The following is a 60,948-nucleotide window of genomic DNA, read 5'->3' as shown; positions in this document are numbered from 1 at the left end:
TCACAAATATAATTCTGTTTATAGTATAATATAAATTTGCTATATATTATTGTCTGGCAGAGTCACATTAAATAGACCATTTTGATTCACTAAAATTATGGTTAACAAAATGTTAACTCATTTAGTGGTCATCACTTATTTATTTATTTTTGCCCAAACCTACTTATTTGGGAAAATGCCTCCCATGTAATTCTAGAGGTCTGCCAATCTTGCAACCCCACTCTTTTGAACATAATAGTGGGCATGACCCACACTAGAACAGATAGACTCTATGTCCCAGGAATTTGAATCTTGAATTTTATTTTTTATTTTATTTATTTATTTTTTGAATCTTGAATTTTAGATTGACACTCTCTTAAAATAACTGTCCTTAATCCCAGCCACTAAAATCCTCAGATCTGCCTTGCTTCTTTCGATTGTATGTATTCAGTAATTTTCTTAGTGCGTGCCCTGGCATTGTAGTTAACATCTGTGCTTAAAATAATCTAATTTGGAGTAAGACCAACTTAATTTCAATAGCATACAAAGTTTTGCTCCAGTATAGCTCCATACCTACTTTTGTGATATTATTTTCACACAAGTATTTGTATCCTTTTTGTACTATAAGCTCATCAACACAGTTTTAAAATTAATTACTTTTTTCATGCAGTTTATTTAAAAATCAAATAGGAAAAGAGAGTTACAAACAAAAATATATTTATACCGTCTTTTGTATTTGTGTAGTATGTTTTCCAGTGCTCTTTATTTCTCCGTGTGGATTTGAGCTACTGTCTAGTGTCCTTTTATTATAGCTTGAAGGACTTCTTTTAGCATTTGTTGAGGTCAGGTCTGCTAACCACAAACTCTTTCAGTTTTTGTTTTCTTGGAATGATTGAATTTCTCCTTCACTTTTAAGGACAGTTTTGCTGGATATAGAATTTTTGGTTGACAGTTTTTTCCTTTTATTACTTTGAATATGTTATCCCACTTCCTTCTGGTCTACATAGTTTCTGATGAAAAGTCAGCTGTTAATTTTTATTGAGGATCCCTTGGATGTGAAGAGCCCTTTTTCTCTTTCTGCTTTAAAGATTCTATCTTTGGTTTTCTAAAGTTTGACTATGATGTGTCCAGGTATGGATCTTTGTGTTTATCCTACTTACAGTGTGTTGATCCTCTTGGATGTGTAGGTTAATTCTTTTCATCAAATTTGGGAAGTTTTAAGCCATCATTTCTTCAAATATTGTTCTTGCCCTTTTTCTCCCTCTCCTCTCCTTCTGGGACTCCCATTATGCTTATGTTGGTACGCTTGATGGTGTTGCACAAGTCTTTGAGGCTTTCTTCATTTTTCTCTTTTCTTCTTTCTGTTCTTCAGATTGCATTATCTCAAGTGACTTATCTTCAAGTGTGCTGACTCTTTCTTCTACCTATTAAATCTGCTGTTAAGCCCCTCTAATTTGTTATTTCATTTGTAATTTTCAACTTCAGAATTTCAACTTGGTTCTTTTATTTTAATAACTTCTGTCTCCTTATTGATATTCTAGGTTTTGTGAGACATCATCCTCATTCTTTTTTTTAAATCTTTATGTGTGATTTCTTTTCATTCTTTGAACATATTTATAATAGCTGACTTGAAAACTTTGTCTAGTAAATCCAAAATGGATTAAAGTTAGCACTGGAACTCTGACCAAGTTAAGCCCCTAAAGGTCGTTCATGCTAATCCTTCTTAAGAAAAAGATACCCTCCATACTTCACCCTCTAGGCTCCTCATCTTGACTCCCTTTTAATTTTGTTCCACAAGGAATTTAAAATAAGGTCCCAGAATTTTTACCTTGAAATTGGCTTGAAAGCCACCAGAATTTCCAGACTTCCCACACTTTAACCAACTAGTAGCATCAGGAATTAAGACTCAGAAAAAAAAAAAAAAAAGAATTAAGACTCAGCATCCAGCTCAGTTCCCTAAGATGCTCCCTGCCTGACCTCAAATTGACCTCCAAGGGTTGGCTCCAATTTGCTCTACCATGTAGAGGGCTGTGGCTGGTTTGTGAATGGTACATTCTAAAAATGGACTATTATCAGAATAGCATGCATACTTTTTTTTTTTTTTTTTGCGGTACACAGGCCTCTCTCTCTTGTGGCCTCTCCCGTTGCAGAGCACAGGCTCCGGACGTGCAGGCTCAGCGGCCATGGCTCATGGGCCCAGCCGCTCTGCGGCATGTGGGATCTTCCCGGACTGGGGCACGAACCCATGTCCTCTGCATCGGCAGACGGACTCTCAACCACTGCGCCACCAGGGAAGCCCCATGCATACTTTTGTTATTATTTTTTCAACAACTACCTATCAAGTGTAGGAGATAACAGCCTCTCCCTTTCCATAACTTCTTGCCTTGGTCCAAAACATAGTTCTGCTTTCTCAGAAGTGTTAAGGAGAAAGTGTCAATCCTTTGTTCTTTCACCTCCCACTTGTTTCTTACGGGAAATACAATGATTTGTGTGACTGTTATTTTAGAAAAAGGATCTTTGCATTTACATAGCCAAGTCCTTCTTTGACTTTCTGTGGAATGATCCTGCTCTCAGGAGGTATACGTTCTTCTTCATATGGTAGACTAACTAGAACAGACCCTGCTTCTTTAGATGGCCTGTGTTTGTACAAGTTCTGCCTGTGCTTGGGTGGTTCAGTTCAGTTTGGGAGGAAGGAGTGTGAAACACATTTTGATTTCTAATCCAGGCTTTGTTCTCCAATCTAACATTACCATAAAAAGCTGAAATTTGGGGAATTTCCTGGCGGTCCAGTGGTTAGGGCTCCACACGTTCACTGCTGAGGGCCTGGGTTCGATCTCTGGTTGGGAAACTAAGATCCCACAAGCTGCACAGCACAGCTAAAAAAAAAAAAAAAAAAAAAAAAAGCTGATATTTGAATTATAGTCTGGTTCCTGGATTTATATTTCTATTTTCTCAGAACTCAGAGGCAAAAGGGATATGATTCTCCTTCTAGCACTCCAATTATTGGTGTTCATTTTGTACAATATATTGCTAGGAGCTATGAGGAATTCAAAGGATTATGTACATGGTCCCTGCCCTTTAAGAAATTTGTAGTTTTGTAGTACTGTAGATCTAAGACACAAACAAATAATAACAATTCAAATGAGAATATCATCATAAAATATTTTGGAATCATTTTCTGGTTTAAGGTTTTGTGATAGGTACTAAGGATACAGATATGTTATGGTTTCTGCTTTCAAAGACCACACAGAGCAATCTTCACAGAGAAAAGGGAATTTGACCTCATTTAAGAAGGATAAGATTTCAAAGGGCAGAGATGGGAGAAGATATGCCAGGTAGAGGAAATAACATGAGCACGAACTCAGAGGCAGGAATCAAGGCAAGCAGTCCATTTTTGTTAAAACTGGAGGGATCTTTGAGCAAAGCAATGGAAGATAACTAGACAGGTAATTGGAACTAGATTGTGTGGTTTCTTGATTTCTGGCCTAATCAGAGGCATTAGAGCCTAACGGTTAAGTGTCAGTGCCTCCAGGTAGAAAGAAAGGCTCCCAATAGAGGCTCTAAATGTCTTAAGAGGAGGAAGATGTCCCCCAAATAAATACTTTCCTCTACAATTTACTTGGTGCACAGTTATAGAATATCAAAACTGGCAATGACTTTAGAAATATGCTAGTTCAACATTCTCATTTTTAAAACAAATAAAGAAGCTCAGAGAGATGAAGTAAATATTCATACCTAAAAACCTTAAAGATGATGCTAATGTCAGAAGTCTATCCCAAGAAATAAAAGCAGCAACAGCATCATTATTGAAAAAGAAGGGCAGATGCTCTCCAGAATTCCAATAACACAACAGGTAAGAACTGTTTCAGGAACACAACTTGAATAATTTCCTATAAAGCAAGTGGGAAGATTTCTGGTCCTTATATTTGTGGATACTGGTCTTGTGTGAACCAGAGGGACTGAGTCACAGTAATTAGTAGATTATTTTTAGTTTTTTTTTTTTTTCATGTTATAGTCATGCCCCTAAATGACTCTTAGGTTAACTTTTCAATCTCCAGTAAGCCTTTAAAAGGTAATAGACATCTTTTGTTGGTGCTTGCTGGGATGATGGGTGGCCACTGGAAAGGGTTGCCATTATGAGTCTTAGCAGGGAACCTGTCTCCTAGGCCTTACTTGTCAAACAGTCAGTTCTGTGGAACAGGCAGGAACAAGATACAGAGAGGAACACCTGTGGGAAACAGAAGTAAACACTATATTAAGAATAATTAAATTAATAAAATGGACACTCTGCAAACTACTTTTGTCCCCAAATGTTTAATGCACTGTGGCCCCACATAGCCAGAGGGAGAGTTTTAATGAGCATAAGACTCCTTGAAACTAGATGTCCAGAATCCAACACAGTTGACGCAAGCTGCCAGTCCTTTGAGGCTGAGAAGCTTTCTGGTTGTCCAGTACTTCTTGGGGATAGAAGTGGAGAAGGGCTCATCCTTAGTGCTCTTAGGCAAATGTCTTTTTTGCTTTTTTAAAAAACAAATTTATTAATTCACATAACATACAATTTACCCATTCAAACTTTACAGTTCAGTAGTTTTTAGTATATCCACAGATATGTACAACCATCATATCATCATAGTCAATTTTAGAATAATTTTATTACCTCAGAAAGAAACCCTAGATGATGAGAATGAAATGTAGAATTACTATATGATCCAGCAATTGCAATTCTGTGTATATGCCCAAATGAATTGAAAGCAGGAACTCAAACAGATATTTGTATATTCGTGTTCATAGTAGCATTATTCACATGAGGCAAAAGGTGGAAGCAACCTAAATGTCCATCAGCAAATGAATGGATAAACAAAATATTGTATACACATACAACAGCCTTATAAAAGAATAAAAGTCTGATACATGCTACAACATGGATGAAAATATTATGCTAAGGGAAATAAGCCAGTTACAAAATGACAAATATTGTGTGATTTTACTTATATGCAGGATCTAGCATAGTCAAGTTCATAGAGACAGAAGTAGAATGATGATAGGTGCTTGTGGTAAGGTTACTGAAACAGTATGGAAATATAAAATTTAGAATGTATTTCCTAATTCCTCATACAGATATATCTTCACTTAAGAATATATGATGACATTTTTCATGTTAGCTCACAAGAATTTATTTCATTGTTTTTAACAGTTGCTCAGTACTGTAGTCCATTATATGAATGTGCCATTATTTGTTTTAGCATTCTCCATTGATAAAATTTGTGTAGCTTCTACTTTTTCACTGAAATGACACAATCAAGATATTTACACTGTTTCTTTGCGCTAGTGTTTCCTGGAAGTGGGATTTCTGAGTCAAAGGTTATGGAAATACAGTGTTGTGTAACCTGCTTTTTTTAAAAAAACCTATTAATATATTATGATCCTCTTTTCAGGTCATTAAATATTTAATTTAGCTGCCTAATATATTTTATGAATGTATTAAATTTTATTTTTCCAATCTCCTAACATTAGAAATTGAGTTATTTCTAGATCTTCACTAGATTGTTTGATTATAAAAAACTTTGCTTTAGGGGCTTCCCTGGCGGCGCAGTGGTTGAGAGTCCGTCTGCCGATGCAGGGGACACGGGTTCGTGCCCCGGTCCGGGAAGATCCCACATGCCGCGGAGCGGCTGGTCCCGTGAGCCATGGCCGCTGAGCCTGCGCATCCGGAGCCTGTGCTCCGCAACGGGAGAGGCCACAACAGTGAGAGGCCCGCGTACCGCAAAAAAAAAAAGAACAAAAAACCAACTTTGCTTTAAACATTACTTTAGCTAAATCTTTGCACGCAGCTTAAAATTATACTCTTAAGATGAATTCTTAGGTATAGAATTGCTCATTCAAGGAGTATGTACATTACAGAAATAATACATGGTCATTCTAGATTAGAAAAATATTGATAGGCAAGAAAATCAAACATGAATAACCTCATCACCCAGAGGTAACCATTGGTAACGATGTGGAGGTAACCATTGGTAACTATTTTGTCTGCATACTTTTTCTTTACACAAATGCAAATAGAGAGTATATGCTGCTTTGAACTACCTATGATAAGCATGCTTTCATTTATCTCCATTATCACTTTTAACATCTGCACAGTGTTCTAGCTTATAAATGGGCCAAAATGTATTTGCACAGTCCTTATTGCTGGGCATTTAGGTTCTTAATGTACATATTTTGAAAACTTTTCAGGTGAATGCAGTACATACAGGGGCAATCATCTCACTGTCAAGAAGCCCTGAGCAAAAGGTTCCTGCCTTTTTGTGGATCTGTGAGCCAGGGGGAAGGAGAGAGAGAGAAGGGCTAGTAGTGCAAAGGTACTGACTCGAAGTAGAGAAAAGTGCTTCAGCCAAGGCCCCCAACAAGGAGGACTCTGAATGGAGACATCTGGGTTAGGAAGGTAGATATGTGTATGACCATGGCTGGTTGGATTAGGGAGAAGGCAGGCTGAGTCCTGGACCACAACCCCTCCAGAAAAGTTCAATGGATTGGCAGTGCATCAAGTCTGGTGTGGGAAGGGCAGCTTCGCCCCGTGAGGCCTGCCAGGCAAAGCCCTGTAATTTTCAATGATCAGTTCTAAACTATCACACATACGATTTTGGTCTGGAGCTGGACTCTTCAATAAATAATGACAAACTGCCGAAACTTGTCCAGTATCCCTTCCCACCAGAGTATGCGAGAGTGCCAGTAGAAATGGTAGTTTGTCAGGGACCCAGTAGAGAAGACTGAAATGATTTCTTTTGGGGTGTATAAACTGACATCTGAGGGCAGGACAAAGAGTTCCAGCACGACTGGGCAATGGAATGAGCTCAAGAATCCTAAGCAGGCTGAACCAGGATCTGATGTAATGGGTCCACTCCTTTTAGGAGATGAGACTGAGTCATCTCCATTGTCCACTCAGCCAAGGGCTCTACTTTTGGAGTGAATTCTAAGCACATGTTGTGTGAATGCTTGGCTCTGCTCCGTGACCTCAGAAAGTGATGATAAATTTCCTAAATTTTTATTTTTTCTTAAGAAGAACGTAGGGGCAGGACAGGAATAAAGACGCAGACGTAGAGAATGGACTTGAGGACATGGAGAGGGGGAAGGGTAAGCTGGGACGAAGTGAGAGAGTGGCATGGACATATATACACTACCAAATGTAAAATAGATAGCTAGTGGGAAGCATCCACATAGCACAGGGAGATCAGCTCGGTGCTTTGTGACCACCTAGAGGGGTGGGATAGGGAGGGTGGGAGGGAGATGCAAGAGGGAGGAGATATGGGGATATAGGTATATGTATAGCTGATTCACTTTGTTATAAAGCAGAAACTAACACACCATAGTAAAACAATTATACTCCAATAAAGATGTTTAAAAAAAATAAAATAAATAAAATAGATAATCAATAAGTATCTACTGTATAGCATAGGGAGGAACTCTATTCAGTATTCTGTAATAACCTACATGGGAAAAGAATCTGAAAAAGAATGGATATATGTATATGTATAACTGAATCACTTTGCTGTACACCTGAAACTAACACAGCATTGTAAATCAACTATACCCCAATATAAAATAAAAATTAAGTTAAAAAATAAGAAATAAAAGAAATAATCTATTTTGGTTTGTCCCTCTTAAGTTTCCTCTAAACCTTATAGATATTTTTAGCTTGCACTATTTCACTGAGTAATGGATTCTCTCATTCCATTTCCCACTGTGTATACTTCATGTTTTCAATTTTTCTGCTTCAAGCTTTAAATACTTTGAAATGTAATGGAGAGTAAGCATTGTCTGGTTATAATGGAGAGTAAGCATTGTCTGGTTATCTCATCCACACCCTTCACGATTTCATAAACATTTTATCACATCTCCTTTCAGTCTTCATTGTTTTGGCCTGGTCTATTCCTTTTTTTTTTTTAATTTATTTTTTATCTTTTGGCCAAGGTGTGTGGCATGTGGGATCTTAATTCCCCGACCAGGGATCGAACCCGTGCCACCTGCAGTGCAAGTGTGGAGTCTAGCCAGTGGACCACCAGAGAAGCCCCTGGTCTATTTCTTTTTAACCCATTAGATGGATGATTCTCAAGCCTTTTGGCTACCAGAGGTGGACCTTCCTGTTTCACTAAATTATTATTGTGATTATTACCAACACTATTATTATTTTAAGTATCTATCACAGGGAAGCACCATTGTAGGTTCTCAGAGAGGGACACATAGTTGAATAACTTATGATCTCTGATGAACCTACTATTCTCTTTGCTTGGCCTGTAGAAGTAGCCCCCTGGGCCAAGTGTTTAGAGCAGAGATCAAAGAAGACATTCTAGGTGGATAATCTCTTTGCTAGGCCACAGGGCTGTTTGACTCTTTAGTAATGAACATAAATAGAAATTAATTTTCTTAACTCTTTTTGTCATGGAAGTAGATTCTCTGCAAGGGTGAGGGTTATTAGACCTCACAGTTCTAGTTTTGTTGTTTTTTTTTTTACATCTTTATTGGAGTATAATTGCTTTACAATGGTGTGTTAGTTTCTGCTTTATAACAAAGTGAATCAGTTATACATAAACATATGTTCCCATATCTCTTCCCTCTTGCGTCTCAGTTCTAGTTTTGCCTAGAGATTCTCCCTCGGTGTAAGGAGTTCTGACACCAACTACCTAGAGTTAGTGCAAACTTCACAGGTTAAGGGTACAGTCCTCCATAAGACTGTCTTTACTACAAACACCAGCTGCAAATTGGTGTTCATTAGCATAAACTATCAGGTATGATCTGGGGAGCCAACCACAAATAACAAAGACACTTTTATGACTCTGAAAATTTCAAGGATTTGGAGGTGGATTCCCAGGACCTGGGGAAAAAGGCCAGTTAAATTTTTAAAAATACAACCCCCTTGGGGGTCTCTCCCTAGGCAACTAAACATTAGCCTCAAGGGGTGCTAGCTTCTCCTCTACCCTCCAGGCTCAGTATTCACAACAGATCCACTGCCTTCTGGTAGTACCTGTTCTCAGGGCTGACAGAGGCAAGACATTACTCTGTAGCTAATTATTAGAGGTCAAGTATATCCACATAAAATAGTCCAACATCTACACAGTAAATACTCATATGATAGCAGGGGAATTGGGGCTGTGTATTCCCACTCCGATTTCTTTTCCTTCCTGCTCCTGCAGAAGACAAAGTAAACTGAGAAGTTTGGTTCTACCAGGAGTTTTGGTCTTCAGAGATGTTGAAGGGAGTATTAGGGAGGGTTTGGTAAACAGGCATTCCCATTTGCTGTTGATGGTAGTGTAGATCAATATAACCTTTTTGGAGAGTAATTTGTAAGTAGCTAAATGCATGTAACAAGAAATTGAGAGGGACTTTTTCCCTTCCTAAATTGCATTTAAAACTGAAAGCTAAAAAAAAAACAAAACTGAAAGCTTACACTATTAGACACTAGGTAAGAAAAACTATATCTATCTATATATATATACATTTTTAAGACAGCCATCAACTGATCACCTTAAGATGGGGTCAACTACCTCCCTAGGGCTTCTGGAAGGAAGCAAAACTGGCAATACTATCATCAACACACCTCAACAACCATGCTGAGTCAAGTTAAGAAGACTGGAAAAGAGTGGGATGAATGATGAGTGGTGGTCTTGTGAGAAAAGACTACCATAATCACCATGAGAGTCTTTTCCCTTCTTTGTGAGAGGAATAGGAGGGATGTTTTCCCCTCCCTGAATCCAAATGAGTGTGGACCCCAAGGGTGGCAAGCGGACTTTATTGTTCTATGGATTGAGAGGAGAGGACCCTACACAAGGTTTCTGGGCTTGAAATATCTTTCCAGTACTGCATCCAAGAAGGTTACCCATTCAGGGAGCAACAGCTGTGAAGTGGACCCTAGTGGTCCAGTGGTGGGAGCTCAGGAAGAAGCTGAGCTAGAGCCATGTCGCCCACACTGGGGAATGTGCAACAGAGAAGGAGGCCTCACAAGACACAAGACACACAAAAATCTTGATGCCTGCCATACAAATAACATCAACTATCTGCCTGGTCAGCCAGAGAAACAGCACAGCCAACAAGATACAATTAAAGTCAAGAAGTGTTTGCTTTGTTCCCACCACCATTCCTCCTCTGCTTCTCTCATTGAAGGAGCCCTTCCAAGTATCTCAAGGGAAATGGAGAGCTTTGAATCAACTTTGAAGTTTTAAATGGACTGGAAAGTTATGGAATCTGCTCAAGATGCCTTAAAAGCCTGAAGGGTATTCAAAATAACACAGTTGAAGATGATGGTTTGAGAAACAAAACGATTTCACGTTTAGACTCTACAAAGAAGAGAGTCTTTTAAATAAACCAGTTACATGCATATGCTCTTTGATTCTGGAATTCCACAGTTAGGAATTGAGACTAAAGATATAGTAGCTAATGTATGACACATTATATATACAAGGATGGTTACTGCAGCATTATTTGTAATAGCAAAGAGAGCAGTAACAAAAAGAAAAAAAAACAATAGCAACAAAATCTAGAAACAATATGATGCTATCAATTGGATACTGGTGAGAGAAGACAATGTGAGGATGAAAGGAGAGGTCAGAGTGATGTGGCATCACAGGCAACCTCTAGAAGTGAGAAAAGGCAAGGAAATGGACTCTCTCCCGGAGATTCCAGCCCTGCCAGCCTGGTCTCGTGTTCTGACATCCAGACATTAAAATAATAAATTAGTGAAAAAAAATCCTACCAAGATTGGTTCAAGATAGTGGAGTAGAAGGATGTGCTCTCACCCCCTCTTGTGAGAACACCAGAATCACAACTAACTGCTGAACAATCATCGACAGGAAGACATCGGAACTCACCAAAAAAGATACCCCATATCCAAAGACAAAGGAGAAGCCACAATGAGATGGTAGGAGGGGCGCAATCACAATAAAATCAAATCCCATAACTGCTGCGTGGGTGACTCACAAACTGGAGAACATTTATACCACAGAAGTCCACCCACTGGAATGAAGGTTCTGAGCCACACGTCAGGCATCCCAATTTGGGGGTCCGGCAGTGGGAGTAGGAATTCCTAAAGAATCAGACTTTGAAGGCTAGCAGGACTTGACTGCAGGACTTCGACAGGACTGGGAGAAACAGAGACTCCATTCTTGGAGGGGACACACAAAGTAGTGTGCGCATCAGGACCCAGGGGAAGGAGCAGTGACCCCATAGGAGACTGAATCACACCTACCTGCTGGTGTTAGAGGGTCTCCTGTGGAGGCAGGGGGTGGCTGTCTCTCACTGTGGGGATGAGGACACTGGCAGCAGAGGTTCTGGGAGGTACTCCTTGGTGTGAGCCCTCAGAGAGTCCGCCATTAGCCCCACAAGGGAGCCCGGGTAGGCTCCAGTGTTGGGTCGCCTCAGGCCAAACAACCAACAGGGAGGGAACCCAGCCCCACCCATCAGCAGACAAGTGGATTAAAGTTTTACTGAGCACTGCCCACCAAAGCAACAGCCAGCTCTACCCACCAACAGTCCCTCCCATCAGGAAAATTGCATAAGCTTCTTAGATAGCTTTATCCACCAGAGGACAGACAGCAGAAGCAAGAAGAACTACAATCCTGCAGCCTGTGGAACAAAAACCACATTCACAGAAAGATAGACGAGATGAAAAGGCAGAGCGCTATGTACCAGTTGAAGGAACAAGATAAAACCCCAGAAAAACAACTAAATGAAGTGGAGATAGGCAACCTTCAGGAAAAAGAATTCAGAATAATGATAGTGAAGATGATCCAGGACCTTGGAAAAAGAATGGAGGCACAGGTCGAGAAGTTGCAAGCAATGTTTAACAAAGATCTAGAAGAATTCAAGAACAAACAAACAGAGATGAACAACACAATAACTGAAATGAAAAATAGACTAGAAGGAATCAATAGCAGAATAACTGAGGCAGAAGAATGGATAAGTGACCTGGAAGACAGAATGGTGGAATTCACTGCTGCAGAACGGAATAAAGAAAAAAGAATGAAAAGAAATGAAGACAGCCCAAGAGACCTCTGGGACAACATTAAATGCAACAACATTCACATTTAGGGGTCCCAGAAGGAGAAGAGAGAGAGAAAGGACCCGAGAAAATATTTGAAGAGATTATAGTCAAAATTTCCCTAACATGGGAAAGGAAATAGCCACCCAAGTCCAGGAAGTGCAGAGATTCCCATACAGGACAAACCCAAGGAGAAACACGCCAAGACACATAGTAATCAAATTGGCAAAAATTAAAGACAAAGATCAATTATTGAAAACAACAAGGGAAAAATGACAAATACATACAAGGGAACTCCCATAAGGTTAACAGCTGATTTCTCAGCAGAAACTCTACAAGCCAGAAGGGAGTGGCATGATATACTTAAAGTGATGAAAGGGAAGAACCTACAACCAAGATTACTCTACCCAGCAAGGATCTCATTCAGATACGATGGAGAAATCAAAAGCTTTACAGACAAGCAAAAGCTAAGAGAATTCAGCACCACCAAACCAACTCTACAACAAATGCTAAAGGAACTTCTCTAAGTGGGAAACACAAGAGAAGAAAAGGATCTACAAAAACAAACCCATAACAATTAAGAAAATGGGAATAGGAACATAACATATCGATAATTACCTTAAACATGAATGGATTAAATGCTCCAACCAAAAGACACAGCCTTGCTGAATGGATACAAAAACAAGACCCATATATATGCTGTCTACAAGAGACCCACTTCAGATCTAGGGACACATACAGACTGAAAGTGAGAGGATGGAAAAATATATTCCATGCAAATGGAAATCAAAAGAAAGCTGCAGTAGCAATACTCATATCAGATAAAATAGACTTTAAAGTAAAGAATATTACAAGAGACAAGGAATGACACTACATAATGATCAAGGGATCAATCCAAGAAGAAGATATAACAATTATAAATATATATGCATCCAACATAGGAGCACCTCAATACATAAGGCAACTGCTAGCAACTATAAAAGAGGAAATCAACAGTAACACAGTAATAGTGGGTGACTTTAACACCTCACTTACACCAATGGACATATCATCCAAACAGAAAATTAATAAGGAAACACAAGCTTTAAATGACACAATAGACCACACAGATTTAACTGATATTTATAGGACATTCCATCCAAAAACAGCAGATTACACTTTCTTCTCAAGTGCACATGGAACATTCTCCAGGATAGATCACATCTTGGGTCACACATCAAGCCTCAGTAAATTTAAGAAAATTGAAATCAGACCAAGCATCTTTTCTGACTACAACGCTATGAGATTAGAAATCAATTACAGGGAAAAAACTGTAAAAAACATAACCACATGAAGGCTAAACAATACGTTACTAAATAACCAAGAGATCACTGAAGAAATCAAAGAGGAAATCAAAAAATACCTGGAGACAAATGACAATGAAAACATGATGATCCAAAACCTATGGGATGAAGCAAAAGCAGTTCTAAGAGGGAAGTTTATAGATATACAAGCTTACCTCAAGAAACAAGAAAAATCTCAAATAAACAATCTAACCTTACCTAAAGGAACTAGAGAAAGAAGAAAAAATAAAACCCAAAGTTAGCAGAAGGAAAGAAATCATAAAGATCAGAGCACAAAAAAATGAAATAGAAACAAAGAAAAGAATAGCAAAGATCAATAAAACTAAAAGCTGGTTCTTTGAGAAGATAACAAAATTGATAAGCCATTAGTCAGACTGATCAAGAAAAGGAGAGGACTCAAATCAATAAAATTAGAAATGAAACAGGAGAAGTTACAACAGACACCACAGAAATACAAAGCATCCTAAGAGACTACTACAAACAACTCTATGCCAATAAAATGGACAAGTTGGAAGAAATGGAAAAATTCTTAGAAAAGTATTACCTTTCAAGACTGAACCAAGAAGAAATAGAAAATATGAACAGATCAATCAGAAGTAATGAAATTGAAACTTTGACTAAAAATCTCTCAACAAACAATAGTTCAGGACCAGATGACTTCACAGGTGAATTCTATCAAACATTTACAGAAGAGCTAACACCCATCTTTCTCAAACTCTTCCAAAAAAATTGCAAAGGAAGGAACACTCCCAAACTCATTCTACGAGGCCACCATCACCCTGATACCACAACCAGAAAAATATATCACAAGAAAAGAAAATTATAGACCAATATCACTGATGAATATAGATACAAAAATCCTCAACAAAATACTAGCAAACAGAATCCAACAACACATTAAAAGGATCATATACCATGATCAAGTGGGATTTATCCCAGGGATGCAAGGATTCTTCAAAATATGCAAATCAATCAATGTGATAAACCATTTTAACAAACTGAAGGAGAAAAACCATATGATCATTTCAATAGATGTAGAAAAAGCTTATGACAAAATTCAACACCCGTTTATGAAAAAAACTCTCCAGAAAGTGGGCATAGAGGGAACCTACCTCAACATAATAAAGGTCATATATGACAAACCCACAGCCAACATCATTCTCAATGGTGAAAAACTGAAAGCATTTCCTCTAAGATCAGAAACAAGACAAGGATATCCATTCTTACCACTATTATTCAACATAGTTTTGGAAATCCTAGCCATGGCAATCAGAGAAGAAAAAGAAATAAAAGGAATATAAATTGGAAAAGAAGAAGTAAGACTGTCACTGTTTGCAGATGACGTGATACTATACATAGAGAATCCTAAAGATGCCACCAGAAAACTACTAGAGCTAATCAATGAATTTGGTACAGCTGCAGAATACAAAATTGATGCACAGAAATCTCTTGCATTCCTATACACTAATGATGAAAAATCTGAAAGAGAAATTAAGGAAACACTCCTATTTACCATTGCAACAAAAAGAATAAAGTACCTAGGAATAAACCTACCTAGGGAGACAAAAGACCTATGCAGAAAACTATAAGACACTGTTGAAAGAAATTAAAGATGATACCAACAGATGGAGAGATATACCAAGTTCGTGGACTGGAAGAATCAATACTGTGGAAATGACTATAATACCCAAAGCAATCCACAGATTCAATGCAATCCCTATCAAATTTCCAATGGCATTTTTTACAGAACTAGAACAGAAAATCTTAAAATTTGTATGGAGACACAAAAGACCCCAATAGCCAAAGCAGTCTTGAGGGAAAAAAACAGAGCTGGAGGAATCAGGCTCCCTGACTTCAGACTATACTACAAAGCTACAGTAATCAAAACAATATGTTACTGGCACAGAAACAGAACTATAGATCAATGGAACAGGATAGAAAGCCCAGAGATAAACTCATGCACCTATGGTCAACTAATCTGTGACAAAGGAGGCAAGGATATACAATGGAGAAAAGACAGTCTCTTCAATAAGTGGTGCTGGGAAAACTGGACAGCTACATGTAAAAGAATGAAATTAGAACACTCCTTAACACCATACACAAAAATAAACTCAAAATGGATTAGAGACCTAAATGTAAGGCCAGACACTATAAAACTCTTAGAGGAAAACATAGGAAGAACACTCTTTGACATAAATCACAGCAAGATCTTTTCTGATCCACCTCCTAGAGTAATGGAAATAAAAACAAAAATAAACACATGGGATCTAATGAAACTTAAAAGCTTTTGCACAGCAAAGGAAACCATAAACAAGACGAAAAGACAACCCTCAGAATGGGAGAAACTATTTACAAATGAATCAATGGACAAAGGATTAATCTCCAAAATATATAAACAGCTCATGCAGCTCAATATTAAAAAACAAACAACCCAATCCAAAAATGGGCAGAATACCTAAATAGACATTTCTCCAAAGAAGAAATACAGATGGCCAAGAAGCACATGAAAAGCTGTTCAACATCACTAATTATTAGAGAAATGCAAATCAAAACTACCATGAGGTATCACCTCACACCGGTTAGAATGGGCATCATCAGAAAATCTACAAACCACAAATGTTGGAGATGGTGTGGAGAAAAGGGAACCCTCTTACACTGTTGGTGGGAATGTAAATTGATACAGCCACTATGGATAACAGTACGGTGGTTCCATAAAAAACTAAAAATAGAATTACCATATGACCCAGCAATCCCAATACTGGGCATATACCCAGAGAAAACCATAATTCAAAAAGACACATGCACCCCGATGTTCATTGCAGCACTATTTGCAATAGCCAGGTCATGGAAGCAACCTAAATGCCCATCGACAGCCGAATGGATAAAGAAGATGTGGTACGGGCTTCCCTGGTGAGGTTATCCAGGACTTCATCCTTGTTCTGCCAGAAGTAGGTCTGAAGGATGGTCATCTTCTCCTGGGTGTCCTTCTCCACTTCAGTGCTGCAACTGCCGTGGGATCCCAGAGCTGCAGCTTCCTTAGCCTTGAACTCCTTCTCCCTCTGCAGGCGGTACTGTTCAATTTCAGCCAGGGTTAAAAATGTAATTACAGTCATACCAAAGCTTGTCATAGGGATCTAGCAATCATCTGATTCGTTTTTATCCATTAGTCATTTACACACATCTTTCTTTTATGAGATGCTGCCCTCAGCAGAAATAAAAAACAGATAGTTTGTTTCAAAGCTGCCTATTGACTTATCCACTACAACGAACCCCTGGAAGTAATCTAAAGGGTAGAATTTTAATTGCAGATTCAGGGGCAAAGTTCTCATTATTCCACTAATACTGCCCCTGGCTGCTTGTGCACTGGTTTAGGAGGAAAGATTAAAAGATCCAAATAGAGGTGATTAAAAAGGGTGGGGTGAGTGAAGCCAAGAACTTATAAATATTTGAGAGCTACAAAAATGGAAAGGAGTTTTGAACACAGATAATTGTAGACTCAAAGTAAGGAAAAAACTCAGAGATCATTGTTGAGTTTACAAACAGGTTAAAATTACAAATAATGACAAAATTCTAAAATTGTAGAAGCTTTCTAGCTGTTACATAAGCTTAATTTCCAAGAAGTTAAACTTATTTCACAAACCTTTATTTAATTCAGCTTATAAAAACCCCAAAGCAACATTAAATCCTGTCTTTATTCATAGAAAGAAAATACCCATAGTAACATTTTAAGAATATTTTTTCTTTGAGTTGCCATGGCATCATGAGCAAGTTTACTTTTCCATTTAAGTCTTCCATATATTTACAGAGGTCTTAAGATTGCATTACTATTCAGATTTAAGCAATGAAATAATCATGTAATCTTATAGCTAGACCTAAAAGAAACTGGGGTAGAAATTATGCATAGTGCTTATAAAAATGTGTAGTTGAGCTTTTCTTACTGTTTCTTAGCAAGAGAATCTATGTTTATGGATGAACTATAGTGTTTTCTTCTAGGCAGATGTCTACATTTTCTTATCTTTCGTGGTAATGTCAACTTGTTCATCACCGCTGCTTAGGATGTTAGCCATTTGTTTACCTGTGGTCAAAAGAAGCAGTGTATAGTGACTTGATGAGGTTTTCCTCGCCCATGGAACGGCTGTCTCCTGCCTTGTGGCTTTATCCTGAAATATTTGACCAAGCCATCCTTTTACAAATGTTTCTAGTCACGTTGATCTGTTTTGCTTCTTTTGTGCTCCATGATTCGGCAGGTACTCCGATTTAGTTGAAGCTGGCTTCAATACAGCCAATTCAGTATTCCACTTGAATATACCATCTTATGTCCAGCAAACGTACATCCATCTTACATTTTGGTTCAAGAAAAGGTAACTGACGTGAGAAGCAAAGAACATTGGATTAGTAATCAGTGCCTGGTCTGAAGTAGGCATTTAATTAAAAAAAAATATTTTTTAAAAATAGATGAATGGATTCTAGCTCCAGCTCTGTCACGATTTACCTTAAGAGAACCTGGGCAAGTCACTTCATCACTTTGGGCCCATTTCTTCATCTGTCAAAATCCTACTTCACTGACCTCAAGTTATCATGAAGGGATTTTCACTAAAGAATCATCCTTGCTGGGTAACTGAGTCACAGAGAAGAGCTCAGTGGGCATCAATAATTATTGATGCCCAGACTCCACCTCTAGAGATCAGGTTTCAATTGGTCTGGGGATGGGCCCAACTTTTGTATATTTTGAAAGCTCCCATAGTGATTCTAAAGTGCAACCAGGGTTGAGAACAGCTGCCCAGAAGAAATCTTTTTAGATCTTTTTCTGCCCTGTGGGAGAAATACTAATTGGGCAGCACTACAAGGCTTAAGATTTGACTTGACCTCCTTTGGATCTGTGGTGTGTTAGGGTCAGTCTTGTGAAATGCTATCTGGGAGTCTGATTTTGGTTGGTAATACTCAATTTACATAGAAGTTCAATTTGGATTTGATAAAGCTGATATTTATATCCCTTTCTCAAATCTATGTCAATTTCTTAATTGATTTCAAACTCAGAGGAGGGGAAAGGGTGTGACAAAACCACACCAACAAATTTCACCAAGTCTAGTCCTACCTCACAGTGTCATGACGATTAAATAAGGTAGACTCTTGAGTATGCTTTGTAAACATAACGAGCTACCCAGATATTTACTCTTATCTAAGGTTTCCCACTAGATGTAAAGTTCTGAAGAGATGGTGCGGACAGCATCACTTTGATGCCCGTCGGCAAATTACCATGCGGTACCAATGCTGTTACTGATTTCCTGTCACACGACAGAATATTAAAGAAAGCAGCATACTGTAGTGGAGACAGCACTGACCTGGGAATCCAGAGGCTTGGATTCAAGATTCCACCATGTGAAGTCTTTTCTTTTTAACATCTTTATTGGAGTATAATTGCTTTACAATGGTGTGTTAGTTTCTGCTCTATGACAAAGTGAACCAGTTATACGTATACTTATATCCCCATATCTCCTCCCTCTTACGTCTTCCTCCCACCCTCCCAATCCCACCCCTCTAGTCCACCATGTGAAGTCTTCAACACATCTCTCTGGGCTTAAATTTTTTCATCTCTCAAACATGAGTTACCTTCAGACCTTTGAGGTTTCCTTAAGCTCTAACATTCTAGGGCGTGCTGATGGAACTGCTCATGAAGCTGGCAATGACTGATGTTATGAACGGGACACATCCAAGTTTTACATAGCCCCTGAAATGTTCTGGCGTCCCATGTAGTATTCTACAGAATTAGACAAGCCATTAAAGAAGAAGTTTCTTCCAACACTTGTTCTAAGGAGAACATCCACAACAGGGCAGGTTAGGGAGCAGTTTTATTCTCAGGAAAGATCAGTTACACCCAATGTTTCTTCTTTTGTGCCCTCAAATTTCTGAGCCCATCTTCACCAAGAGGACTTCCTATATACCAACCAGGGAAGTGCTGAGCTTTTTCCATTTCAGCAATTCTGAAACATCAGCTGTTTTGCAGAGTGTGTCTTTCCTACCCACTCTGTTTACCTCAACTCATAACCAACCATGATATTCTGCCAAATTCTGGAATCTAGAAATATGTCAAGTGTTCTAGGGTCACCAAAATAATGGCACTAAATAAGTACTGCAATATCAACGTGCCCAGTTAATACTATACTATTTTGCATCATGATTGTATGATTCTGGACTAAACGCAAGAAGTAACTGACCCTCAGTAGCAACGTGACCTCACCAATTTTTTTTTAGAGTATGTATCCGTAAGTCTGTTAAGACTGGAAGCAGAAGGAACTATGGTAGAAAGGATCTGGTCTAGTTCATCTTTCATCCTTTGCATCTAGCACAGAGAGTATAAATACTAATACACGCTTAATGTATTATTCATGTATTGAAAAAATTCAATGAATAGATGAGCAATGGTATAGCAAGTAATCAGGCAAAAACCAACAGTATAAGGATTTTAGATTTTTTAAGTAAATGCTTGTCAATTAAAACTAAAATACTTTTGCTTTTCCAGAATACAGAATTAGATTCCAACAAAACACTTTTAATAAAATAAGGCACAATGTTTGATAAGGCAAAATTCACACAGACGGTTAATATTAGATCACATTCTTTTGTGTGTCCTGGGGGAAAAAAAGGAGGTATAGAATTGAAGTAGCTTAAATACTCTTCTTAGAGCATTTACCATTACAAGGTAATACATAAATTTGATGCAATAAACTATATCTTGTCCCAAAAATAAATGTAATTGAGTCACACTGCTGAATTACATTTATTGTAACCATTGTTTTAAATATATATATATATATACCTACAGATATAGATATTCTTAAGTCACAAGAATGCAAATACAGAAAATTAAGAAATCAGGTAATAAAAAATAATTTGACTAAAGTAAAAGTACATATATTTTTGATATCCTTTGTTGATACTTTAAAGTCCCAAAATAAAAAGTTAAAATACTGGTTAAAATATTTCTCCCATTATATTTTTGTTTCTCATGAATACAAAGTGGGCTCAGAAATGCAACAGACACCAATTGCAGGCACACCATTTGCTCCATAATTGTAAAGTGATTGTTGAGGTTAATAATCCTTCTCAGTAACATATCATTGTCAAACATTTAAGTTAGTGAAAGGATTCTCTTAAAACACCAGTTGTAGACAGAATTAACCAATTTAGTAATGCTTTTGTAGTACCAGCAATAGTGATGTCAAGCTTATTCCCAGTTTCTTCCCATAACTGGAATTGAAAATAAAAGTTTTACCCAATTTATTCACAGCAAAAGGAAGAAAGTAACTTCTGTTGAATGCAGATAGTCTCTCCAACCATGGCTTTCTAGTATAATGGTATATAAATAATCTTCTTCATACTAACAAATTTTAATATTAACTAGATTGAATACTGTCCCTTACGATAAACTGAGACTGACCAGCAAGTGCTAGGTAAAAGTCTAGTAGCACCCAAATCAATATTACCCTGTGAATGTTCAATAATGTGTCATGTTTGTTGTTAGTGAACTGTTATTTTCTACATCAATTCTTAGCAAATATGAACCAAGTAGAGACATAAAAAGAATGGGGATATTTACATGCAAAAATATTAAACCATACCCCCTTTTTAACCTGGTATTACAAAGAAAGCACAAAACGTGCTAGGCTTCATGGCAATATCTTTATTTGATGCTATTAATATGAATTCGTTAGGAACTTGTCATCCCTTAGTGGTAGCAGATATATTTTCTTTATATGAAAGAGAATATACTTTTTCACTGATTTTATTTCAGGGACTCTAATCCTTCTATGACAGTATGTATGATTGGGATTCCTTCTCCAAAAGCCCTAGACTCAGAGACATTAGGTCTAGTTTTAGTGGAAGGAGTCCTTCAGGATCACAGTCATTCTCCTTCAACTCAAAGCAAAGCGTCATGAGGCTGTCACACACAACTTATTAAATGACATAGTTCCCCAAACTTTGGCTCCAGCGAGGAAGATTTAAGGCACATACTTTCAAAGCACAACTGAAGGCACTGCTACCTTTAAAAAGATCATGACTATAAAATACAAAATTGGATGCTATTAAATTCATCAGATTAATGTTATAGAGTATAGTGCTTAATACAGGAACAGTGAAGGTCAAATACTTCTTTTCTGTACAGCGGGGATCAGAACTATGAATTCCAGGTCACGTTGCCTAAAACCTATACAGCAGCCTTTACTGTTGTTAAATGCTCAACATAACTTCAAAACTGACTATTTTGGACTAAATGGGGAGTGATAGTTATACTGTCATAATAAAATCTCTACTTTGGATGAGAATAAAGGGAGTCATTTAGGTAAAAATTAGGTATTTCTAAATAAATGCAGCTTAACTAATTTTATACACTATATATACATATTATAACTGATAAAAGTTCTGCCCACAAAGGGTCTTATTCAGAATAACTTTTTTTATAAATAGCTACTGCTAAAATGTTTTTTAAGATCAAACTTAATTTGCAGTAATCATTTGCTTAGTATTTTTTCTCTTTTACATAGTGAAAAGGTAAACATTAACCAAAGGTGTACCACAAATTCCAGGTTAACGAGGTATTACTTTCTCCCTTTGGAAAGAGCAAGGCTGGGTGTAAGAAAATCCAATTATTTGCTAGCCCTTCATTATGGAGGGATGTGGACAATCTCCCACTAGCAGAAACTGAAGAAATTTAGTGATAAACAGGCTTTCAGATGGTAGTTAGTGGGCCACTTAATTTCAAAACAATTCAGTATTACTTTAAAAAACTTTCTTGGCTCAGGGATCTCCCTGGGTGTCTGGTGACTTCTCTTTCCCTGCCTTTTGTGGTTTTTAAAGATTTCTTTCATTTTACACTCCAGCCATCAGCCTTTCCCTTGTCTTCTTTTGTTTAAATTGGTATTTACAATGTTTGGTAGAACTGGTCTGCAGTATTACCCTGCACTAGTGTGGACTGCTTTTAACTTTACATTAGTAAAAAAATTTCTCAAGTTTGAGGTACAGTTTATAATACAAGTCTTTACTTTTACATTTGTTAACTTTAAGTTCCAAATATCAAGAATTTTAGAGTAAGAGACTCCCCCAGGAAGCATTTAGAAGTAAAATATGAACAGTAACCCTCAGATCTACCTCTACTACACAAATACAGAGAATGCTGAGAACCCTGACTAGCTTGTCCTCAGGTCAGCCAATCCCTGGCACCATGGAAGCAAAACGTTATAGTAGCTAATCTTCCTATTTCCTAAAATCCTAGGACCATTTCACCGACTCAGTTTGGTGACACTGAGAGAATTGGATTCTAGGAATAAAGATTACTAAGAATGTTCAATGTATCCATTTCAATTCCAAATATTAGCACTGAAGAATTCCATTCTAAACACATTTATGCTTTGGTTAAGTAGTTTTATCCACAGAAGTTTTGGTCACTAAAATTGTCCAAGTAGAGCAGTATCAAAAACTTACACACAAACAAGTGACTCAGCAACTAGAGAGACTTTCAATTTAAATACATAGTTAGCTATATGACTCTGGAACTGTAACTCACTTCTGGTTAATTTCTACAGTCACCAGTTATGAAAACAGGGAAGGTAGAGAAAAGAAATGGGAAAGCTTAGAAATTATTAGCAGCTCAGGAAAAGCTTAGAAATTATTAGCAGCTCTTATAAAAGGTTAGGTCAAAGATTAAAAAAAAGATAAAACTAACAGCTAAAATGTAGACTTCAGTAAAAGTCACCAAAGAGAGCTGCATACTGATCAGAGATTTTCAAATGTACATATAGAGAAGCATAACAAACATTTTGTTGAAAGACATTTTGCTGTATACAATGTATATATCTACATTACACAGCAAAGGCTAGAAACTGTTTCTCGTTGGATCTATTTACATGTGTAAAAGATCAATCAGTGTATCTTCTGGCAAGGTTAAGCATCTATTTACATATCTACCTGTTTATTTCACAAAGACTAACTCTTAGAAGATTACCCAAGCTGTTACTTAGATCAAACTGGTAATTAATTAGGAAGTAAACCGAGGAATTTAAGCCAGAAGAATTTGGTCCTATCAATTTATTTTACTATGAATACATTATTTTCTATGAAAATATTTTATGTATCTTACCTAAATCACTTACTTACAAAACACTTTGGGCTTGCCATTTAGGCACTGCCTAAATCATCTTTTATCTTTTATAATTTTGTAATACGCAGCCTGCTGTGGCTCAAATGGAGAAGTAAACAAAGACTTATTACTTCCATTTTATGATATAATCACCCATGTACTACTCTGCTAGGCAGTAGAAAGATACTACATTACTTTTACAGACATAGTCAGAAAATTTCTGGATCAAAAGGAAAAAAGAATCTTATTACAACAGAGTGAAGGGATTCACTCTATAGCAGCGTTTCACAACTGCAGTCATGAAACTCTCATGATGTTTCATGAATTAACATATAATAAACAAACAAACTATCCTACAGTATATTTTCTTCTAAAATAAAAAATATATGTGACAAAAACCTAACATATGTACATATCATTATTATACAACTTGCTTTTAGGAAATGGTGTGCCCCAGTCATGAATGCCAGAAGTCAGAAGGGAGATCATCTGATGTTCCAATGTGTTTCTGACCTTTGTATTACTCTACAGGTAGTATTTACCAACAAACCATTACGTTATTACAGATTAGTTAGCTAACGATTGCTAATGTGTGCTATGTATTTTATTTTACAATGTCAACTTACAGTTGTACTGTTACTCAATTTTTACTGCATACTAGTTAGTAAACATTTGTCATTTCTACTGGCAATTTGTGAAACCATTTTTCTGCTGTACTTTAAGGGTATATTTAATACATTTAAAATATTTTATCAATATATTATTTTCAAAAACTACTCCATGGTTAAACTTGTTTTGGAAACTGTTCTATTGTGTAAAAACACGACGACTGCTGTGCCCAATTTTATTTCACTTGTAATGTTTCTCTAGTTTTTCTTTAAAATTAGAGGAAGTTACAGTTCAGTACACACAGGCAAAGGAGTCATACTGGACTGTTAAAACCTTTAAAATCATTTTTCCCACTCCTTTAACGCAAGACATAAAGAAGTTTCCTATCTTACATCTCTTTTCTGTTAAAAGAAATCTGACAGATTTTTCCATTAAAAACTATTATTCTGGGCTTCCCTGGTGGCGCAGTGGTTGAGAGTCTGCATGCCGATGCAGGGGACACGGGTTCGTGCCCCAGTCTGGGAAGATCCCACACGCCGCGGAGCGGCTAGGCCCGTGAGCCATGGCCGCTGAGCCTGCGCGTCCGGAGCCTGTGCTCCGCAACGGGAGAGACCACAACAGTGAGAGGCCCGCGTACCACAAAAACAAAACTATTATTCTGTCTTATGATGAACAGACTGATCAAGATCGTGGCCTCCCATTAATTATAAAAGTTATTTGTTTAAACAAAAAATGAAGTTAAGGTGGCTATGAGCTCAGATGTCAGATATACAGCTGTTTACCTAGTCCCATTAAAGCATATTTTAAAGTGTTCTGCATAGTATGTCAGGTTATAGGCTGCTCTGGTATCATTTCTTGAATAAATTTCTAAATCCTTGTTATGATTAAGGCACTATTACAGTCATTGCTGGATTATACAAGGGTAACAACAATCATATAGAACAAAGGAGCAGAAGTGAAGAGTTTTAAAACCCCACATGAAAGTTATATTCCTTACTTTACCAGTCAGTAGCTGTGAAAGGTTTAGGTCCTATGTAACCATCTGTGAGCTTATCTGAATAACTCTGTAACCTAGACATATGGGCAATACAAGAATGTAGGGCTAATCCTGTTACGGTATAGTGTTCAACCTAAACTCAAGGACAACTCTGGTAAAAATGACATCTTTGATCATTTCTATCTTCATATCAACTATCACAAGTTAACACTCATGGTTTATTATAGCACTGCTCTTCAGGATGTTCCATTCTGCTGTGTGATTCATGCAAAACTTAAGTGAAAACTGCAAACAATCAGCTAAATCTGAAACTGCCATTCAGAGTGAATTTAAAAGAATCCAAACATGGAACTGGACTCATTCCTGCTGAATGGCTAGAAACACAAAATCTTTTACACCATCTCCAACTCCGTCATGGACATTTAAGATGAAGGTACGGTTTCTAGTGAATTTCCAAGTCTATTCTCTTTTCTAACCACCTCTGCTCAGTCTTTTAGTGTTTCACACCACCCTGCTTCCCTTTTCAACCAAGAAGAACTTTCTGCATTCTGTGTGCAGCCACACTGGCTTCATCTTCTGAGTCAGATTCGCTCTGGGATGTGGAGCTGTGAGAGGCAGAGCTGCAAGGGGAAGAGCATTCCGGTGAACACAGGTAGTGCATCAGGGGGAGACGGTATTTCCCACAGAAGTCCACAAATTTAATTTGTCTGACGCAGCAATCAAAGTAGACTCCTGGAGAGAAGGAATAAGGACAAAGTAATCATTACAAAGCAAAGACCCACATTTTCTTTTTCAACCCTATCTCCAGCATTCTGAAGAAATGTCTTATAGTCTTCTCTTTTGAGAATCTTAAGCAGAGGTAGTGGCTGCTCCCATAATTGTTTATAGAAATACTGGAAGGTCTTAGGGATGGACTACAAAGAGAAGGCTAGGAGATTTATCTTAAAGAGAGCTGGAGTTAAAAGGACACTATTGGGCTTCCCTGGTGGCGCAGTGGTTGAGAGTCCGCCTGCCGATGCAGAGGACACAGGTTCGTGCCCCGGTCCGGGAAGATCCCACATGCCGTGGAGTGGCTGGGCCCGTGAACCATGGCTGATGAGCCTGCGCGTCCAGAGCCTGTGCTCCGCAACGGGAGAGGCCACAACAGTGAGAGGCCCGCGTACCGCAAAAAACAAAAAACAAACAAACAAAAAGGACACTATTTACTTGGCTTGTTTTCTCTGGGAGACTTGGTGGACAGTGGTTGATGGAGATTACAGGATACCTAAAGTGCCCTTTCTCCATCCCCCAAGCCCCTCCTTGGTACTACCCTAGAGTCTTGATAATGATCTTAAAGAATTAGTGTTATACCCAAAATTTGCAGAAAGGAGACGACTTTTAGTACCCCTGTCTTTATGTATTGGGAAGGAAAAATTAAAAGTAACAAAATGCCATCCTATTTCCACAGGGTCTAAATCTACAGCTTCAAAGCTGTTTCACTACTGATCTCACTTGACTTTCATGCAATTATATATTGCTAAGTAAACTGAAAACTAGTATTCAGCTCTTTTGAGTCCTAATTTAGTGCTCCTGAACTGTGGCCCTTCAGCTAAGTAAAAATACAGCTAGAGATGACAGGAAAGCAGAGGTTGCTGTTTCGTGGGCTTCTAGCTGCTCCTCCTACTAGATATTGCACATCTCTAATCCATGAAGGCTGTCACAATGGTTGCAGTATAACCAGAATCCCTAGACCCCTGCGTCCCATCACCTCTCTGGAGAAGAATCTCAACCTTTATACTCTACCTAGGATTCCTCTGGCACCAACTACTCTGTATATCACATAAGGGAACAAAATAAAAAGATGTGGTCCAAGCAAAGGAGAAACAATTTTTCTCCTATTAATTTTTTTTCTGTTACTTCTCCATTAACTTTCTAATTCTTTGATCCTGTAGTAAGTATAATTCATAGTTTAAAAAGGGAAATTCATGGTATGTTACTTCGAACAATTCAGAAAAGTAGACAGATTCAGTAAACTGATCAATCATTAACAATAAATCCCCCCAAATGAGTTAGCTTTCTGAAACAAATGGAAGTAATAAAATAATTATAGTTACCAAGAGTTAAAATAGTATAATACTATCTTGTCATCTGTAAGATCTCAGACTATACAAAGGCAATATCTCACAAAATAGAAAATTACTTTTGTTTAACTTAGAGTTCAGTAACTAGGGAATCTGAGGGGGAATTCACTTCAGATATTAGAAAATTTTAAGCTAATAATTTAAAAAGTATTTTAGTTCCTAAGACAAATAACACAGCAGTATACTAAAGAACTCATTTAAGAAAGAAAGAAACCATTTAAGAGAGAAAACAGACTTCTTGTAGAGGTCTATTTCTAGAAAAGGATAGATTCCAAGAGATTAGATACAGACTATGAAGCCTGAAGGTCTGGTGAGAGTGTTGTCTCTTGCCACTGTTAAAGCCAACTTCAGAAGGAGAGTTCACAGAGAAAATCTAAGTACTTCTAACTTGGCACGGCAGTCTCTACTTCTAAAAGTAAGTGGCCAGAAATGGCTCAGAGTAGTGTCATTTTTCTTTTTTAAACTAGTAGTATCTTTTTTATCTTTTAATATTCTTTGAGAAACTTAAATCACCTTCTCTCTGTTTAACATTATAACAGTTTTCAAGGCCTGACGGGACATCTGGGGAAAACCTCAGCTGGCTCTGATCATATTTACGCAGCATTTCCCTGGCACCTACAATTATCCTACAATAATAAAAACCTTTCTGTACCCCCATTAAATTGGATTTTTAAAAAAGTAGTCTTTTATGAAAGAGCCAAGATAGAATGACCTGCTATCATTCACCAACTCCCCTCCACACACTGGCACTTCAGGCCCTTCAAAATCTGGCCTCAATGTATCTTTTACTCTGCTCTCATTACTCCCTTAACTGTACATTTGAACCAAATTATTACTCAACCAACATTCTGCCCCATATTGTTTTGTTTCCTATTTTACTCTCTCCATCTGAAAAGTCTTCTATCCTCAATCAAACCATATCAAAATTCAACTCATACTTCAAGAATTGTCTCATCTTTTCCAGATCTCTCCCTCCTTTGGTTTCCAACAGTATTTTGGATTCGTACTTTACACTGTCTTACATTATATTATTTGTTTAGTTCTCTCTAAATGCTCTAAACTCAAGAAATTTTGAAGCATGGACTTAAAAGAATGGAGAATTCCAGGGTACATTCTGAAACTGGCACACATTCAGCCTATTCTCGTACACCTTGAATTGTACTCTATAAAAGGTACCTGACACTCAGAATGGTGAGTCTAAGAAAATGTCCTTCAAATAAATAGGAAAGGTGGCCAAACATTTTAGAGACTCTTCTAAAGCAACTAGAACTGTTTATGCTTTCTTTCTGTTTCCTCTCATGTTACCAATTTACCTTATCCTATGACAGTTCCAAGAAAGACGAGACTTTCTGGGTATTTTCCCTGTGTATGAATCCTGAAGTACCATGAAAAGAAGAAGTAAGGAAAGAAAGAAGAAAAGGAGGGAGGGAAGGAAGGAGGGAGGGAGGGAGGGAGGGAGGGGAGGAAGGAAGGAAGGAAGGAAGGAAGGAAGGAAGGAAGGAAGGAAGGAAGGAAGGAAGGAAGGAAGGAAGGAAGGAAGGAATCCAGAGAGGGTGAAATGTCTTACTTTCTGGTAAAAGGGTGAAATAAGACAAACAAACAAACTGCCTTTCTCTGAAAGAAGACAGCTAATTAAAACAACATTTAGATCATTAATTTAAAAGTAACTAAATGAATGGGAAACAAGGACACTGAATTAACTTACCTCCACACTTTGGGTTTGGGCAATTGCTGGCTAAACTCAAGTATCTAAGAAGATTCCCAGGAAGATCATAGGGAGTATAGGAAATATTTCGTATTTTAATGGTCCGTGCAGCTAACTCCAGGAGAGTTGGAGGATCATACGTTAAATCTCTAACAAAACGAACAACCAATGGATTTCCTCGCAAACTCAATTCTTCCAAATGAATAAGGTTGAGGATCTCTCGAGGCAGGTATGTCAGCAAGTTATTGTGAAGACTGAGGGAACGAAGTGAATGCAACCTAGAATGAATGCAATACAAAAATCAACCACCATAAGCAAGAAAACTACTCAGAAAGTTAAGGGAAGGACTCAATTTCCCCGCAAGAATGAGCAATTAAGATTAAGGTCAATGGAAGTAAAATTAAAAGGTGCTGAAACTAAATTAGAGCCCATACTTGTATATGTCATGAAGGACTTTTGCCCATGGAATCTTAGAGAGCTTAAAATACTTAGAGAGTATTCTGATGTGTTAGCTGATTTAAATGCTAGATTTAAAGGGTTTTTTTTTTTGGCATGCTTTATCATTCAGATACCTAAAAAAGGAAAGATTTCAAATGCAACAGGAATAAAGATCCTTCACATTATCTCATTAGGATAGGAATGCTTCATATCAAATATAAATCAATAAAATCCCATAAAACCTTGGGGAATCTATGCCAAAGTAATACTCTATTTTTGATTACAGAAAAGAGGCTCAACAACTATGGAAAACAGTATGGAGGTTCCTCAAAAAACTAAAAATAGAGTTGCCATATGATCCAACAATCACACTCCTGAACATATATTCAGACAAAACTATAATTCAAAAAGATACATGCACCTCTATGTTCATAGTAGCACTATTTGCAATAGCCAAGACATGGAAACAACCTAAATGTCCATCGACAGATGACTGGATAAAGAAGATGTGGTATATATACACAATGGAATACTACTCAGCCCTATAAAAGAATGAAATAATGCCATTTGCAGCAACATGGATGGACCTGGACATTAGCATACTAAGTGAAGTAAGACAAACAGAAAGACAAACACCATATGATATCACTTATATGTGGAATCTAAAATACGACACAAATGAACCTATCTACAAAACAGAAACAGACTCACAGACAGAGAACAGACTTCTGGTTGCCAAGGGGAAGGAGGGGTGAGGGAGGGAAGGATTGGGAGTTTGGGATTAGCAGATGCAAACTATTATATATAGGATGGATAAACAACAAAGTCATACTGTATAGCACAGGGAGCTATATTCAATATTCTGTGATAAACCATAACAGAATAGAATATGAAAAAAAAATGTATGTATAACTGAATCACTTTACTGTACAGCAGAAATTAATACAACACTGTAAATCAACTATACGTCAATAAAATTTTAAAAAGATAATAAAAAAAAAGAAAAGAGGCTCAACGATTTTGAGGAATATATCAGAGCATTTAAAAGTAAAATTAAAAATAAGCCACCCAATTCATAACACACCTCAGAACTTTCATTCTCATGTATCATTTACTTTGAGAACACTTAATTCTTTTCCACATACAAATCATGTGGGTGAATGCAGGATGATAATTCCTAAGCATGTATCTCTGTGTGTACATAAACTGCCTGAAAATACTCACTGTGAAAGCTGAGGAGGCACACTTTGGATTTTGTTGTCACATAATACCAAGTAATTTAGAGAAGGCAAATTTCCTAATTCTGGCGGGATTTCTTTGATGAAGTTTCCTCCAAGATATAAACACTCTAAACTGCAAAAATAAATGAAAAAAACAAAAAAACCAGAATTTGAACAAGTACCCCATTATCTTTATTACAATGAACATATATCGTTTATTCATTCCGCAAATGTTTTACTCAGGCTTTCTATGTGCTATACAGTCTCTGGAGGAATAATGCAATCTTCAGGGAGCTTATATTATAGGTAAGCAGACAAGACACACCACATTTATAATTAAATGCAAAACAAGATCCCAAATAAGCATAACATGATTAAAATACCAAAATAAGCAGAACAATCCATAAATGATATAGGAGTTTAAAAAGTAGAGAAATTAAAAAAAAAGACATTAGTTCTGATTGGAAAGGCTCCCAAAAGTGTTGTGATTTCAGCTGGACTATGAATTTAGCCCATTTAGGGTAGGAGGAAAGAGGACCTTCAGGTCGGAAGAAGGGTTTTTATGGGATAATGAGTATACCTTTTAACACATAAGAAGAGAATTCATGTTGAGGAACCCAGAGATACAGCTGGATAAAGGCCAAACTACAGGAGCCCTGTATTCGCGCTGGTGGGTTTGGATTCAATGCATTACTAGGCAATGGGAAGGGGAAAACCACTAGCTTTTTTTTGAAGAGTGGAAAAACACAGCTGAAGTTTATGTTTCTTCTTTGCTCTTATTATGGCAAATGCAGTCTTCAGGAGGCTAACTAAATTATGTAAAACTGACCACTATTATGAAATTAAAGTTCTAGATAATTATCCTGTTTTCTAATAATAAGTTAACAACATTTTAGACATAGCATATATTGCACCAAAATGTACTGCTACTCCTTGTGGTGATGACTGTAGAAAGACTCTCTCCAAAAGATTTTTTCAGTTGATGGGGGGGTGGCAGAATCAGTTCTTATTATATAAATATCAATGAAATGTATACATATAGATCTTTCCCATAACTATGTTACTTTTGTCTTCCTGTTAAATCTGCTCAGTAGACATTATCATTCTTTTAAGACACCTTTAAATGTAGGGAAAAACAGCATACTAAACTGTTACCCAAACTTCCAGGATAAGAATTAACTGGGATACTTTTAAAGCTACAAAAGCTAGGCCATGCTCAGATCCAGTAAATCAGAGTTCCAGGGGAAGGGCCTGAGAAGTGGCAGATTTTAGGGTACAAGCTGTAATGTTAAAAGAAAAAGCCAAATTACCCTGCAGAGTTATAGCTAATTACAATCCACAATTAGCATTTAAGAGCACTCTTTACCCTACAGCCCTGCCAACACTTAATATCATCACCTGCTTTAACGTTTTTTTTCTACTCTTTACTATTTAGCTGGTGTGAAAAATGATACCATTCTGTACTAGTAATCTCTAATTATTAGTGACGTTTAGCATCTTTTTATGTTTTGACCATTCGTACATCTTTAGAGAATTGCGTTTCTATCCTTTACCCATTTTTCTCATGGATTATATGGCTTTCTCTTAGCTTGTTGAGAGCTTTGTTGTTGTTAAACATATGTTCTGCATAACCTTGTTCCTCTGTGGTCTAGAGCATGGTCTATTTTTGTTCACATTTTATATGTGTAAAAAGAATGTGCAGTTATTAGGATTGAGCTTGTTAGCTGTGCAATTCAAATTTTTTATAGTGTCTCATTATTTCACCTTCTTACTCTGGTGGTTAGTTTCCTACCTGAACCATGGTTTTCCCTTTATAGTTCTGTCAATTTTTGCTCTCTTTCTCCTCAAAATATGGAAGCTATATTGAAGATACATTCAGGTTCATGATGGTTAAAACTTGTTGCATCGTTCCTTAATTCAAATGAAGCATTTCTCATTCTTCCTTCTAATCCATTTTGCCATAAAATCTATCGCCTCTGATTATCAATACTGCCTACCTGTTTTTGTTAGTATTTATTTAATCCTAGCTCCACCATTTACCAGTACGAGAACTTGGGCCCATTACTAAATCTCATTATGCCCCAGTTTCCTCTTCTTTAAAATTGAATAACATTACTATATATCATATAGTCAATAAATATGAACTAGGCACCGACCATGTGCCAGGCACTATTCCAGGGAATATAATGTAAATACGACCAAGTTCTTGACCTTAAGAAGCCTACATTTTAGTGAGAGAGACAGTAAGTCAATGAATGTATATATATTATGCCAGATAGCTTTAAGTGCTACAAAGGAAAACAGGTAATCAGATGCTGATGGAAGTGATACTGTAGATAGGGTGGTCAGAAAAGGTTTCTCTTAGGAGATGACACTTTAACAGAGATCTGGATGGAATGACTGAGTGAGTACAAATCCCTGCAGTGGAAAAAAGCTTGGTGTGCTGTGAAAGAGCAACACAGCCAGTGTGGGTACATCAGGGTGACAGAGGTGGGGAGAGTGGTGGTCAGAGAAGTCAGAAAGGTAGCCTGGGAAAGCCAGATCACAGAGGGCCCTTCAGGCCTTAGCAAGGATTCTGAATTTATCCTAGGTAGAAGGGGTCTGAACAAAGGCCAGTTGTGTAACTTGACTTACACTTTAGAAGGATCACTTTGGTTACTGTTTGGAAAACAGCAGGAGAAGTGGCAGGGACAGGCGAGTGCAATGGGAGGAGTGGAAGCAGGAAGACCAGACTGGAGCCTAAGGCAGTTGAATCCAGGTATGAAATGATAGAGATTTGCTTCGTACATCTTTTTCTGCACCTTAACTTTAAACACATTGGGGTATTTCTATTTTAAGTGTAACTCTTGCAAACAGTGCACAACCTGATTGTTGATATATTTGCACTTGTGTTTTCTTTACCATGGTATATCTCAATATCTTTTTCTCTTCTGTCTGCCTTCTGTTGTGTTCATCAAGTTTCCTTTTGTCCCACTCCATTATTTTGAACTGCACATGCTACATGTATTTTGCTAGTAGTTGCCCCTTCAATTTCCTTTGCTCTCCCTCTCACTCCCAAATATACAACCATGCTCACTTCTCTGTCATCTTCATATCATCATCCAGGATTAGTTCTACCTTGATTTGAAAATAAATTGAAACTTATTTATTCCCAATCAATAATTACTCAGTCATCAATATGTTTTACCAATTTCTCTGCTCACCACTGTTCTGGGCACTTGCTATTTCTTTTAAAGTTCATTTTTCTTGGAGTACAGCCTGTAGAAGTTCTTTCAGTAAGGACTCACAGTTGTTAATGTTTGAGTCCTTTGTCTCTGATGTTCTTATTTTTTCCCTTCACACGGGAGTAATAGCTTGGCTGGGCATAAAATTCTAGGTTGACAGTTACTTTTCCTTACCAGGAGGAAGATACTGTTCTACTATCTTATTACAGCCCATATTCCTTTGTAGGTAATCTGTTTTTTTTCTTATTAGGAATTTTTAGGGTCTTTTTTCTTTATCCTTCTTGTTCTACAGTTTTATTATGATGTGTCAAGATACCAGTTCAGAGTGCTCTCTTTCTTTAATCGTGGGAAATTCTCAGCTACTATTACTTCTGGCATTGCCTTTCCTACATTCTCTCTATTCTCTTTCCGGAATTCCTAGCAAACAGCACTTTGAACTTCAGAGTCTATTTTCCATTTCTCTTAACATTTCTTTCATACGTTCCGTTTCTTTATTTTTTTGTGCTGCATTCCAGAATGCCTCAGTAAGATCTTTTAGCTTACTGATTCACTACGCATCAGCTGACTCCAGTCTACCATTCAGCCCATTGAGTTCCTAATTATATATTTTTATTTCTAGAAATTCCGATTGGGGTTTTCATAGTTGTCAGTTTTAAAACTTCTTATTCTTCTTTCACTGATGAAGTTCCCTCCTTTATCTCTCTGAAGTTAGGAAACAAACTTATTTTAAAGTCCTTTACAGATGGCCTTTATACATAGTTTCTCAGATACAATTTCTTCCATTTGTTGACCTTCTTATCTGTATTTCATAATCTCAGCCTTCCTTGATGTGTGGTGATTCAAAAAGCCAATTTGAATCTGAAGTTTTGTCATTCTAAAAATATATTAATAAAAAAAATTAAAAAATAAAAATATATTAATGCTACTCTCTATTTCTTATTGTGTAAATCTTTTCAAGACTGCATTTCTCTCTTTAGATTTACAATGCTCAGTAAAAGTAAGCAGAACACTTAACCCCGATAGGCTATTTTTTTCTCCTTTAAGGATTATCTTGTGGCAAAAATCAATGGTCTGGATACAAAACTGAATTCCCCTACATATAAGTGTTTAAACACTGGTGAAAAAGGTTCCTAGGCAGGATTTTTTGAGCTTACAGATTATAAGTTACTGAGAAATTTCTATTTTTCAATGATGAGAGCTAATAGAATAGAATAGGAGAGTAGAAAAGAATATTTGGAGTCCAAAACAGAAACTTCTCTGGAAAAAAAACAATTTTAATGAGACAGTTGGGAAAAATTTTTAGCAAACTTGGAAGTTCTTTTATAAAGGATTCAATAGTTATATAACAACTTGCAATTTAGTCTAGTGAGGGAGAAAAGAAAAGAAAGTGATGAAAGGGAAGAGTGAGTCTGAGAGCAAATATAAATATTGCCCTTCCTATATGGTTAAGTCAGGAACCAAGAGAAATTAGTGTCTGGTGGTCAGTCACTACTCAATGTCTTCTCTCAGTGTTTTGGAGTTGGTGGGGAGGTAAACAGACAGAAAGGATGCCAAATCTTAGTTGTTACTGTGACTTTGGCAGAGAAAGATCTGATGTTCTAAAATATAACCAAGTTCATGACTTCAAAACCATATAAATCTCTTTTGCAGCTGATGGGTATCATTAATTAGAGTATACAACCAGCATATTAAATTTACATTTTCAGGCTTATGTACCACTTTGAAACTCAAATAATTTCCAAAGTTCTTGGACTTAAAGCCTTTCAATGATTTGTGGGAATTAAATTTCTAAAACACACTCTACTGTTTCCAAACACGCTTTTCTATAAGGAGAAATGAAACTATTGTTGAATTTAAAGCAAAACCGTAGTGTTTAAAAGTTCTTGTATTTGTCAAAATTACACCTCTGTTAATCAGACGTGAAACAATTCTATTCTTTTGATGTTTGACAAATACAAAAAATGTGAAAACCATTCACAAAATTTAGAGAAGAATTCTTCCTTTCTTTTTTGTCTAAGGTTAACAGACCAACCTTAAATTTGTTTCCTGAAAAGTATCTCACCTCTCCAATCCTTAGGGATACTGAAGTGGGTACCTTTCCTATAGGAAGGGCCAGTGACCCACTGGAAAAATACACTAGGGTCCACTTAGTGCCAATCAACTTAACCACAGGTGTAAGTAGGAAATGTTTTGCTTCTCCACCCAAACAAAAATGACATTCAATATAACAAAAATATACATTAGCCCCATGTTATGATTGGTTAAAGGGAGATGGAATTAAAGTGAGACAGGTTTGTACCTAAAGAGGCAGAAAATAGAAAATAAGAGAAACACAGAAAGATAAGAACCATACGTCTGTGGATAAAGAAAGTAGTTTTCTTGAGACAGCATCCCCATACTAAATCATTTTCAAATATACTCACTACAGGATTTTAAAGTCCGTTATATGTTCAAAAGTAGGAGCACAAATGGAGGAATCATCTCTTGGTTCTTGCCCCAGACTAAGGCATTGAAAGAAGTCAGAAGGAAGAATTGAGAGCCAGAGAAGAACTCAATATGACTCTAAATGGGGAAAAGAGTTTTTATTTAAACTTTACTGCTGCATTCTATTTATCATCTGGTTAGGTCGTCTCTTTTGTAAGATATCAACCTATTGCACACTAGCTTCAAAACAGTCCAGGACATTAATATTTAGCTTTTATTTCCATCACAATTCTCATATTTTTAATTTCTAAAACCACATCAGGCAGACAGTGAAAGAGGCATTATGAACAGAAAAAGGAAGGAAATCTTTTCTTACCTGAGAAGAAAAGACTGTGGGGAATGGAGCCAACGAAACTCACTTGTGCTCAAACCTACTCTCCCAGTGTCTAGCATCCTGGATGCCAAAGAATCCTGGAGCTTTTGTTTTCTTTAACAAAGTCTATTACCCGTTGGGTGATAAGTTATTAAGCTCTTCCTCAGTTAATGTCTGAGCTAGTTGAGAGGAATAAAAGTTAAGAGTTCAGAAAAAGAAACAGGTCAAAATATGAATTACACCTACTTTTCCAACACTGTAAGACAAAACCAAGTTTGTCCATCTACTAGCAAGTTATTATACCTACTTGTTGAAGAAGAACCTCATATTTTGATGGAAAGAATCTACACCCACAACCTCATGATTCACACTGAGTCTAATTTACTCCAGGGGAATGAAGTTAATCATAAAAATAAGATTTTCACCATCTACTTATTTGTTATACTTTAAAATCATCTTTCAAAAACCACTTTTCAAAAATTTTATCACCAGGGAAAAGGATCAACAGAATACAGAAAATATACATGAAAATACCCTGCTAAATCTGGAGGATCAAATACACCAATTAAGCTAGGAGTATTTATTTGTTATTCCCTCCTGGAAGGATGGAGGGTGGGGAGAAAGGGGACCTCTATATGGATTATATACTCTGCATTATTTTTTAAACTTCCGTTAAAGAGGGTGGATAGATTCCAAATGCCCAGAAACACCTCACTTGGTTTTAAAAGCAACATGGCATAGTAAACAATATACATCAATGTTACCAATGAGGTCTAGGGAGTCCACGTATATTCTAAGAGAAGATGGTGTTCTTGGGCAGGTACCTTAGGGTTTGAGTAACTGAACCTCTACCTCTACATTTTTGAAGCTTTAATGTATTACTTTAGTAGTAAGTAGTAAGTAGTAAGCAGCCTTTGAGGGTTGAAGCACATGAATCTCCCTGTCACTATCTGGCCTCAAGCAAGTCACTGATACTAAATCTCAGTTTCTTCATCTGTAAAAAGAAGGGGGTGACTCAGGCCAATTGCCTAGGCTGTCTCTACTTCTAAGAGTATATTCCTACATGACCCTTTCAGCCTACATTCAACTACAGTTTATATTTGGAGCATATAACCTAAATCTTTACTGATTCTTATCAGTAAAGAGAAATACAGCAGACAACTGAAGAATGAAAACAATGACATAAAAGAGCCTACATACAATTGGAGACAAAGGTACAATGTCCAAAAACCACAGTAAACAGCCCAGAAAATCAGGTCAATCAGGAAAATGGCTTTAGCCAATCCTCCTGATCACATATTCAACAGAACAGAAGTCAGAAGAATTAGGTTCTAGCCCTTACTCTGTCACTGTGGAAAATTCATGGATTTGAAGTCAGAGATCCAGTTTGATCCAAAGGTCAAATCCAGTTCTACCACTCATTGGCTTTGTGATCTTAAGACTTTACTTCTTAGGGCTTCAGTTTCTTCTTCTCATATCACAGAGTCATTGTGAAAATTAAAAAGCATATTTAGAGAACCTACCACAGGGCTTACTGCATTGTAAGAATTCAATAAATGGCATTTTTGCCTACCTTTCTCCCCATGTGATGGTAATATTTGCTCTAAGTTTTTCTTAGTACATTAAAAAAATTCAAATGAGAATGCTGGAATTAACATCAAAATTAGAAGGAACTAAGGCTTGACAATTTTACATCTAAATCTCTCTCCAACCCTTCTATCAATATTTCTTACTATCTCTCCTAGCATCACCCTGGTATAAGCTACCATCATCTCTCATTCTACTAGAATAGCCTCCTTCCATCCAGCCTTCAAAATGTCTTCTCATCTCTCCACCTGCTCCCCGCTCCATTCTTGCACAGCAACAAGACAGATGTGCTTTTTAAAAACTCTTCCATGCGTACTTAGAATAAAATTCAAGCTTTACCATGGCCTTCAAGATATGACATGGCCTGGGATCTGGTCCAAATTTATATTTGCCACTTTCCCTGTTGGTCACTTCCTCACTATGCTCTAGTACAATGTCCTCCTTTCAAAATTTTGGCCTTCAGTCCTTCTTTCTGGGTTTTCATGCATGCTGTTCCTTCAATCTGGACTGATCCCATCCCACCCTCTCCTGGTTAATTCTTACTCTTCCTTTAAAAGCTCAATTCAAATGTTACTTGCTCAAAGACCAAACTAAGTTACTTTGTTTCAAGGCACTCTGTACTTCTTCACAGAACTTATAACAACTGTAATTAAATAATGAAGTTAACAGGTGTTTAATGTCTCCTCTGTTAGAATGCTCCATGAGGGAAGGATCCTGTTCACCACTGTATCCCCACCCCAGCACCTAGGACAGTGCCTGACACTGGGTAGGTACTCAATAAAAATCTGTTGGTGAGTAAACAAAGGGACATCTTGTCCAAATGCCTCATTTAGCTGATTAGGAAGTTGTAGTCAGGATATGTTAAAGTGACTTGCATAAGGCTGGGACACCAAGAGTTCTTTTTTTTTTTTTTTTTAACAATAATAAACATTTATTTAGTGCTTATTACATGTAAAGCATAGATTTAGGCTCATTACTTTTTTTTTTAACATCTTTATTGGAGTATAATTGCTTTAAAATGGTATGTTAGTTTCTGCTTTATAACAAAGTGAATCAGTTATACATATACATATGTTCCCATATCTCTTCCCTCTTGTGTCTCCCTCCCTCCCACCCTCCCTATCCCACCCCTCTAGGTGGTCACAAAGCACGGAGCTGATCTCCCTGTGCTATGTGGCTGCTTCCCACTTGCTATCTATTTTACATCTGGTAGTGTATATATGTCCATGCCACTCTCTCACTTTGTCACAGCTTACCCTTCCCCCTCCCCATATCCTCAAGTCCATTCTCTAGTAGGTCTGTGTCTTTACTCCCGTCTTGCCCCTAGGTTCTTCAAGACCTTTTTTTTTTTTTTTTTAGATTCCATATATATGTGTTAGCATACGGTATTTGTTTTCTCTTTCTAACTTACTTCACTCTGTATGACAGACTCTAGGTCCATCCACCTCATTACAAATAACTCAATTCGTTTCTTTTTATGGCTGAGTAATATTCCATTGTATATATGTGCCACATCTTCTTTATCCATTTATATGTTGATGGACACTTAGGTTGCTTCCATGTCCTGGCTATTGTAAACAGAGCTGCAATGAACATTTTGGTACATGACTCTCTTTGAATTATGGTTTTCTCAGGGTATACGCCCAGTAGTGGGAATGCTGGGTCGTACGGTAGTTCTATTTTTAGTTTTTTAAGGAACCTCCATACTGTTCTCCATAGTGGCTGTATCAATTTACATTCCCACCAACAGTGCAAGAGGGTTCCCTTTTCTCCACACCCTCTCCAGCATTTACTGTTTGTAGATTTTTTGATGATGGCCATTCTGACCTGTGTGAGATGATATCTCATTGTAGTTTTGATTTGAATTTCTCTAATGATTAATGATGTTGAGCATTCTTTCATGTGTTTGTTGGCAGTCTGTATATCTTCTTTGGAGAAATGTCTATTTAGGTCTTCTGCCCATTTTTTGATTGGGTTGTTTTTTTGATATTGAGCTGCATAAGCTGCTTGTAAATTTTGGAGATTAATCCTTTGTCAGTTGCTTCATTTGCAAATATTTTCTCCCATTCTGAGGGTTGTCTTTTTGTCTTGCTTATGGTTTCCTTTGCTCTTATTCTCAGGTCAATGTTCTTTTCACTACACTTAACTCTGAGGTCCCTTTCAGCTCTAATATTCTGTTATCTCAGAAAATTCAAGAAAAGATGTGAAAATATTTTACAGATAGAAGATTCTTTTTTTTCACTTTGGACAATACACTTGCTCTTACTTTATTTCTCACTCCCCTGCAGGGCACCTTTAGGGGACTTTTGTTACCCTGCTTCCTGCTTCCTTCTTCCATTTAATTCAACATATATTTACCGAACAATCTAGTAGATGAGGCAGATCTGTAGGCAATAATTATAATCAATAAGTGCAATGGCAGAGTGAATGAGGTACAGAAAAAGTACAGTTTAGACAATAATTAACTGTTGTCCAAGAAGCAGTAAAGAAAGGAAACAAAGAAATGACCCTCAAAACAGGTTTTGAAGGATGAACACGAGTTTGCCAGATGCAAGCAACATTCCAGACAAAGGTAACAGCAACACAGAGGCACTGTATCCATTCAACACATATTTAGTCAGTGCTTACAAGGTGCCGGTAAAGTGCACAGCTCAGTGAATTCCATAAATAGTTTTGCTGGTATCGCTACAGAAAAGATGGAGCAGGAAATGTAGTGGAAAGCAAGGATCAGATCGGAGTACCTTGTCTGTCACGCTACAAGACATAAATTTGATCTACAGGCATGGAAAACCACCCAAGACTTCGGAGCAAGGAAGGAACCTTCGGAGCAATGTTGCAAGAGGCAACCTCAGATCTACATTTGTTTGAGTATGTACTCAGTTGGGATCACTCCCCCAGACCCCAGAAGACGACAGAAAAACTGCCTGGAAGATCTGCACAGGGCAAACACAACAAACCAAATGCTGTCACGACCACGATCTTATTAGATCTTCACTACAACTCCCTGAGTTGGCAGGGCAATACTCACAGCCAAAGAGTTGAAGAAGAGCCTAGACTAAGACAGGTACGTGACAACCGAACGGCGCCCCAAGACCTGACGCGGGGCCCCAGGACTCCCGGACACCGCCCCGGGCCTCCCTACTCTCAGGCAGGCACCCGCTCACCTCCTCAAGTTCTCGATCTCGGCTGGGATGTTCTGAAGCTGGTTGCCACCGAGGCTGAGGGTGTGCAGCGCGCGCAGGTCCAGCAGCGAGGCTGGAACCTCTTGGAAGCAGTTCCCACTAAGGTTGAGCACGTGGAGGCTGCGGCAGAGCGGCGACTGGGCCAGGCCCTTGGGCAGCGAGCCGGGCCCGCCGAGCCGGTTGTTCTTGGCCAGCAGCGTGCGCAGGCCGCGCAGCGCCAGCAGCTCCGGCCCCAACGCGGTCAACGCGTTGCCGCTCACGTCCAACAGCTGGAGGTGCGGAAAGCCGCTGCCCAGCGCCCGCGGCAGCGACACCAGACGGTTGTGCGGCAGCAGCAGCCGCAGCAGCGCCTCCCGCGCGCCGCGCCGCTCCTCGCCCCGCGCCTCCAGCTCCGACTCCAGGGTCTCGGGGGACACGCTGAGGCGGGACAAGTTCAGTTCGGACTCCCCGGCCGTGGCCACCACCGCTCCGGCCTCCTCCATCCCGGCCGCCACAGAGCGCCCCGCGCTACCCACAGGCCGGGAGCTCCGCGGCTCCCCGGAACCTGAACCAAGCGCTGCGTCGGAAGTGGCGCGGGCGGGCGGACGCGCGCGCGCTAAACCCGCGCGCCCCCGCCGAGTCACGCGACGCGAGGCGGCGGGGTGCGCGCGCCGCTCGGGGGCCGGGCTGCGCTGCTCGGGGGCTGGGCTTCGCTTCACGCGGCCCGCGGCGCGGACCGGGCTTGCCGGCGGGGGCGGAGACCAGGCGGCCCCCAGTCACTCTCTGAACGCGGCCGGGTTTGGGCAGCCGCGGCTTATGGTCCCTGGAGTCTGGTGACCTGTCCCCGGAGTCCAGGACCGCCTCGGTAAACAGCCCGAGGACAGTTTTGCTATTTGGCGTTGAGGATTCGCGCGTCACGGTGCCCCGCCCTCTTGGTTTCCAGTTTAGGAGTGGGGCCCCTGGTCTGAGGGATTAAGCAAGAACACAGGAATTTAGTGGTGATTCAGCTCCATGACAGCAAGCCCCAGGAATTTCAAGTCCCGGGATTAACCAAGCCGACTTTGAAGTGCGAAGGCAGCTGTACTAGAAATCAGAACTCTTGGATCTTACCTCGGGTTCAGCTGTTAAATAGCGTTGTTTCCTCGGATATGGGATTTGATTTCAGTTTCTCCATCCATAAAATATGGATAATCGTTGCCCTGCTTGCCCTACAGCATTTTTTTAAAAAAACCGTTTTAAAAGGAGGTGTCAAATAAGGACGTTTCGCCATTTTAGCTGTAGAAGCACTTCTGTGGTTTTTTGGTTTGTTTTAGTGGCTAGAAATGAATTTGGGGGCCATGGAGAAATTTTCGTTAATTTGAGATAGCTCAGATTAATTGATCAGTTTAAGAAGGCAGAAAGCATTGAGATTTTAGTTCAGGTTAAAACTACAATGTAAAAAAAAAAAAAACTACAATGTAACTGAGAAAATCCAGAAAATATGTTAATTAGTTAACATATTCTAATTAACATATTTTTTGCCTTGCCCTAAATTCAGTCTTTTCTGAAATTACTTTTTATAATTTTGAAAAGTCATTAATAGAAATGAAAATATTCAGCGTATTTTTTACAAAGTCATGCACAAAAACGTTAAAAGATTGTGTATAACCGATGCCATTAAATTGCTTTCTTCCTAAAAAGGAGAATAAAGTAACTTTTTTCTTTCCAGTTAGTGTGAGAAACTTTATGCTTCTTACCGCCCCCCACCCCCTGCCAAACTTCACCTTAATTTCTGATTGAGTTATAGCTGTGGGAGGTTACACATTGTGAGTTTAAACCAGGGATGGAATGTTTTTAAAACCGCTGGAGTGTCTTGAATTTGAAGCCTGTTTTGAAAGGGCCCTTTTAAAAATGAAACCTTCCTTATTTTGGATCAAGATTACATTCTGGCAGGAAACTAATATGTGAAAATTGCAAATGTGTAAAGTAATACAGTTTTATGCTTTTTTTTTGCGGTACGCGGGCCTCTCACTGTTGTGGCCTCTCCCGTTGCGGAGCACAGGCTCCAGACGCGCAGGCTCAGCGGCCATGGCTCACGGGCCCAGCCGCTCCGCGGCATGTGGGATCTTCGCGGATCGGAGCACGAACCCGCGTCCCCTGCATCGGCAGGCGGACTCTCAACCACTGCGCCACCAGGGAAGCCCCAGTTTTATGCTTTTAAAAATGTGTATGTGTCTGTGATAAAAATAAACTGACGGGAATGTAATGTAAAATGAGAAAACATAATTCAAATATGATTCGGAAATAGAGTTAAGGTCACAAATTGGTGAAATTAAGGGGGAAGAGATAGAAATAGTCTCAGTATTAGAGAATAAAGCTACCTGGTAGAAAGTTTTGAAGATATGTTGAGAGTGATGGGAGGATCCCCCCCCCCATTGCTCATTATAAGAACCCTCTCTATCTCAGCTACCATGGGTGCATCTCTTTGTTGAAGCCAGGTGGGTCTAAATAAAGCAGCATCCCTCAACACTACAGTGGGCCTTGAAACTGTCCAGTGAGCTTGGAGAGTTTTGAAAACTCCCTGGGAGGTGAAGGAGCTTTGGTGGCTTGTGAACCTTCACAGTGATGGATGCAGTTGGGGCACCAGAAAGTGTAAAGGGAAAAGGAGACATGATGAGTTATCTAGGGAAAGGGAGATGGATTACAGGGAGTTGGGAAGAAACATGGCATACTTGCACACTTATCAAAACTTCACCATTGAGTCACTTTTGGGTCAAATTGACTGTTTCAGGATAAGTCTCCTGACTAGAGTGTTACTGAAAAAAAGGGAGACCAAATGAAGAGCAGGTCCTCCTTCAGCCACCCTGTCCAGGTTTCCTGAGGGCAGGAGCTGTGTCTATTTACCTTGGCACCACCTCCTGAGGCATAGTAGACACTCAGTAAATAGTAAGTGAAGAAAATAAATGCATGAATAGGCTTTGGTATACCTGACTAGGATGGCCACTATTGCCCAACTGACTGCAGAAGAAACAAGAATAAGCTGAGTGAAGAATCCTTTCATAAACCATACTAGCCAGGAGGCAGTGTACTAAGTATATAAAGCATGGGCTTTGGCTTTTATCACATATAGGTTTCAAATCCCACCTCTGGAAATCAAATTTCTCTTATTTAATCTTGATTTTGTTACTTCATCTCTTTAAGCCTTGATCTCATTATCTGATTATTGTCTGTTTTGTGGGGTCATTATATGGGTTAAATCTAAAGAGTTTAGCTTAGTAGGTATGTAGCATGAAGTAAATAATCGGTAAGTAGTGACTATTATTAGCAATAATAGTAATAGCAGTTATTGTTATAACTATTACCCTCTCCCTCTTTTTAGATCATGATCAGGGTAAAGATGAACGAAGTTGAGAACAACCTTTACTATGATGGCACAATTTACTGCATAAACCGTGGCTTTCTGTTCTGGGCCAGGCAGTGTTTGGGGGATTAGAATTTGAGAGGTTGGTGTGAACTCTCCTTGCCCTTGGTCTTGACATCCAAGATTTATGCCTATTACCCTGTCTATCTTCAAGTTATATATCAAGACCTCATCCCTCCTAAACTGGACTCCTACCTCCATTCCAGCTACCTCTGATGAAGCACTGCTTTTATTATTTCAAGCCATCTTTCTACCTCTCCTAACCCCATATCTCTTCATTATCAGATGAAGGACAATTGCTTAGCCTGGCATGCAGGGTTTTGGATTATTACTATTGCTGAGTCACTCTCAGAGTGGCTTATCCAGTCTGGCCTGGGATGGTTTAAAGTTCTGCCATCTTCCTACCAGCTGTAGTCCAAATATCAAACAACAGTTACTCTCTGTTCCAGGCAGCACTGAAGGCAGAGGGAGCTGTAATCTTTCAATCCATCATGAGGAGGAGTCCGCCTCTATGTTTACAGGAGCCTAGAGTGAATCTGCAGACAGTTTTGTAATTTAAGGTCTACAGTTTGGTTAGTAGCAGGTTCCTTCCTCTGCTTCAGTGTATTCTTGCTATAGAATTGACAGATCAGTATTAATTGGTAGATTAAGCTTTCCTCAATACCTTTCCCCAAATGAGTCTTTACTGAAGTATGGGCTCTCTTTATTTTGAAGATTCAAATAATGACATGACATTTTTGGATCTGGGTGTCTTTCAGTGAGAGATATAAAAGCATCCTCATGACTACTTCCATTGAATTCACTTCATGTAGGGGTTTTCTCACACCAGTTGAGGTGTTTTCCTTGGTGACTGTTTTGGGAATTTGAGTAGCTATGCATCTTTTATTTATTTTTAACATCTTTATTGGAGTATAATTGCTTTACAATGGTGTGTTAGTTTCCGCTGTATAACAAAGTGGATCAGCTATACATATACATATATCCCCATATCTCCTCCCTCTTGCGTCTCCATCCCATCCTCCCTATCCCACCCCTCTAGGTGGTCACAAAGCACAGAGCTAATCTCCCTGTGCTATGCAGCTGCTTCCCACTAGCTATCTATTTTACATTTGGTAGTGTATATACATCTTTTAAATTTTATCCACTTGTTCAGCCTATGTTCCATAATTGGGTTGTTTTACCTTTTCATAGATAGCTAGTCATAACAACAACTATAAACAAGCTAAAATACTTCTAGTCCCCAATTTATTCATTTGTAAATACTTATTGAGCACGTCTTATGTGTAAGAAGCTGAACTATGCATTAAAGATGTATATCCAAAAATAATGGCTAACATTTATTGAGTGTTTTCTCAGTGCCAGGCACTGTCCTAGAGACTTTGTAGTCATTATTTTATTTAATTCTCATACTCATTCTGTAAGGTATTATCCCCATTTTACAGACAAGAAAACTGAGGTGTGGAAAAATTAAGTAACTTGCCATGTCACAGTTATGAAGGGGCTGGATACCAGCATAGTAGAATATGACCCCAAAGTTTATGATTTTGTTGAAATACAATCACTGCCTTCAAGGGATTTATAGTATAGTAACAGACTAAACATGAACCCATAAAATCCCAAATAATCCAATTTAAAATTGGGCAAAAAATCTATAGACATTTCTCCAAAGAAGATTTGCAGATAGCCAATAAGTACATGAAAAGATGCTCAATATCATGAGCAAATGCAAATCAAAACTGAAACAGGAGGGAAGGGGGCAGGGCATTGAAAGAATGACATAGCCCAAGGACATGACATAAACTGATTAGAACCAAATGGGTCCAAGATGGCAGACAAGTCAACTTCCACTAGATCTTGAGCCTCAGTATACCTCACTGTAACACATCAGCACACTAAATGACCCACAGGCACCATGACAGTTCCAAGACCAACCTTGATCAAAGAGTGGGCGATGGCCCAATTCCTGGAAATGCCCGCCTCTTCCCAAAATAGCTGGAATACTCTTCTCACTCATTAGCCTATGAGATTACCCATCCCTATGAAAACTGAAAACCCCATACCCTGGTGCCTTTCTCACCTTCTGAGGTGGCCCACACTCTGTCTGTGGAGTGTGTTTCTATCTAAATAAATCCACTTCTTACCTATCACTTTGTCTCTCACCGAATTCTTTCTGCAATGAGACATCAAGAGCCTGAGCTTCATTAAGTCCTGAAACCAGGTGTGTGATCTCAGTTGGAAGACTGTGAGTTTTGGCCGGGTTCAAGTCCCAGCACATGGGTTCAAGTCCCAATCTGAGGTGCATGGTTTCAAAACCACAAAGAGATACCACTCACAGTTATTAGGATGGCTAAAACCAAAAGATAGATAATGAGTGCTCACGAGGATGTGGAGAAATTGGAACCCTCATACACTGCTGGTGGGGATGTAAAATGGTGCAGCCACTTCGGAAAACAGTCTGATAGTTCCTCAAAAGGTTAAAAAAATAGAATTACTGTATGACCCAGCAATCCCACTCTTAGGTATGTATCCCAGAGAACTGAAAAAAATATATCCAACAAAAACTTGTGCACAAATGTTCATAGCAGCATTGTTCATCATAGCCAAAAAGTGGAAACAAGCCAAATTTCTATCAACTGATGAATGGATTAAAAAACGTGTTTATCCATAAAATAGAATATTATTTAGCAATAAACATGAAGTACTGATATGTGTTACAACGTGGGTAAATCTTGAAAACATTATGAGAGAACACATAAGTGGAAGAAACCAGTCACAAAAGACCACATGATGTATGATTCCATTTAAATGAAATGTCCAAAATAGGCAAATCTATAGAAACAAAAAATAGATTAATGTTTGTCAGGGGCTGGAGAGAGGGGGGAATGCGGAGTGACTGGTACAGAGTTTCTTTCTAGGGTGATAAAAATATTCTAAAGTTGATTGTGACGGTGGTCGTACAACTCTGTAAATATACTAAAACCATTGAATTCTACATTTTAACTAGATGAATTGTATGATATGTGAATTTTATCTCAATAAAGCTGTTATAAACCCAAAGCAATTAAAATATTAAGTAGCATTTGGTAACTGTCAAATAGAGGCATAAACAAATACTATGAAAATTCAGAGGAAAGAGACCATTTCAGGCTCCTGCAGTTAGGAAAGCCTTCATTGGTTGGTGGGGTTTTGGTAGAGATGGGATGAGGCATACGATATTGGAGAGAAAGAAATGAAGAAGGTATTTCTTGAGAAAGAATGGCAAAAACAAGAAGGAAAGCTTATGTCTGGGAAATGGTGAAGGGTCTGACGGCTGAGGTGCTTGGTGCTGGTGGTTTCGATAGCCTGGTATTGGTGCACTTTGGAGAACAATGGGAGAAAATATTTTAAATTGTAACTTTGCCCCCCAAATCTAAGGTGTACTGTTATTATTTTGTATAAAGGAAGGGTAATGCTTGAAATGATAAGCTGGTCTAGATCATGATGGGAGAGGTATGAATACCAGGTGAAGAGAGCATCTCTAGTTCTTTCCTTACTGGAAGCTCGAAATCCCATTTCCTTATTAGCTTGTGTAGACATGCATGAAAAACTCCCAGGCTTGGGGGAGTCTATGGAGTGTGGCACCTGTAGAAAGAGCTTTATATATGAAGACAAAGTATTCTTCCCCATTTCTCAAGACTATAGTAACATCAGGATGTTTCTCCTCTGCCGCAGAGGGGAAATCAAATGTATTGGGTTGGCCGAAAAGTTCGTTCATTTTTTTCCGTAAGATGGCTCTAGTAGCACTTAGTTGTCTTTAACTTCATTCAAAACAATTTTGTTAGATTGTATGTGATAGCTGTCATATCAGCGTGCATTTAAAAAAAGACATCAAAATTGGTGAATTTTTGTGTAGCCATTTTCATTTTGAAAATGGAAGATAAAAAGCAACAATTTCAGCATATTATGCTTTATTATTTCAACAAAGGTGAAAATGAAACCAAAATGCAAAAAAAAAGATTTGTGCAGTGTATGGAGAAGGTGCTGTGACTGATCGAATGTGTCAAAAGTGGTTTGTGAAGTTTCATGCTGGAGATTTAGGGTAGAGCAGTTGAAGTTGATAGTGATCAAATCAAGACATTAATTGAGAGCACTCAATGTTATACCATGTGAGAGATAGCTGACATACTCAAAACATCCTATCCAAATCAAGGGCTGAAAATCATTTGCACCAGCTTGGTTATGTTAATTGCTTTGATGTTTGGGTTCCACATAAGTTAAGTGAAAAAAACCTACTTGACTGTACTTCCGAGGGCGATTCTCTACTGAAATGTAAAGAAAACTTTCCATTTTTAAAACAAATGTGTGATGGGCAATGAAAAGTGGATACTGTACAATAATGTGGAACAGAAAAGATCGTGGGGCAAGCGAAATGAACCACTACCAACCACCCCAAAGGCAGTCTTCATCCAAAGAAGGTGATGTGTAAATGGTGGGATTGGAAGGGAGTCCTCTATTATGAGCTCCTTCCAGAAAACCAAATGATTAATTCCAACAAGTACTGCTCCCAATTAGACCAACTGAAAGCAGCACTCAACGAAAAGCATCCAGAATTAGTCAAGAGAAAACACATAATCTTCCATCAGCATAACACAAGACCGCATGTTTCTTTGATGATCAGGCAAAAACTGTTACAGCTTGGCTGGGAAGTTCTGATTCATCCGCCACATTCACCAGACATTACACCTTCGGATTTCCATTTACTTCAGTCTTTACAAAATTTTGTCAATGGAAAAATTTCAATTCCCTGGAAGACTGTAAAAGGCACCTGGGACAGTTCTTTGCTCAAAAAGGTAAAAAGTTTTGGGAAGATGGAATTTTGAAGTTGCCTGAAAAATGGCAGAAGGTAGTGAAACAAAAGGGTGAATATGTTGTTCAATAAAGTTCTTGGTGAAAATGAAAAATGTGTCTTTTACTTTTACTTAAAAACCGAAGGCACTTTTTGGCCAGCCCAATAGACCAAGCCTCAAGCCCCATAACAGGAATTAGAGAAGTGATATGAACTGATCACAATTATTTCATTCCATTATGTTCCATTCCAGGGTTATTTTATTGAGCAACTGCGTAAAAACTCTATGTTAGATGTTGTAGGAGCTTTCAAAAAAACAAAAACAAAAACGACATTCTTCAACAGTTCATGTTTGTGGGTGTAGCTTTAAGTTCACTTCGACATTTCATGGGTGTTGCCTTCACTCAACCACTAAAGATGATTAGAACTGAGAGGTTCTGGAGATGCAAAGGGAGGAACTAACTGCTTCATTAGCAGTCAGAAGAGGTCAGGGATCCAGATGCCTCTGGCACTGATCCCCAGCAGGAGACCTCCTGTTTATGTGTTTATCTTACTTGCCAATTGTTCCCTCAAACCCTTGTCTGTAGTTCACCTGGGTTGCATGCTGAGTGTAAGAACTAGGGCAATCCAGTTGAGACCCAGACCCAGTAATTCATTTGCTGTGGTGATGGGAGAGGGAAAGGCACCCTAATAAAGAGCTGGCCACCACTGAACTTGAGCTTAAAGGTTAATCAGAAAGGTTTTAAACAGGAGACACAAGCCGTACTCATCCCTAAGAGGAAGAGAATAGAGAATAAATCTCATTTGCTCTCTTTCCTGTACCCTCACTCTCTGAACCGCATTATGTGTGTAAGTTCTGTCTGTCCATTTCATTATTTTTTCCAGTTATAAAGTATTTATTGTAATGTAAATGTAAAAGGTCATTACGGAAAATTCAGAGCTGTGTAATGAAAACAACTAAAATCACACATAATCTGACCATTCAGAAGTAGCCACTGCTGACGTTTTGGTGTATTTCCTCCCTTTTCTATGTGCACATATTTTTTCCCACAAAGTTGAAATTATGCATGTGTATAAACATATATTAAGTTTTGTATTTTGATTTTTCTCACTAAAAATTGTATAGTGAGCATTTTCCGTGTTATTATTCTCCAAAAATGTGATTTTTAAAAACTGCGTGTAGCATGATTCTCCAATATTGGACATTATGGTGTTCTACTAGTTCCGCTCTTCAGCCATAATGCCTTGCAAGCACTTTTTAGCCAACAAATATAGCCATTAGAAATATTAAATCTCACAAGGTTCTTTGCTGAGCTTTTGCTGCAACAGCTTGGTAATAACAGAATCACCAAGCCTTCTCTCTGGGGACTGCCACACAACCATCCCTCTGAAAGACATGCTGACTCCACCTCACTTGCTTCTCACCTGGCTGATCAGAGGGACCAGCTGTGATACAGGTAAGCTCTTTCAATAAATAGGCAATTTGCGAGAAAGTGTTGGCCTTGTGAACTGGAGAGTCAAATGTTGGATAATGTGACTGAAGTATTTAGGTATCTACTCCAACTGTATGTGGTCCCTTTACACATGTGCCTCTATATCAAGCTAGTTCATAGTCTTCTCATAGTTTTTCTGTAGACGAGAGGTGAAAAGGGTACAAGCCCTGGAGACAATACCGGGCTGCACTGCTGGAATTTTCTGCTTTGGCACAGTTGATGCTCATCTTTAGTAGTGTATGAATTTCTTCTTTTTTTTTCATTTTTCTGTTATAGAGTGAAAATTTGTAAGAATGTTACACCAAATTAAATTTAATTTAGTTAATGCAATAAACACGTATTGGGCCTCTACGACATATGGAACACAATGATGGACATATGAAAGACAAAGAGGACCTAGGCAGGCCCTTAGGGAACTTGCAGTCTAGTAGGCATGATAAGATATGCACACACATAACTATAAAACAGAGTAGACCAGATTATAGGGATATTTTTAATGATGAAGAAATGCTCACAAAACAGTGTCAAGAGGAAAATTAAACTGGACACTAAACTGTATACAAATTTAGTTCTCTTAAAAAGTACACATACTGGGCTTCCCTGGTGGTGCAGTGGTTGAGAGTCCGCCTGCCGATGCAGGGGACGTGGGTTTGTGCCCCGGTCCGGGAAGATCCCACATGCCGCGGAGCGGCTGGGCCCGTGAGCCATGGCCACTGAGCCTGCGCGTCCGGAGCCTGTGCTCCGCAACGGGAGAGGCCACAACAGTGAGAGGCCCGTGTACCGCAAAAAAAAAAAAAAAAATTACACATGCTGAGTATGTGTACGTACTACCAAAATGGTAGCAGTGGTTGTCTGGATGGATTTAAAAGTGGTTGTAGTATTCTTCTTTATTCTTTTCCATTTTTCTAACATTTTAAAACAATGAGTATGTGTTACTACTAGAATCATTAAAAAATACGCTCTATTAAATGTGTGAGAGTACTGCATAAAAGTACAAAATACAGTGGAATTATGGAGGAGCGAAGATTATATCTCACTGAGGTGGGGGAATTGGGAAGGCTTTAGGATTTATGTCTTTAATAATGATGCAAAACTTTCAATCTTGAAAATAGATAATGAAATTTCATTGAGTTGAAAAGGCATTTTATATTCCTACAACTTCTTATCTCTATGACATTTGACTACAGTCTCTCTCTATTGACTATCTGTAGCTCTAGTAGCTGCTATCTGGCATATTACCTTTTATATTTTTTATTATTTTAGATATGTCTTTAAAATTTTTTCCTACATATACCACAGAGAAATATTTTCTAAATCAGTAGTTGTTGTCAATCACTAGTCATATTCCTAGTCAGAGTATATACTTTTGGCAAAGAATCTTTCCATTTGTCCCAATGACCCCAGAAATGCTTTACTTGGACATCTGCTGGCAGGGGCTCCTCTATCCTCTTGTTCTTCTGAAGAATTCTGTATCTGTTAATATTCAACCCACAGAGCACATATTCTCCAGGGTCCAATAGGCCTCTAGGAAAGAGACTTATTGTAATATTCCACAAGCCATCTGCTTCATCGGCCAGGAGCTTCCTGTTCTTTTGGTGGGCACCCTGGGTGATGGGACTTCCCATGGTATGTGGCGACAGTGCTGGGGTTTGTCAAGACAGAATTTAGGTGACGTGACAGGCTTCGGCTAACCTGAAAGATGAGTGTCTTTGTTCTGTGTGCCCCTGATGAATTATTTACCCTCTCTATGCCTTATTTTCCTCACTTACAAAAGGGAGATAGTAAAAAAGAGAAAAAATGGAGATAATAATAGTGCCCATTTTATAGGCTTATTTTGAAGATTAAATTTGGCATTTGTTAACATTTGATATATAGTAGCTATTATTATAATGTATCACAGACCTGGGGGATTGTGGAGTTTTATTTTTCTCCTTAACAGATTATAGGAAGAGGCAGAATTTTGAATGTTAAGTGAGTAGTGGAGGGCAGATGAGGGCGGTCGTGATGGGCGATGTGCCAGGCGAGGAGGCTTTGAACAGCACCATGACTCAGGGATGGCACTGGTGGAACTTGAGGTGTGGGGGAGTAGTGAGAGATGAGACCAGAGAGGGAGGCAGCATCCAGACCGTAAGATTGCCTTTACCTGCTGTAGATGTACATTTATGTCAGAGCTTCTTAAAGGGGCTGACTGTTCCCCGATACCTTTCTCCCACCGCCTCCAGAGATGTCCCAGGCTTGTTAGTACCATTTCCATTAATGTGCAGCCCTGGCAGGGCAGACGTGTTTAGTACTGTCTCTTGGTTATTTTTCTCTGTTTGGGGAAGCATCGCTCCATAACTTCCCAGATACATCTGTATATCTACTAGTTATATCTCCCCCACTGCTGACCTTCCCCAAGCAACATCCAGAAAGATCAATGACAATTGCTTGGGAAGCTGTCACTGATCCCTCAAACATCATTTCAGGGCTAACTCTGATCCAGAGGAATTCAAATGTGACTCACCTCTAGAGATAGATTTGCATATTACAGAAATAGAGCTCCAGGTTCATATAGCAAGTCAAACAAATCTGCATAGAATCAGCCTGGGTGAACTTGACTCAGTGGACAATCCCACACAGAATGTTGAAGTGCTGGAAGCCTCTGTCTGCTAAGAGTGCATCTGGTGGGCGTGGAGTCTGGTGGTGGAGCCTGTTGGTGGGGCCTTCCTTGGACCCAGCAGCGTTGTGCTGCTTCACACTGTTTCTCAGCTGAAGCAAATTTTCTCCCTTTCTTTTTGTTCCTTACAGAATGTCTTTCTTTTTGGTGACTGTCAACATACTTCTACTTATTCATAATGTAGATGAGTCACTTTTCAAAAAATCTTTGTGGGTATTTCTGAGAAAACTTTGGGGATAGTGAGGGAAATAGTGATTTGGAGATTAAAAAAAACCAAGCAAATTACTTAATCTCTCTGAACCTCAGTCTTTTCATTTTTTTTAGATGGGAGTAACAATGTTATATTTGTTTAACAGGAAATGGTGAAGACAGATGGGCAAATAGAGCCAAATTGTAAAGCATTCTTGTTTATTCTATTTTCATGTTTTTAAATGAGAAAAGCCTTCCCACCCCCACTGCCAATTTGAATTGCCCATTTGAGGCCATATCTGGATAACTACACTTATTCACATCTATAATTTGAACTCCCCCAATTAAAAAAAATCTAGACAGTCCTCCCCACTTCAAGTGCCTGATTAGTGCTGATTCAGAGTATAGCATCACAGAATATTTGAGAGCAGGTCTGTCCTGAAAAATCTGGATGGGCAGTCAACACAGAGTTTGTATAATTTTTATACTCATTTCTTCAAAAATGTTGAGATGAATAGTATATAGATGTTGATAATGTTAATGTAATTCAGCTAGCCAAAAATATATATGCAAAAATTTCTTTAAAAAAAAATATCCCAAACCTGCAATATAACTACTCAAAAAGTGGCCAAACACATTAATCGGTTTTAGGTATATGCAATGTCTCAGAGACATATGGCAGTTCTGCCAGTCTCTTAAAGCTGGCAGAAGCTGGAAGGCATCCTCAGGAGATGCATCCAGAGATCTACTTAGGAGTTAGTGCAAGGCCTGGTCCACCCAGATTATATTTACTGGCTCTTTTCTTTTGATGCTTGGTTCCTCTCTGTGTGTGTGTGTGTGTGTGTGTGTGTGTGTGTGTGTGTAGAAGGGAGCAGTAAGGCAAAGTGAGATGGTAATCCACTCATAGTTAGGAACAACCCAATCAAACAGATTAAAGGAATGGGTATATATGTAAGTGAGAAAGAGAGAGCTGTGTTAGTTCTAATAATATCTTATATTTTATAGCAATAGTGACAACCTAATACTAGGTGCTAGGTACTATATTAGGTGCTTTAGATGTAGTATCTTTCTATAGTTTTCAAAGTGTTTTCCCATATTATTAACTTTTTGCTGAGCTTTTGCCTCAGCTTCTTAGGCCTTGGGAAGCTAAAGATACAAAGGTCTAGAAATAATACAGATTGAAATAGACAAAAGAGTTATTCAGATTCAAGTAGGACCATCTGCAGACACATCACTCAGAAGTTGGCTTTTATATTAACAATTACATCATTGGCAGATCCTGTTTCATGATTCATTGGCTAGAGTCTTTGGATTCCTGAGTCTGAGATCCTTTCCCATGGGGACAGAAAGTGTACAGCTGTAGCAAGACCTCCTGGATATAAACTGAAAAGCTAGAATCAAGGACCTCTCATATTTTTATGAGAGAGTTTGGGAAGAGGGGCAGTTTACTAAGGTATCCACCCATCTGGTCCACTCCTTCTGTCTCTCTGGAAAATGACTAAACCATGTCATATAAAAACAATCCCTAAGATCCCAAGGTATTTCATAACAGCCCTGGGGCAGGTGTTCTTACCCTAATTATACATAAGGAAACTGTAACATAAGAGAGATTAAGTGACTTGCCCAATTCCAAATGACTAATAAAGAAAACTTAGAACTAGAACTTGGATTTACAAATCTACCAAGATTTTTTTGTACCTGTAATCCACTGCTTCTTGATTATAACCACGTCAGACAAATAACAATCTGAGCAGGAAAGCACTTAGTTTTTTTGGTATGCAAATCCATCCTTCCAAAGGGTGGACAAGTTGTTTCTCCCTGCCTCCTTTTTTTCCATTGTCATCTGTCTTCCTTTATATTCATTCAGTCATTTATTTCATCAGTCATTTTTTCATTCATCAAACTTAGAACGAGTGCCTACTGTTAGAAGACAGAACCCAGTTCAGATGGAGGGCTCTGGAGCCAAACTGTCTGGGTTTGAATCATAGCCCTATTTCTCACTAGCCATGTGTCCCTGAACAACTTACTTCACCTCACTCACTGTGCCTTGGTTTTCCCAGTAGTACATTGAGAATAATAGCAGTACCTACCTCGGTGTTCGTATACAGATTAAATGAATTAATTCAGGAAAAGCTCTTTGAATACGCCTAGGACATTGAAAAACTTAAATGTTACCCAACGTATTAGTTAGAGTTCTCCAGGGAAACAGAATAAAATCTATATAAAGAGATCAAGTGATTATGGAGGTGAGAAGTCCCCAGAACTACAGTGTTGACCAAGCTGGAGACCCAGGAAAGCCCATGGTATATTTCCGGTGCAAGTCCGAAGGCTCACGACCCAAGAAGAGCCTATATTTCAGTTCAAGTCTGAGCAGGAAAGGACCAAAGTCTCAGTTCAAACAGCTGGGCAGGAAGAGTTCCCTATTACTCAAGGGAGGGCTGGTCTTTTTGTTCTTTTCAGACCTTTAACTGATTGGATGAGGGCCCCCCACATTGGAGAGAACAGTCAACTTTACTCAGTCTACTGATTCAAATGTTAATCTCATCTAAAAACACCCTCACAGACATGCCCAGAATAATGTTTGACCAAATATCTGGGTACCCAGTGACCCAGTCAAGTTGACATAAAATTTACCATTACACCTGATGTTTTCTTACTGTGTCAAGTCCTGTGCTAGGCACTGGTGAAACAGGGTGGTTAAGATATGGTCTCTGCCCTCTGTGTACAGTCTATACCCAGCGCCATCATTAGCCATGTGGTTGCCACTGCTGAAATGAGCAGATTGCATCTATTATTCAGCTGGAATGTCCCCTACCAGATGTCTCTCTGGCTGCTCTTTGCTGGGCTGATGGCTTAGAAGCTTCCTTGCCTATTAACTTTCACCATTTGGGTTTTCCTTGGTGCCTCACGTATTCCTTTCTTCTATTTGATCTCAGCTCATTATGTCAAACAATATCCTTACTTAGGCTTATATGATAAGTTCTTCCTTTAGGATGCTTCTTACTTGCATAGTGTCTCTAGGAGAAAAAAAAGATGGAGTCCCTACTTTCATAATGCAGAAGTTTCATTATTCTGTCTTACTCAAGTTGGGAATTTAATAAGTCTTTTAGGCTCAAAAGTTTGATAACTATGACCCAAAAGGTTCTTTTTAAATTCTGAGACGTCTTGTTTCTTTCTGTTGTGCTAACAGTATCTTACTTTGTGACCCCAAGCAACATTGCTCCCTGGGTTTCAATTTTGTCTTTTAGTAGCAGAGACACTTAACAGAAGAATTCTTACTTGGAAGCCCCATTTATAAATTAAATTATAGAGGGATTTTTCTGATTGAAGTGATAAAGGAATACAGATCCCACTGATTTGGTCTTTTACCTGGCTGTCAATGAGGTGGGCTTTGGGGAAAATAGTTTGGAAAGATTGAATCAAATGACCTCTAAGCTTTCTTTCAGCTCTAATATATCAGGATTCTATTCTAGGTCATGATTCTATGAACGGTACATAGTGCAATGGCTATATTCCCCATAGTCCTCAGCCCCTTCTGTTGATAACTCTGCCCAGACCAGTAGATATTTGTGGCAGGTAGAATAGACTGACTTACTGCAATTCTATTTTTGCCTTTTTAACATGCCTTCCTGAACTGCTGAGACTACAGAGTAAAAAACTGTATTTCCAAGATTCCTTTGTATTTTGGGTTCTGGAAATGACGTAGGCTCTGCCAATCAGATACATTTGCTAAAGGACCAAGTTAGCAACTGATTTAAGTGAGGAGAATGGTGATAGTGCATGAGGCATCCTTTCTGTTCCCAGTGTGAATCTAGCAGGTGCAGTTTGACTCTGGAGCCAATACCTGCAGTGACAACTTCCTGATTTACCAGCTTCCTGATATGGCAGAGGCAGCAGTTCCACTGGCAGACCAGCTCAGCCTGTTGTTCTGAGCATAATTCAGGGAAGGACTTAACACATAAGACATTGCATGTCTTACCTTCCGTGACCTTCTTTGGGCTCATTCCTCTAGGCTCCCCATGATTTTGTAAATGTCTAATTCCCTGTACTAAACCTCTTTCTGTTTGACATAGCTAGAGTGATTTATTTTATCTGTTATTAAACCCTACCTGATGCAGTGTTCACTGGTCTTTACAAATACTTTGCTGACTTCATTTCTTCTTTGACATCCTCAGTGTCTATAGAAGAGTTGCGGTCCCATCCTTTCACTGATGTTACCCTTTCCTGTCATTTCTCCTTTGTGGAGGACACAGAAAATCTTGAGTTGCCTTGGAAGAGAGAAGACATAAGACAGGAGTATGAGATAGAGGATGATAAAGAATATTACCAATTTTTTAGGTACTATGATTTTTGGGAAGTTTTCTCGAAGCTGGTTTGCCAGTTTAGCAGTAACACAGAGCAACTAGAGGACCAAAACTCCTTGTATGAGGGAAAAGTCTCCATGGATCGGGAGGAAATTTCTGAGTGGACTCTATCACCCTTATTAAGAAATGTGGATTTCATGGATGAAGCTATCTACAAATGCTCAGCCATCACACCAAATGGAAGAGGCAAAAGTACAATTAAGCTAACAGGAGAAGGTAAGGGAATTTATTGGATTAACTTGGTTTCAAGCTCTGTTTCTGTTCACAAAGATAAACTACACGTTTTCTCTTCTTGTGTTCTCACTTTTTCCCTTCTACTCAAATCATTACAGGTACTTCTTATTCCCATTATGAGAGTCAGGTATTTGGAATGTCAATTCACCTTAGCTAAAAATATTGCTCTGAACCAAAGGTGTTAATCTGTACCTGACTACATCATTCATTCAAACAAGCAAACAAAACATAAAAAAAAAAACACCAAAATCCAAAACCCTGGTCCTATCCCAAACTTACTAAACAAATTGTAAGACTGAAAAACCAACATGTTGCAAAAGCCTCCTACATGAAAACTCTGAGATATGATGTGTGATTTGGTGAGAAGAGAGCCCTGTGCTGGGAGTCAGGAGGCCCAGGTTCTAATTGTGTGACTCTGGACAAACCATTTAGATTTTCCAGGCTTCATTTTCTCACTATTAAAATGTAAGATTGGACGGGACCAGTGGATGTCCATAGTGCCCCAAGGATCCTCACCCTTTTCAGGATTACATGGGGAGTGGTCTTTTCCTCATCAGAGATCTCACAAAGGTGGAGGGAGGCATGGCAGAATTCCTCTGGGTAGGAGTTGGAAGAGATGCCAGGGGGGTGCTGAGAGTCATTTTCCTTCTATGATCCTCAGCAGGGCTATCTGAGTGCAGCAGAGAGTCTGAAATGAACCCCCTCATGTAGAGGAAGGTTCCAAAAATAAAGACAGCAGTGGTAGATGAGACCTGGAGGGCAGGCATATGTGTGTATCCTGATATTCTCTCGCTGTGCCTGGATCAAAACTTTAACTATGGTGAACCTCAAGATGTGTTGCCTACATAAGGGTTAATGTAAAAACTCAGGGCAAGATTTCTGCTAGCCTGATCCTCTTGGGGCTGGAATTAAAAAAGGAACTAATTGTTTTGTTATTTTTTCCAACCAGACTCTGAAACGCCCCAGGTGCGGTTTGATAAGATTAATGATGAGGATGTGGCCACGTGCGTCTCCAGGGGCTGGTACCTCACGCCCAGTGTGACCTGGCTGGATCGGGCAGAGAGGGACCTGAGCAACCACAGTACCGTGGAGGTCCTGGAGGAGCAGATGAATGGCTTCTACCGGGTGTTCTCTGTCCTGAAATACCCGGTCAAGTTAAATGAGAAATATGTCTGCCACATAACAGAGACAGATGTGAACAACCAGCCCTTCAGAATCATCTGCAAGTACCCAAGTAAGTGAGTTAAAGCAGGGTGTATTCCCCCACAAAGAAGTCATTATTCAGTAATATTTACCAAATGCCAAATGTATCAGGCACTTCTGGGCACTTTGGAGATTTAAAGAAACTCAGGAAGAGAAGGTTGTAGCTTGGGGCAAGAGAAGGTGGGGAGGTGGGAGTTTCTCTGTGTTTGAAAAAAGACCACACTTCAGGAACTTACAGCTTTCATCCCAATCGATGTGTCTGTTCCTATTGGTAAGGCTTCTCTCCCTCTGCTACGGGCGTCAGCTTTATGATGTGACAGGCTGAATAAGCATAGCTGCCCTTTATCAGTCTCTTACCATGTGCCTGGCACTTTACATACGTCATATTAAGTCCTTGCCTCAACCCTGCAAGGTAGTTGTTATTGCTGTCCCCCTCCTGTGTGAGGGAAGCAAGACGGCAAAGAATTTGACCAAGGACATGGCTAATAAGCACGTGAGTTAGAATTCAAATCCGTTCTTTCTGAATCCAAAGCTCATATACTTTATTTTCTTACACCACCCAGCATTTATGTATCTAAGATTATACACTCCATGAACAGATTTAAGTCATCTAAGTCTTGTCCCGAGACTGCGAATCCCTCACAAGCAGCAGCCATGTTCCTCTATCCCTCTTTTCTGGCTCCTGATGCACAGCAGTCTCTTGGAATAGGTGGTGTTCGCTCTTAGTTTTTGAGTCTCATGGTCATGGCCCCAGAGATGCAAAATAACCTTGAATCTTGAAATGGAAACGCACAACTCTTGTTCCTTTTCTCAGGACACATCAGGAGCATCTTCCTCCCTCCTCCCCCTGCAGGCTCAGATCTAATAAGCAGACTCTGCAGTCATTCCTTGGCCTGGGATGTATTCTTTCCGGTGTATACTGGAATGCGGTGGGATCTGGTGACTGATGGTATCAGTTCCTCTGACATGTATCTCAGTCCCACAAACCTAACAGACACAGTAGTACAGTATATTCCAAAGCCCTGGGCCTATTTTGCTTCTGTATTTCCCCTCTCTCTGAAAGTTGGTGGGAAATATCCCATTCACTTCCCTTTTCTCTTTTTGCTTCTGTCATTGTTCCCCTAACAGTAGTGTTGAATTAATGAATGAGTAAACCAGGATTTTGCCTTAAAAATGAAGGAGAGCTACTAACGGTGAATGAGTTATTTGAGGGCTACTGCTCTTAGGAGGAACAGAGAGAACTC

The 60,948-nt window shown here is 38.8% G+C and overlaps 1 protein-coding gene across 2 annotated transcripts; it reads right to left on the bottom strand.

Annotated features, from left to right (window-relative positions):
• Positions 1-18,734: 18,734 nt before the first annotated feature.
• LRRC58 (leucine rich repeat containing 58) lies at positions 18,735-41,939 on the bottom strand. Of its 2 annotated transcripts, XM_067738764.1 has the most exons (4): positions 41,344-41,937; positions 30,576-30,704; positions 28,914-29,191; positions 18,735-25,820 (listed from the first exon to the last, which is right to left on the bottom strand). In XM_067738764.1, the coding sequence occupies exons 1-4, from the start codon at positions 41,841-41,843 to the stop codon at positions 25,612-25,614; spliced, it is 1,116 nt and encodes a 371-aa protein (XP_067594865.1). In that variant the 5' UTR covers positions 41,844-41,937; the 3' UTR covers positions 18,735-25,611. The 2 variants fall into 2 exon arrangements, with proteins under 2 accessions (XP_067594865.1, XP_067594866.1); XM_067738765.1 differs by lacking the exon at positions 30,576-30,704 and having other exon boundaries at positions 41,344-41,939.
• Between the last annotated feature and the right edge of the window lie 19,009 nt (positions 41,940-60,948).

This window comes from Pseudorca crassidens, chromosome 5, assembly GCF_039906515.1.
Source record: "Pseudorca crassidens isolate mPseCra1 chromosome 5, mPseCra1.hap1, whole genome shotgun sequence".
Taxonomy (NCBI): Eukaryota; Metazoa; Chordata; class Mammalia; order Artiodactyla; family Delphinidae; genus Pseudorca; species Pseudorca crassidens.
The sequence above is the reverse complement of the archived record's forward strand: the minus strand, read 5'-3'. Positions and strand labels throughout refer to the sequence as shown.

Bases quoted from the DNA above. Each gene is read 5' to 3' on its own strand.
- LRRC58 (XM_067738764.1), bottom strand. From the start codon at position 41,843: ATGGAGGAGGCCGGAGCGGTGGTGGCCACGGCCGGGGAGTCCGAACTG. The intron at 30,705-41,343 runs GTGAGCGGGTGC...TTATTTTTGCAG, and splicing joins GAGATCGAGAACTTGAGGAG to TTTAGAGTGTTTATATCTTG. The intron at 25,821-28,913 runs GTAAGTTAATTC...CCTTCTCTCCAG, and splicing joins CCCAAACCCAAAGTGTGGAG to GAGTCTACTTTGATTGCTGC.